Consider the following 72,089-nt stretch of genomic DNA (forward strand, 5'->3'; position numbering starts at 1 on the left):
TCGGGAGAGATGCTCGAAGTAAAATGTAAAGAGTTGAACAACAATATCAAAATGAGGGTTTCCTTTCTACATGCCCCTACGAACTGCCAGAAAAGACTCCAATTATGGAAGAAACTCATAATGATTCATGCGAGAAATGATCTACCCTGGATATGCATTGGAGACTTCAATGAAACTTTGTATCATTGGGAGAAATATGGTAAGAGGGAGACAGACTATTATCAAGTGGTGGCTTTCCGGGAACTGTTAAATGATTGTGCACTCATGGACGTCGAAAGCAAAGGATGCGCCTTTACTTGGGCAAATAACTGAGATGGGAAGGAGTTGGTTAAAAAGAGGTTAGATCAGGTTCTCTGTAACATAGAGGGCAAGTTAGGTTCTTACATGCAGAAGCCTATGCTTTACCGGCCATTGGCTCAAACCATAGTCCCATATTATTGTCATTACTTCCGCCATTGATGAAAAGGAAAAAAGAATTCAGATTTGAAGCTTACTGGATGGAGGATGTTGAATGTTGAGAGATAGTACAGTCCGTGTGGAAAGATCAAAGAAATTCACAGTTGAATTTGCCTAACAAACTAAAAGAAGTTGCTGCAACTTTAGCCAAGTGGATCAAGGAGAATTTTCTAATGCATTTAGAAGGATAGAGGACCTCAAAAAAGAGATAACCAGGATAACTAATGAAAATGAAAGGGGATTGAGAAAGGAAGAAACTCGGCAAATAAAGATGCAAATTGAACAACTATGGAGACAGGAAAATATGTATTGGGGAATGAGATCGAGGATTGAGTGGCTAAAATAGGGAGATAAAAACATGAAGTTTTTTCACACTACAATGGTGCAAAGAAGGCAACGAAATAGAATAACCATGCTGAAACTTGAAGACCAAAACTAGTGCAGGGACCTAGAGCTAATTAAAGAACACATTGTGAACTTTTATCAAGATCTTAATGGCACGGTTGGCCCAAGGAATTTTCAGCCGGTGCTAGATCAATGCTCTTGCATAGTAGGAGATGAAATGAATGAATCTTTAACAAGGAAAATCACAATGGAGGAAGTGAAGGCAACGGTGTTTCAATTGAGGGCCACTAAGGGCGCGCATGATAAAATTTCTACTTCTTTATTTCTCTATTTCTATGTTCCCTAGAACAGGTTTGGAACAGAAATCCATTTGGTAACGCAATTTGATATTTCTATTTCTGAAACAAATTTCTATTCCATAAATAGATTTGAAGAAGAAATCATAAGCTAAAATTTGTAACTTCTCAATTTCTGGCCAGAAATCAATTTATGTTCCAAAAATTTTGTCATGTGCACCCTAAGGCCTAGGTCCAAATGGGTTTAATGGAAAGTTTTTTCAAAATCACTGGGAGATAATTCAAAGAGAAGTGCACAAAATGGTTGAAGACTTCTTTGTGTCAGGTACTCTAGACCCCTCCATTAACAATACTCATATCACCCTTATTCCAAAAGTGGCTATCCCTAAATCTATAGCACAATATAGGCCCATCAATTTATGTAATTACAGCTATAAGATTATCTCCAAAGTAATGGCAAACATGTTGAAACCATGGTTGTCCAATCTGATTGAAATGGAGCAAAGCGCCTTTATCGATGGACGACAAATTCAAGATAACATATTAATTGTCCAAGAAGTGCTGCACCAACTCAAAATCAGGGAAAGAAAAAGGAAGTTTTAGGCGTACTCAAACTCAATATGCAAAAAGCATACAATTGTGTGGAATGGGTTTCTTGTGTGAGTGCATGACTAAGATGGGCTTCAGTGATTGCTGGGTTTCTTTGGTCAAAACATGCATTTCGACTGTCACATTCAACATCAAAGTCAATGGAGAACCTCTCCAACCTTTCAGACCAACTAGAGGCTTAAGGCAAGGGGACCCCCTCTCTCCCTACTTATTCATTATTATGACTAATGTGCTATCTCCGCTTATACATAGAGCACTAAGGGATGGAAGTGTGAAAGGAATTAAACTGAACAGAAGCTGTCCAACACTAACGCACCTATTATTTGTGGATGATGCGATATTCTTTTTGGATGGAACAGTTAAGGAATGCCAAAACTTGGCAAACCTTTTGAACCAATATTGTTACGCATCAGGTCAAGCAATCAACCTCAATATTTCCGGCATTTTTTTCAGCAAAAGCAACCCACAATGATTAAGGAGGAATATGGCACAAGAACTTAGAGTGCCTATCATCGAAAAAATAGGGAAATATCTTGGCATTCCATCGGATTGGGGACAAACAAAGAAAGAAATTTTTGTGTGGATTCTATCGAGGGTCAACATGAAATTAGAGGGATGGAAGGAAAACATTATATCTAAAGCAAGGAAGGAAATCATCATTAAAATAGTTGTACAAGCATTGGCGCAATATGCTATGTCCATTTTCAAAATCCCAATATCCATTTGTAAAGCAATTGAACAAAAGATTGCTACTTTCTGGTGGAAAAAGAACAGTGCAAAAAAAGGTATACATTGGAAGAAATGAGAGGTGCTAAAAACTTGAAAAGACTGTGTGGGCTTGGGTTTCAAAGACCTTATTGCTTTTAATAAGGCCATGCTGGGAAAACAGGCTTGGAGACTTATACAAACCCCTTCAGCCTTATGGAGTCAATTGTTAAAAGGCCTATACTTCTCGTCGGGAGATTTCGTGAGGGAAAATAAGGGAGCTAGATCATCCTGGGGATGGCAAAGCTTAATGCAAGGAAGAGAGGTATTAGGAGGGCAAATTAGATGGATAGTCGGGGACGGATCGTAGATCAGGGTGAAAGAAGATAGATGGTTAGCTCATGGATGCATTAGAGGACCTACAAACCAAGGCGAACCCCAATGTTTGGTTGAGCTAATTGACCAAGGGTCCAAGCAGTGGGATGAGCATAAACTAAAGAAATTATTTGATGAAGATTTAGTTAAGGAAATCCTTGCAACCCCACTAAGTCTTACTATGGAGAAAGACAAAATCGTATGGATGAAAAACAGTTCCGGCACCTACTCAGTCAAGAGCGGATACAACAAAGTATACAAACAGTTGCCAACCACAACAATTCTCAGGCATCCTCATCTTATTAGCCCCCCAAAAAACTATGGAACTTGATCTGGGATCTCGTGGAACTTAATCTGGGATCTCCACACCCATCCAAAAATCAAGTTTTTTATATAGAGTATATGTGCTAATGCGCTACCAACGAAGGAAAACCTCTTTAGGAGAGAAATGATACCTGATCAAAGTTTCCCGGTCTGCCATCAAATGCCAGAGACGCCAGAACACATTTTCCTCCTCTGTCCATGGACGAATGAAATTTGGTCAAACCCAAAATTGAGACTACATCTTTCCCCAAAATGTATCACAAGAATAGATAAACGGTTTTTCGAAACCCTTACCTCTTGTAACAGGCCTCGTCGAAGGAGTTAGTAGCTAGTGTCCTTTGGCAGATGGAAAAGAAGAAACTCCATGGTCTTCAAAGGCGAACCCCGAACCAAGCGAAGCTGTGAACCAAGCAACCATAGATCTATAACTTTATAACCAGTGGAACCCAAGAAATCGAAACCGACACCAAGATCCCACAGACTCACCTACGGAGTGGGTCTCTCATTGAAGGGTTCTCTAAAATATAATGTTGACGGCTCATGGAAGGAAGAGCGGCGAGAAGGAGTGATGGTCAAGATTTGTAGGAATGAACAAGGGATCCTCATAGACGGTTTTGCAGAGAAAATCGTTATTGATTTAGCCCTAAAAACGGAGGCTTTGGCCCTTCGTGCAGCTTTGTTGAAGTTAATGGAGGCAAGAAAGAGAAATGAGTCTTTAGCAGGAACAGGGAAAAGTCTTCAACTTCGCCTAAACTAACCTACAAGTGTGAAGTACACTCTGATAGCAAAGTTGCAATGGAAAGTTTAATGGGCTTAATTCCGAGCCCATGGACGGTGCAAGCAATTATAGAAGATACCAAAGTGTTGCTGGCCCAACTTCAAGGAGTCCAAGTATCTTATGTGCCAAGAGAAGCTAACAAGCTTGCCGACTGGGTAGCAAAAGCCTATCGAGACAACCGCCTTCCTCAGAATTGGGTTTTATATCCCCCCCTATCCACTTTCAGTTTTATTATGTAACGATCTCGAACTTAGTCGCAGTTCAGCAATAAATTAGTAATGGTAAGTGCTTAATCGACCAAAAAAAAAAAAAAAACACAATAAAAGGAATAGCATAAAAAGATTCTCGAGAATTTCTATGCTCCAGCATCCAATCCCGAAGCCAATACGACCATTGGATAAAAAGGAATAAATTCAAAATGGTAACAACTCGCAGAGTATAAGGAAATTCAACGACTATAAAATTGTCAAAGCTATAATTGAGGTACAAAAATTACGACGTACAAGAACAATTACTTGTTGATAAGTTCTTTAGATTCGATGGACTGTAGAAGGAGTTTTACAATCATTAGGGAAATTCAATAAGAACATGAAAAAGAGATAGAGATTTCAATAAGTACCAACAATTCTCATGTCAATGAACTCAAAAATCAAATTATTGCCAAGGGAAATACGTTAGTAATTGTAGATGCAATCGAGATTTCGACAGCTTCAAATAAATTACCAAAAATTGAAGAGTTCCAAAGGGAAAAAGCTATTAAAAAAAAAAAACCAATATATACCTTGAACTTTATATTTACTGCAATACATTTATCCTAAACTTTTTCTTGTGACAACAAAAAAAATTCCAAACTTATACCAACATAATACTTTTACCTACTTCAAGGTTCCGTTAGATAATTTTCAGCTAAAATAACGTTGTTTTTATTTCACTTAAGTCACATGGACGCCATGTCAACGTTGTTCTCTTTTTTACATCCATTTAGATAGATTTTTAACGGTTCTAATTAACAGAACTTTAATATAGAGTAAATATATTATACAAGTAAAAATTTGAGATTTTTTCTATATAGAAAAAAAAAATTAGATAAATGCGTTGAAATGAATATAATTTAGAGTTTGTGGTGACTTTGGTATTTTTCCAAATGGGATGAACGGGATCAACCCTGCACAATTTTGAATTTTCGACACCGGCCTGGAAAAGCTTCTCCGGAAAGACACAGAAAAAGCATGCGAGGTTTGTGTGATTCAGGACCTTTGTCACTGAAAAACGACTCCTTTTCTTGGAATTGTTATGGACAAAATGTTTAGGGAATGCTGATCTATGAAACCACGTGCCGACGTTCCTTTTGTTTATTCCGACGTTGATTTGAAAAAAAAGGAGCTCACCTCAGTACTTTCCAGGCAATGAAGGCCGAAACTTTGCTCCTCTCTGTCTTTTTTATTTTATATTCTTGTCCGCCTCTCCTTCAATGGCCAACCAAAAATGGTGGCTGTCTCCGTCTGCTGAGGCTTGCGCCCCACGTTAACCCTTGCCCAAGGCAAAACCCCATTTTTGACCACTTTTCAACACGCGAGTGCACGAATGGCAACACATCGGTAGTGAGTTGGAGCTTCGAGTGAAAATTTCGAGACCTCGGAGGTATAGAAATTGAGACTATAAGTAAGGCCGTAGTTCCTAAAATTGGTGACTTGTGAAGTGGATTCTTAGATATCTAAAAAGGACAACTTTGTAGTGTATCGAATGAATAGCAATAGCAATAAGACCGCTGGCTATGTTGATTCAAATTGCACTAGTGACTTGGATGGGTGCAGGTCTTTTGTAAGATACATAAGTGGTGGTGTTAATTGGAAAGCCTAGGTTGTCTTCGATTGAACTCGGTCCTTGCGCGATGTGTCGACAAAACCAAGGACGTCACGCATGTTCAATCCCGCCCTTGCGCGATGCGTCGTGATCATTTTGGATGGTGTTCTGGTTAAAGTAACGCCAGAAAGGGGTTGGCTTTTCACTTGCTTCTGCTGCCAACTCGTGTTCGAGCCCTACTTGAACGATCGTTTTATCAGCGCGTAATGTTCTCGTGTTTACAATATCCGGTGACGTGTGTTCGTTTGGTTTGTGGATAACGAAAAGACGGGAAAGAATGTTAGCAGGGGAAAATCCCGAAAAATATGATCTTTTTCGAAATCGTGCATGCAGTTTTGAACCTCTACAGTCAAATGTGTTGAGGGGGTGATGGTTTCCTCTGCTTTCTTTTACTCGTGCTTTTTCAACCCGTGTGATCTTTGTTACCGCTCTTCTTTGCATGACAGGTTTCGGGCTGGCTAAGGATGGAGCTAAGCTTGACTTGCGGGAGCATCAGGAAGAGGCCTGCAGATCAGGCGATGAATGATGGTGATATCGACAGGATATATAGATTCGCCATATTGTTGCCTAATGGGACTACCGTGGGAATCGCATTAAGGGAACCCAACCCGACCATGGCCTTCCGAGGTTTCATGCTAATGGCCAAAGAAAGGTACAATCGAGCCAAAGCGCAAGATCCATCACTAAGGTCGAAGCGTCCCATCTAATGGGAGAGTAATGAGTTGCATCTCGAAGATGCAAATGACAACCAGATCAAAAGTCGAATTATTTTCGACAACTTTAAGCCTCACAAGCGCCACATCTTGCGTCTTTGCATGAGTATTGGGCAAAAGTCATATGTTGTTCGCTTGTTGTGTCTTCTTTTAATTTACTGAGAGCGTGCATATTCACTTTAATGGCTGTACTTATTTTACTGTTTGTTTGTATGTAATATCTTTTTCCAATTAGGATGGCTCTGGCAACACAACTGATACTTTTGAGGTTAGTATTTTATTCATTTTCGCACCGTACCCAGCTGTCGATATATTCTCAAGAATGAGTATCACTTGCCTTTTAGGAGTTCTCTTGATGTCCTCGCCAACCGACTCCAGCTCCGACGATGGCAGGTCTTTTAGATTGAACACCATCCAAAACGATCACCCCTTTCTGGTTATGTTGATTCGAATTGCTGACTAAACTCAGTCCTTCAATTGGCGTGTGTAAAGAGTGAGTGTCCATTAGGATATTGGGAGAATAATATAGATGATGAGCATTGTGACCCGATTTTAAAAGTCGAGTCAAGGTCAATTGTTAAATTACATCTTGAATTTGGCTTGGTTTACGGAACCCGATTAGATTAAACTGAAAGGGAAGAACTCTCGGTCACTACATGGCAAAATAAGGGGCTCATGTATTTATGAAAAATTATTTATTTATGGGGTAGGAAATAAGTCTTTGGCTAAGAGGAAATAAAGAAGCGGACGTCGCTTCTTTTTTGAGTAGTGATCGGTCAATAAGGGTTTGAGGAGAGGGACCCACATACATATATTATATATATGGCCTGCGGTGGCAGCATACGTTGTTTTCCTTAATCGAAGAGCTGCGCGGTGAAAACGTTAGAGCCGCTGTACGAGAAACGAAAAACATCGTTCAGGAGTCCTTGTTTATCCGCCGTACGTAAAGCTTTTTCTTTAAGCTTGAAAACCGGAGATTTTGTTTGGTAAGTTTACACCTAATTAAATTAGTTATTTGTAAATATTTTGGATTTAAACTTAAATTTAGGTGGGTGAAATATTCGAACATATCCAAGATTATAATTCTGATTTTTCAATTGTATTGAATTATTTATTGCCGACCCTCTTCTTAACTACATAAATCTCTAATGTCATTTATTTCTTTAGTTCTCTTGCATTAACTTAACAAGAAAAGTGAGTATAAACTAGATATATGGTTCTCAATCAACTAAAGTGGCTTGTTGATAAAGCATAAATATCAACACGTTAATTCATACATAGTTTCTACTTAATTAGTTGAAATTTGAATAATTTTTTTAAAAACTTTTACGTAAATGTAAAAAGTTGCTTTTTGCTTTCCTATTTTAAATAAAAACCAATCATTTTATATATGTATGACAATTGTCTGCCAATGTATGTTACAATGACCCTTCGAATGCAAGAGAGCAAAGGAAAGGTACACCATAAAGTTTTTGGGCCTTGGACTCAATTAGACCTTCGGCGAATGGGAATGATGAATCTCGGGTCAAAATTGCTCAAATAATTTAATTTGTTAAAGATATCTTATAATTCTGTTGGTTCTGGATGTATATTTTTTTTTTATTGTGTATATATTAATTGATAAATATTACGTTAGATTGCCATATCATATGGCAGTGTACTTCTATTGTTACATGTCGAAATATTCTGAAATTTTTCAATTATGTTTTAACCCTGTTCATGGGCATTTTTAGCTGACCTTTGCCACTATGTCCGTTCTTCGCCGCTCCCGTACTCCCGTATTATATAGCCTCCCTTCTCTCCTTCATGGAAGAAGGCGCATGAAAACACAGAACGTAGACATCCAGTGATTCCCCCGAAAAAAAATGGATCCTTTCGATTCATCAAAGCAGGTGCTTCAAAACTTCCTCTCGCACTCCTCCACTCTGATGTATTCAGGGGGCGATTTTCTGCTCAACACCACGTTTTTACGTGGCTTCTCTGGTTCTCTTCATTTGGTTTTGTTACTTGGAATCCTGGTTTCATGGGCGGGCAAGAAAATATGGGCACAACGAAATGGTGTAGGCTCCGAACAAAGCCGCAGAAGAAGCAGAATTTGGTACTATAAGCCCACTCTGTTTTGCTGTTTAGGCTTATCTGTGTTTAATATGGTTTTGTGTGCGGCGAACTACTTTTATTGGTATGCAAATGATTGGTCGGAAGAGAAACTGGTTTCTCTTTTGGATTTAGCACTGAAGTCTCTCGCTTGGGGAGCTCTAGGTGTTCGTTTGTACGGCCAAAGCTCATATTTTGGAGTATCAAAGCTCCCTCTTTCGTTGAGAGTCTGGTGGGGTTCCTACTTGTCCATTGCATGTTATTGCCTCGTCATTGACGTTGTTCTGTATGGAAAGTGTGTTCCGGTGCGAACCCTGTATTCCATTTCTGACGTTGTCTCTGTTGTCACCGGTTTCTTCTGCTGTTATGTGGGGTTCTTTGGTAAGATTGAGATTGATGATTGTCTGCTCGAAGCGCTTTTAAATGGTAACTCGGTTACAAGCAATGCCAAATTAAGCAGAAGTCCAGGAGGTGAAACTGTGACCCCGTATTCTAAAGCGGGATTACTGAGTATAATTAGTTTCTCGTGGCTGAGTCCTTTAATGGCTGTCGGGAATGAGAAAACACTGGACCTAGAGGATGTCCCTCAACTTGCTCCACGGGATAGGATAGCAGGGGCAACGCTAGGTTTCAAGGAAAAGCTCAAGCCAGATGCTGGTTCCAGTAATGGAGTGACAGCGTTTAGGCTGGTGAAGGCTTTGATCATGTCCGAATGGAAAGAAGTAATTTCCACTGCTGTGTTTGAGCTTCTTATAACCCTAGCTTCTTAGGTTGGTCCATACCTTATGGAAACTTTTGTTCAATTCCTAAACGGGCAACGCAAATTTGAAAGTAAAGGCTACCTTCTTGTTTCAGCGTTTTTGGTTGCACAGCTTGTCGAGTGCCTTTCCTTTCGGCAGATGATATTTAGGCTAGATCTTGTTGGGATTAGGACTCGCTCATTGCTGGTTGCACTAATATATGACAAGGGATTAAACCTTTCATGCCAGTCTAAACAGGGGCATACTAGTGGGGAAATCATTAATATCATGTCTGTAGATGCCGAGAGAATTGGTGATTCTTGCTGGTGCATGCACGATCCTTGGCTAGTACTTGTACAAGTTGGGTTAGCCTTAGCGATTCTGTATAAAAATCTTGGGCTTGCGGCTATTGCAGCTTTTGTGGCCTCTGTGCTTGTTATGTTAGCTAATATTCCTTTGAGCAAGCTCCAGGAGAAAATTGATGAAAAGTTTATGGAATCAAAGGACAAAAGGATGAAGGCAACTTCCGAGATCTTGCGAAACATGAAGATTTTAAAGCTTCAGGCATGGGAGATGACGTTTTTGTCCAAGATTAATGAACTGAGGAATATTGAGACGGGGTGGTTGAAATTTTTTTTTTACACTGAAGCAATGACCTCTTTTGTCTTCTGGGGTGCCCCGACATTTGTTTCCGTGACTACATTTGGTACATGCATGTTATTGGGGATCCCACTATCGTCAGGGAAGATCTTATCTGCGATCGCAACATTCAGCGTCCTCCAAGATCCCATCTATGAATTACCAGTTGTATTATCCGTGATAGCTCAGACTAAGGTCTCACTTGACAGAGTAGCATCATTCCTGCGCCTTGAGGATCTCCAGAATGACGTCATTGAAAAGCTTCCTCAGGGCACAACTGATACGGCAGTCGAGATCATTGAGGGGAATTTCACGTGGGACTTGTCTTCCTCTGAACCCACATTAAAGGACATAAACTTGAAGGTCATCAATGGCATGAAAGTTGCAGTCTGCGGTACTGTGGGTTCAGGAAAATCGAGCTTACTTTCTTGCCTCCTGGGAGAATTGTCGAAGATATCGGGAGCCCTCAAATTATGTGGCAGTAAGGCTTATGTTGCTCAGTCTCCGTGGATACAGAGTGGCAAGATTGTGGACAACATTTTATTCGGCAAGGAGATGAACCGTGAGAGATATGAAAGTATCCTCGAAGCCTGCTGTCTGATGAAGGAATTGGAGATTCTCCCATTTGGCGATCAAACAATTATAGGCGAGAGAGGGATAAATCTGAGTGGTGGACAGAAGCAAAGAGTGCAGATTGCCCGTGCAATTTATCGAGATGCAGACATTTATCTACTTGATGACCCTTTTAGTGCTGTCGATGCGCATACAGGATCTCATCTGTTTAAGGTTAATTGCTTTTTCCTACGTTTCTGATTATGCACTTACCGCCCCTTATTTTCTTTACATTGCCAATTATGAAGCGCAGGCTTCTTGATGGAAAAACAAGTTTGAAATAAATAATTTTAGATGCTAACATTTTCTGTGCAAGTCTTGGATTTGAGTTATTTTCTCGATTTCATTCTTCCTCTCATGAAGATTACTAACTGAGTCTTTAATGTGATAGGAATGTTTGCTAGGACTTTTAAGTTTGAAAACAGTGATCTACGTTACTCATCAAGTAGAGTTTCTACAGACAGCTGATCTAATCGTGGTGAGTAATTACTGACCTATGAATTGGTTTTCCTTGGAGTCACTCGTTAAGTGGTAATACGTATGTTTGCTAGGTCATGAGAGATGGAAAGATCACAGAATCTGGAACATACAGCGAGATTCTTCACCTCGGAGCAGATTTCACAGAGCTAGTTGGTGCACATGAGGAAGCTTTAGCCAGGCTTGGTTCCCACCAAGCTGGGCCAGATTCTGAAGCATCTGGTATCAACAATGAAGAAAGTCGAACGGAAAATACTGTGGAGAAGGAAGAAAACAGAAATGTTCAAGATGGTGAAGTAAGGGTAAAAGGGCAGCTTGTTCAAGAAGAAGAGAGGAGAGAGGTAGAGTCGGTTTTCTGGTGCACTGGAAGTACCTGACGGCGGCATATGGAGGAGCTCTCGTGCCTTTCATATTACTGGCCCAGTTTCTATTCATGCTCCTTCAGATGGGAAGCAATTACTGGATGGCATGGGCGACCCCAGTGTCGGAGGACGTGGAACCTGCTGTCCCGGGATCAACACTGATACTTGTTTACGTGGCTTTGGCTGTTGGAAGCGCCTTATGTATTCTTTTCAGGTCTTCACTTTTGGCAACTGCTGGCTACAAGACAGCTACGATACTCTTTAATAAGTTGCATCTCGCAATATTTCGGGCCCCCATGTCATTCTTTGATGCCACTCCAAGTGGACGAATCCTAAGTAGGGTGAATCCTAATATGGAACATCACTCGAATAGTTCAAAGAGATTTATCTCTGAACACATAGTGAAGACAGATTGTGCTTTTGTCGATTCATGTCTTGTTTATTACAACTACAATTTCTTTCCTGTACGAGTCATGGATTGCATTGTGACGCGATGCTTCCTTTCAGGTCTCAAAAGACCAGAGTGCTGTGGATTTGGACATTCCATTTATAGTCGCAGAATTTGCCTTCTCAATGATCCGGCTACTGGGAATTATCATTTTGATAACTCAGGTTGCATGGCAAGTTCTTATAATTTTCATCCCTGTGATTGCAACCTGTGTCTGGTATCAGCAATATTACATGCCATCTGCTAGAGAACTGGCACGGTTGATGAGTGTGAGCGAAGCTCCAGTGATCCAGCACTTTGCTGAAACAATTTCAGGATCGACCACTATTCGTGGCTTTGATCAAGAATCAAGATTTCGGGACACAATTATGGAGCTTTCCGATGCATATTCTCGGTACATGTTCCATGTTGATGGGGCAATGGAATGGCTTCGCTTTCGCTTGGATATGCTATCCACGGTCACATTTGGAATCTCTTTGATCTTCTTGACCTCTATTCCTGAGGGATTCATCGACCCAGGTAACAACGTCCTGCCTGAGATCTTCTAAATGGTGCCCTCTCTGTATCGATGAATATGTTAGTCATCTAACCTCCTGTTCTTCTCTCTGAAGCAATCGCGGGCTTAGCTGTGACGTACGTACTTAATTTGAACACGATACAAGAAATAGTTATTTTTAGTTTGTGTAATATGGAGAACATAATTATATCGGTTGAAAGGATAATTCAATACGCTGGCATCTCAAGTGAGCCCCTCTTACAATAGAGGATGATTGCCCCTGTCCTTCATGGCCAACATGTGGAGAGATCGCCATTTCCGATCTGCAGGTGCTAGGAAAACTTTATGTTATGCCGAAACAATGTGTCAGCATGTTTTGTCCAGTCATTAGGACATAATTGACCTTTCTGACAATTTGGGCGGAATGCCAGGTCCAGTATGCTCCACACTTGCCGCTTGTTCTGCGAGGCATCACGTGCACTTTTCCTGGAGGGATGAAAACAGGCATCGTGGGGAGAACGGGCAGTGGCAAATCGACTCTCATGCAAGCACTTTTCCGCATAGTAGAACCTTGTGCAGGTCAAATCCTGATAGATGGCATTAATATCTCCTCAATTGGGCTGCACGATCTGAGGTCGAGATTAAGCATCATCCCTCAAGATCCAACCATGTTTGAGGGTACCGTGCGAAGCAATCTAGACCCTCTTGAGGAGTACTCTGATGAGCAGATTTGGGAGGTGCATTCATTTCTTTTCACGATTGAAGTTCCTTCTCTAGCTTATATAATGTGGAACTATAATCAGCTGATCCATCCTGCAATTGTAGGCATTGGATGAGTGCCAACTGGGGGATGAAGTCAGGAAGAAAGAAGGGAAACTGGATGCAGCAGGTTATCTTCTGTACCCTTTCACTTGACCATCCAAGAAGTGTTTTAACACATTCTAGGACGGAATTTGTCTCATCTCTTGCTCTATTATCTTTGACCTGCAGTTACTGAGAATGGTGAGAACTGGAGCATGGGACAGAGGCAGCTTGTGTGCCTCGGTCGTGTGCTGCTCAAGAAAAGCAAGATCTCGGTACTTGACGAAGCTACTGCGTCCGTTGACACAGCCACTGATAATCTGATTCAGCAAACGCTGAGGCATCACTTCTCGGACTGTACTGTTATGACCTTTGCACATCGGATCACCTCAGTTCTTGATAGCAACATGGTTCTTCTTCTAGATCACGGTATGTAGTTTTCAACACGATCTCATCTCAGCCTTCTCATTCAGCTTATGCTTCATCATTCTCTTTTCTTTTTTTTTTTTCACCACTCTCTCTCTCTCTCTCTCTCTCTCTCTCAAATCATGTCCAGGCCTTGTTGCTGAATGTGATTCTCCAAGAAGATTGCTGGACAACAAATCCTCATCGTTCACGCAGCTTGTAGCAGAGTATGCAACGAGGTCTAAGTACGGTTTTGGAAATTGATGAACCACCTACTTCAAGTTGATCAAGAACTGCTACTTCTAAAGATGAGAGGAGGTGTCAGAGTAATTCGTCCAGCCACGTCATTGCCAGTAGCTCCATATTGGCTTAAACATAATCTGATGCAATTAAACATGGACCACAAAGTTGATAACTCTTTCTTCAGAAAACGAAACATATTGTTGCAATACTTATCATCCAAATGCTGGAAAATTCTCATCTATAGGAATTAACATGCTTTGCGCATTCCGTTTGCATCATTCTACTTTGAACATCATATGGCATATGCAGCGCATAACGTCGTCATCCCTCACTTCCACCCAAATTGCCTTCAATCGGCCTTATCCAGATTCATGTAATTCAATCCTACAGAACACATATGTCCATTAGGTCCCCCAAACTCCCCATAACTACCAACCCTTCCATGATCACCCACTATAGTTTTGCAAGAATATAATGTTAGTAAAAAGCTCAAGGTTAAGATTCTAAAAATTGTTTTATTCTGACAGAGAAGCAGTTGTTTGTTAAAAAAAAAAAAAAAAAACAAACTCACTCCCTTAAACTGCTCCGCATTCACCGTTATCATTATTGGGCCGCCATCATCGATTGGAGATCGCTCATTGATCAACAGTAGTGCAGCTGGTCACTGAAGCTGCCCATGGCCGCCGCCCAACGCAGCGCCTCGAAACACCTGTTGCTAGACTCGAAAAACATCCCACCTACCGCCTGCCGATTACCGCCGCGCTTGAAGACAACCACCATGGAATCAAGCACCACCTTCACCACAATCAGATTCGGCCCCCACAGCCAACTTCACAGTTGACTGCCACCGAACTCATCCTACCACCACAGCTAGCACCATAAGACGCGGCCGCCATCGCCAAACTCCCCCACCACCATCACCAGATCGGGTCGCCACCGCCACCACCATGCTCGCGGCCACGGCAGCTGGAGCTTCGTTGAGCTAGTGGCCACGGCTGCTCAAGCTTCGTCGAGCTTGGGACCAGGGTCGCTTGAGCTTCGTCGAATTCGATAAATCACGAACCAAGCAATGGCCAGTATCAGAAAATCGAGCGCATCTTCTCCTACATATATCACATATCTATCCAGTAATGGAAGAATCAACAAATAACAGGTTAGAGAAAGTTACTGGAGACGGACGCAAGCAAGATTTGTTCCCCCTGTTCTTCGTGTCCCTTTCTCTTCCCATTTTCTTTTTTTTCTTATTTTCTTTTTTCTTTTTTCAGTTTTCAGCTTCCTATTTTTTTAAATTTTTGAGCTATTTTTTAATGCAATGCCTCGTGGGCGCCATGTGTCTCCAAATTATAATAAATTCCGGGTCATCTTTTTTCTGTCCATCAATTTTGCCGGAGTTAAAAGAGGAACTCAATTGCCTTTTTTTTTCAAAATATACTACTTAATTGCACTTTCACTACAAATTAAATGTATTAGAGAAATCTCGCATTGAATAGTTTGTGTGGTTTGAAGCCGCTAATGTGTATTAGTTGATCCATAAGTCATTGGCTTTAGTGTTGAAGTAAAGATTAGTCCAATTGAATATGTATGTATTTTTTTTATTAATAATTGGATATGTTTGTTGATTGGTTCAGATTTTGACTCTCTCTTGAATATCTCCCCAACTAAAGATATTGGACTTCTAATTATCGGCCCAACATTTTCCTTGCGAATGCTTTATCTAACTCATAGAACGTTGATCAGCTTGCCTATACTTATAGGAAAACTCTTGTACAATCACAAGGCACCTTTCCCTATGGACGGTTAAGAGAAGGAAACTGTCTTATGGGCAATTTAGCAGGACCCTGAACTCCCAATTCACCACTTATTCCCACCGATCATATAGTCAACGGTCAACTCAAGAAACCTCCTTTCTCTCATCCATGGGAGGCGTATAGCTCCCACCCACTTGACAGAAATCCCAAGGAGCTTACCGAGAATGGAGCTTTTCGATTCACCAAAGCAGGTTCTAGAAATCTTTTTCTCGAACTTCTCCACTCTGATGTCTTCAGGTGGCGGTTTTCTGCTCAAGACCACGTTTTTAGGGGGTTCTCCTGGTTCTTTGCACTTGATTTTGTTGCTTGGGCTCTTGATTTTATGGGCGTGCAAGAGGCTTGTCCGTATTTAGTCTGGTCTTGTGTGTGACAAATTACTTTTACTGGTATAGAAATGATTGGTTGGAAGAGAAATTGGTGTGTCTGTTGGATTTAGCGCTGAAAACTATTGCTTGGGGAGCTCGGATGTTTATTTATATGGCCAAAGCTCCAATTTTGGACAAGTTTCCCTCTTCTATTGAGAGTTTGGTGGGGTTTCTACTTATCTATCTCGTGTTATATCCTAGTCATAGACATTGTTCTGTCTGCCAAGCATGCTCCAGTGCAAACTTGGTATATTATTTCTGATATAGTTACTGTTGTCACCAGTTTATTCTGTTGTTATGTGGGGTTCTTCGGTAAAATTGAGATCGATGACAATCTCCTCAAAGAACCCCCTTTAAATGGTGATCCAGTTACAGTTGGTGCAGAACTGAATAAGTGCCGAGGAGGTGAAACTGCGAGCCCTTACTCAAAAGCGGGTTTGTTTAACATTATAACCTTCTCGTGGCCGAGTCCTCTAATTGCTTTAGGGAATAAGAAAGCATTGGACCTGGAGGATATTCCTCAACTTTATTCTCGAGACAGTTTAGTTGGCACGCTACCTGATTTCAAGAAAAGGCTTCAGCCGGCTGTTGGTTCAAGCACTGGAATGACTTCATTTGGGCTGGCGAAGGCTTTGATTTTTTCTGGATCCAACCATGTTTGAGGGTACCGTGCAAAGCAACCTTGACCCTCTTGAGGAATACACTGAAGATCAGATTTGGGAGGTCGGTTCATTTTCTTCCCCAGTTTGATTACAAAATTTCTGTGAATAGAAGTTCTTTTGTAGCTCATGCAACATAAACCATAGTCAGCAAAAGCTAATCCATCCTGAAATTCTAGGCATTGGATAAGTGCCAACTCGGGGAGGAAGTGAGGAAGAAAGAAGGGAAACTGGATTCGCAAGGTTCTTTCAGGACCTTTTCTTCAACTGTACTTGTTTGTGCTTCTATTACCGGCAGAAATTCTGCAGCAATTCAGAATTCAAATTGTAGAAAATTAAAATTGAAATTTCTTTTCTGCCATATTCCAGAATTGTACTTGTTTTTAGCTCGCTCATGAGACGCTTGACCTACAGTTGCAGAGAATGGAGAGAACTGGAGCATAGGACAGAGGCAGCTCGTGTGTCTCGGTCGTGTCCTGCTCAAGAAAAGCAAGATTTTGGTACTAGATGAAGCCACTGCTTCCATCGATACAGCCACCAATAATGTGATTCAGCAAACTTTGAGGCATCACTTCGCCGACTGTACGGTTAATACCATTGCACATCGGATCACTTCTGTTCTCGACAGCGACATCATTTTTCTTCTAGACCATGGTTAGTATTTCATGACACGATCTCATCTCGGCCTTGCATGTTTGGCTCATGCTTCATCAATATCTCTCTCACTTTGAATCTGTGTCCAGGCCTTGTTGCTGAATATGACTCTCTGAAAAGATTGCTAGACAAGGAATCCTCGTTCGCGCAGCTCGCAGCAGAGCACGCAACGAGGTAGCGTTCAGTTTCAGCAGCTAAAACGATGTGAATTTTGTATTTCTCCAGACAAAGATGAGATTTCAAAAAACTAAGTTGTATTGAATAGACATTTCGATATCTGTAAGTATGTTTCTTTTGATTAACTAATTAAAAGTTTCACTACAACAAACTGAATCAACTGAATATTTCCAATTAAGTCATACTAGTTATTGCTCCAAAATAAGTATATGTCTTGCATCACGAAAGATAGAATGAGTGCATCTTAAAAGCAGAAAATTAGATTAAATGAATATAAATACTTTATGTTTTGAATAAGGTATTATCTTAAATTTTTATATGAAGGTATACTGCAAGTTTAAGATAAATATTAACTCCTTCAACTAAAAAATACAGCAGTCTAAATTAACTAAAAAGAATTCAATTTATAAATCATCTTAATTATTGATCCAAAGTAAGTGGATTTGTTGCATCACAATAGATATACTTAAAATAAGTGCATTTGAAAAGCAGAAAATTAAACTAAATAAAATGTAAGTATGTTATTTTTTCAATAAAGTATTACCTTAATTTTCGTTATTTTAAAGATGTAATGCCAGTTTAAGATACATAGTGTTTCGATTGTAAGCTTGAGGTGACGGGGTTCTTGTTCTGTTTAATTGATAAAGTATATCTCAATAAGCTATCCTTATTAAAATTTTATTATTTTTTATTCAAGTAGCAATAAAAATAATTTATGTGTCAACTTATAGAATTTAACTACTCGAATAAAGCAACTATATCTGTGACATCCTGATTTCAACCATGTCTCGATAATGTGAATTGAGATTTTCATCGACACACTTATAGTCTTTTTCTCTGAGCTGATCACTCACGAGATAACTAATATATCAGGTGAAGCTGTTAAGGAATATAAACGTGACTAACTTGAAAATTCGATCAGAAACCAACTGCTCAACCGTACTAATCTGCAAGAGTTAATACGGCATCATTAAAATCAATTAGAGACTGGAAATATGTCAATTCGACAGAGGCATGTAATTAAATTGTGGGTGATTCCACCTGATTGCAAAATTTATGTCGAACAGCACTAAATCGATTTTTCTGCCGATTTTGTACCCTATGCCCGTAATTGAAATTTTGAGATTTTTACAACAACCGAGAGTTACTTATGAGTCGGAGATGCACGATGTGAATCGAAAATAATCGATCACGGGTCAAACACGTTAAAAATTCCTAAAAGCTACCCGATAAGTTAGGTCACGCTAAAATCACGTACGTTTGAAATTAACCACGAAATCGAATCCGGTTTCAGGAATCGAAAGTTCTGGCATGTCACGATTTATTTTTAAGATGTCGACTCATCCTTTGAAGAAATTTCGACAAGCTTGGAATGTTTGGCGAAAAATCAAAATTCAGCAAAATTGATTCAAGAAATTCGGAGGGCCACCTTGGTGTGAATTTGGCATTCAAGTTGGATTGTTTGGTGATGGAAAAGGTGGAAATTCGTTTGGGCTTCCTCCTCAGCAACTTGACCATCAATTGGAGGTTATTTGGAGTTAAATTGAATTGAATTGGTGAGGGAAATACTTGAAATTTGTAGGCTAGGGGGCTGCAACATTTGGCCATCACCTTGGCTTGTTGGAGAAGTTTGAGAAGGGAAATGGCTGCTGGATAGGGGCTAAAGACTTTGGGGGCTAATACTCAAGTGTTTTGAGATATTTTGGGTGGACTTTGGAAGCCCTTTGTCCCCTCCTTCCCTAGTAGTAGCTTCTTCTTCTTATTCCTCAGTTTCTTCTTCATTTCCTCCAGCTGAAACATTCATTTCCAAAGCAGCAAGACAACCACCGGCCCCTCCATCCTTACTGCTTCGTCCGCCAGCCACTACACCACTGTTCGAGCCTGCCGTCACCCTAGTAGCCAATCGCCAGTAGTCCCGAGCCCGTGTGTCCAAAAGGCCAGTGATGTCGTCCGGCTCGCTAGCCGTCTATGTGCCATCCCTGCTGTTCCGTCGACCAAGCTGCCCGTTCGCCTACAAGCCACCGGCGTCGCTCCAACTTGTTCCCGTTGCCACCTGGTCCTGTCACGCCCCGAACCTTGAGCACATGCCCATCCCTCTCTAATCGATAAAATTTTGCGACTTCCCAAGACGAGTCGCTGACCCTTTCATTTTATTGTGCATGCGTAAGTGAAAATAAATCCCCTAACAGTAATTATCTCGAGATAGAAAAGCAGGACAACATATTCACAAACAAACATGCTTTTATATATATACTGAGTCATGTACAAAAGGCTAAGGTCAAAAGACTACAAAAGACTAGTCTTCCAAAAAGAAGCGATCCTAACTAACCTACGATTCCGTTCACCTCCTCTCAGCTCTAAGTCCTCCACTCGACAACCCTGAAAATGGTTATATAATAACCAGTGAGACAATGTCTCAATAAGTCCATGCTCTAAACCCCGATTAGGAGGGAAATACACCTAGAAGCACCCTAATCATGCAACCATACAATCACAGAGCCTTACCATGGCCTCAGATCCACCTTGCAAGTCAGTACAATTTATAACTCAGACAACATGAAAGCATGAACAACAACCAAGCTTAATTAACTAGAACGTCATATTGAAATTCTCAAGTAAGCACAGGAATCCTGATTATAGGGCCAAATATTCAACTCAATTAAACATGCATTCCTAGTTTTGATCTCGGCATATAGCACGGCCTACTCTCTGTTTGACGGTCTTCTAGCATTGCCAAGCATCGTCTCACCCCATTGAACACGGCACGTCTTTTTATCAAATGGCTTTCTCGAAAGAGCATAGGGTCCAGAATCTACTGCGACCGGCTTCCCGTTTTTCAGGGGGTATCCCAAATAAGGATAACATCCAGCTTAACAGCCCCGGACGATTTCTCTTAACCATCACACAATCACTCAAATATGGCCTAGGGTACCGTGCATTGCACTCAAATACTTTAATTAAAATGGTGAACCTAGCATTTTTCTTCGTATTAGAAATACGCTTGAAAATATTCGTGTATGGGTACACGATCAACTTGACCCAGAAAAATTGACATTCTTTCTTTTTAAAATCCCACTATTTTATATAGTACTTAAAGCCATTTTCGATGTCAAAATCCAACACCTAGGATTTTCTGAACAAATACTGGAAATTCACAAATTTTTTGAATTAAATACCAAAAATCAAATTAGCATTCAATTTGCATAATTAGCACTCAATTGTAGAAATTAACCACACCATTGAAAGTAGCACAAAATTCCGGTCACCGACTATCCCAGCCTAATTTTTGGAAAAATAATTAATAAATAATTAAATTCGAAATTTAATTAATTAATTCAATTTGATTTCTAAAAATACTAACCTAGGCCAAAATTATTAAATTAAATATCAATACAGACTCGGAAAATTCCCAAACCCTTCTAGAAAAATAATGCAATTTATCTAGGCCTTGTCTAAACCATGCTAACCGTCTAACATGCTTAATTAAATAATTAAATTTCTAATTTAATCTAACTAACCACCTAATTCCTAATTAAATAAATCTAAACACCCCTTAAACGCCATTAGCCTACTAAGAAGAGTTTAGAGTATAAACTCACCGGTTAATTGCGGAAACCGATTCACCTCGACGACGGTGCGACGGCGGCCAAATTCTGAATTTTCGGCGGCGTCGGCAGACACTCGGACTGGGCCTAAACGGGCCCAACAAATCTCAGCCCAACCTAAGATTTCCTTTTGAATTGGACCAGGCCCGAAGCGAGCTAACTTCGCGGGCTTGGGCTGCTGAACTAGGCTTGGCTTCACGGGCTTCGAATGGGCTGAGCTTGATGGACTTTATGTGGCACCCCGAACCCTTCGTAGGTCGCCACAAGCGCCAATGTTACACCTTATTACCTTTCTTCTTAGAAGAAGAAGCGTCGTAATTCATAGACACATTTTTTTTTAAACGGTCCCAGCGTGACTCATTAGCGGAAGCAAATTAAATCATCACCATCTCTCCCCCTACCAACCATGATACAAATACACACCACTAATCATCATGATTTTATAGACAAGCCATGACACTTTATTTACATATATTTTCAAGATGGGACTTCTTTGGGTCAATACATCAAAAGGAAAAACCAGGACTCAGCCACGTCCGGCCTAAAACCCCAAAAAGAACCCTCGACCCTCTACATCTCACGTGCACAACTCCCATCATCAGTGTCAACTAACTATCCCAAAAAGATCCAGCTCCTACTCGTCACGCACGAACCTCACACCCAATCCGGTGCATCAGGGTGGTGGTGGCAACATCCCTCTCATCACCCCGTCGCGACGAATGTGGACAAAGACAAACTCCTGGATAATCGGGCCCCTAGCTAGGCCTATGCCGTACATGACAAAACAACGCACTCATATATACATCAATCCAGGCACAGAAGGACAGCTAAACTCCTCGCACTCAACCTCGACATCGGATGGTAGACGCAGTAAAAAAATACCCGCATGACGGCGGGGAGCGGCATCTTTGCTAATCTAAAATGTTGGTCCCCAAAAGGGTGAGTACAACCACTCGGCGGTAAATGAATCCAATAACCACTCAATGCATCATACAAGTCATACATGCATTTTAGGCATTACTTACCTTGAAGCCATGCGCATACTATCATGCATCATCATCACAATCATAACACATACATGTGTATCATCATGTCATACTCATATAGTTGTCATCATGACATTATTATATTACACATATGTCATCATCATCATACCATACATGTCATCATCATCATATCATACACATATCGTCGTCATCATGACATCATGACATCACACATGTCATCATGCCTTATCATATATCATCATCATCATCATCATCATCATCATGCATATCATCATGCCATATCATATATCATCATCATCATCATCATCATGCATATCATCATGCCATATCATATATCATCATCATCATCATCATCATGCCATATCATATATCATCATCATCATCATCATCATGCATATCATCATGCCATGTCATATATCATCATCATCATCATCATCATCATCATCATCATCATCATCATCATCATCATCAAGACCTCATCACACATACTACATGGTGCAATTATTTATAAAATAAAATTCATGGAATTTATGCCAATTAAAATAATCCATTTATCATGCCCCTTTTTATTTTTTATTTATTTAAATTCCAGCTTGTGCCATTTTCAAAAATATTAAATTTAATTATTTATATAATCTCAAAAATCATAAAATTAAGGCAAGTGATAAACAAGACAATAGGATGATGACTTCATGTAAAATACATGGCCAAATAAAATTACACATAATTCCATAAATCACACAAAACAGCATATAATTTTCGGATGAAATCAGAATGCACAGTTTCCGAAGAAATTCGATTAAAATATCCATAAGACCTCCAAAAATTACGAAATTTTACCAAGTTATATTCAATACATTAAAGTACATTTTTCATGAAGACTTCCAAGTCAGATTCTTTTTAGATAAATTTCTACAGTCTCACGAAGCTTCTGGATCCAACACCGAATCGTCCAGTACATGCTTCTCCGAAATACTGCGTTTTCACCTACCTATTCTTCTTCTTTTACTCTGAAATTTGGATATGTTCTACATCAAGATGTTCTCTACAAGTTTCGTGAAGAGATCCAAGTCATATATCCAGAGTACAGTCGACATTTAGGTCCATGAAGTCTCGGGTGTCCTGTAATACATCTCCAGAATTACCGTCTTCAAGATCTAGTCGATTTACTAGGTTATACTTGTTCATTTCACTTTAAATTTGAGTATGTTTTAATTTAATATGTCCCCTACAACTTTCATGAAGAAATCTAAGAGATATTCTTAGCACAAATCAACATGCAACCACAAATCCATCAAAAGGTCAATGAAATCTTTCCAGATCTGAGGTCTCCGTAGGATGAGAGTTTAACCCCTCAAATCTCCATCATTTTCCACCAAATTTTAGTATGTTGTATTTTAAGATGTTAGCTACAACTTTCATGAATATATCAAAGCCAAAATCGGACTTTAAACATGCATGCAAGCTCACACAACATTCTGACTCGAGCGGATTCAAACGAAAACAGCAACCTTGCTCAAGAACAAGTCATCCAAGCTTCGGTTTTTCCTCTCCTAATCACCCAAAATTCGACGTACATGTAACACACACACATGCAAGAGCAGCTAGAGGACCCCAACTTGCCTCTAGACCAGACGGACGACGGCACACAGCGGCGAGCACGGCGGCACACGGCGGACAGACGACGAGCGACAGCGACTCCCTCCTCTCGGCTTCTCCTCTCTCGGCCACTCTCTCCCTCTCTCTCTCGCACAATCTCTCTCTCTCTTTGGGCGAATGGCTAACCGGCCACCTCTCTCTCTCTTCTTCCCTTTTATTCCCCCCTAAACCTCATCATTAGTAATCATCACATGCCACTTAAATGAACCAATGCATAGAGGCTCTTCTTGCCACTTGGCAAGACCCATGCATGGCCCGACCACCTTCTTCTTGGGCCTCAATGGGCCGGCGACAGCCCCTTCGTGGGCTCCTATTGGGCCGACTAGCTTGGCCCAATAAAGCTTAGGCCAATGGGCCTAAGGCCCATCCTAATAAAATTTAAATTTTCCCCTTTTCATAATTTCTTCTATAAATTTTAAATTTTAAATTCCACATGGCTTAAGTCTTGTGACATTTTATTTAATTCATAAGGTGCATGGCCAAGCATAGATTATCATTATTAATCTATCAAATTTAAAATCTCATGAACATAAGCACAAATCACCTAATCTTAAAAAGAGACTAATGGCTAAAGCATAAACCATAGGTAATTTCATTACCTAATTAGAGGCTTTAACACACCTTATAACTTGACTTTGAATTTTTGGGATGCCACACTTTACTAGGGTGAATTCTTGGGTTGAAACTTACGGTCACAGCTGGGCTTGAAGATGAATTCGTGGGCCTGCGGTTGTGGGCCAAAGACTAAAGCTCACGGAAAAATTCATGGAGATGCTGGACTTCGGCTTCGTTGGTGTGTGGACGACACTGCTGGCAGGAGCTTCTTCGGTTGATGCTGCTGCTTCGCTAGCAGCTGAAGAAGACCAAAGCTGCTGGAGGTGGGCCAAACGTTGGGCCGAGCTGCTACAAACTGAAGTTACAACGGAGGAGATGGCGAGACATGGACGAAGATGCTGGACAAGGAAGCAGTCATTGTTCGTGGTGTGAAAGCTAGTATGAGCACCTAGAGGGGGTGAATAGGTGCAGAAACAATTTTGCGAGATATGTGCAGTGCTAATCAACAATAGATTATGAAAAGGAAATTCTCTCTTGTAAACAAAACGAGTTACGATCAAAGTAAAAGAGTGTAAAGAAGAGAATATGAACACAGAGATTATAGTGGCTCGGCTTAATTCAAGCCTACGTCCACTCTTCCGCACTGACAGCCCACTAGCTGGATTTCACTATGAACAAAAGAGTTGTTATAGTTAGGCTCTTCCTTGATTCCACAGTGTAGAGACTCTACTACACTTCCTCAAGGTCTCTCAATGATATAAACTCTCTTTTGTGTACAAGATTTCGCTCAACAGTTTAATTGACTAAGAACAAGGAGCTTCAGACTTTGGAATTCTTCTATCGCGCACACACTTGAACAATTGGAACGTCTTCCTTATATACTCCTTTATGCCATCATACCCATTGGCACTTACCAAAGGAATTCTTCCAATCTACCCGTTGGACAGAATCAATTAGGAAGATCTTTGAGCTATTTAAGGAACATGACGATAGCCCATCAATCTCGCCGCCCATACAATCAAGATCTTGATTTTCATAAGTAGAACATTCCAAGTATACTTCGCCAATTAACGGATCCACGATTCCCAAATCAATCTTGATTAGAATAAAGGATTCCAACATGCTATATCCAGCCAAGAGATCTTCTCCAGTCGATAAAGTCAAATCCTTGACGAAACAACTAGTTCTGGATAAGTCTTCTTCGACGGACTAGAAACTGTTAATGAGGATAGACTTTGAGTCTTGAGTTTGGCAGTCCGGAGGTCTTCAGATTTTGATGGAAGAGTCTACAAGTCTTCAGACTAGACTGATGGAAACGTTTTGTCAGCTTTAAAACACTCAAGGAAGTTTTCTCCAACAATCTCCCCATTTTTGATGGTGACAAAACTTTCCTACAGATTTGGATAACTTTGACCTGCAAAACATTACTCAAGCAAGTATAGATATCTCACAAAGATAAATGGCTTAGTAATAACACTAGAATCTGCATCCACAAAAAGTAGGTTAGTCTAATGAACAAGGCCATGAGATATCAATAATACTTAAGATAAACATATGTTCAAACAGTCAATTCCAAATCCAGTCCAAATCCAAATAGCCAAACACAAACATCGAGTCGATCAAAAAAGCTTTAAATCCAAACAGTCAAATCTGCACATCTCTCCCCCTTTTTGTCATCATTAAAAAGGTAGAGATGAAAAGAGAATGAAATTAAGATGGCTTGGGAACACGAACAAGCTGGAAATCTCCCATTGACTGGACAATGCCTTCTAGCTTTTTCAAGTCCTCATTCAGTTGCGCTACTTCTTCACCCTTAGCATTTGCCTGAACTTGAAGAGCAAGGGCTTGGAGTTGATCATTCAAAGAAACTGAAGAAGCTTGTCTTGCATTCTGCATATTCTGAAGTTCGCATCCCAGAGCATAGATTTGACCTTTCATCTCCAAAAAACATCAAGAATTCTGTGAAAGTCTGCTGAATTATCAGTCTGAGTACTTGCTTCTGCACGATCAGATGGTGTATAAGCAGATGATGGCAAATCAACATTGTCACGCAGATTGGGCAATGAAACATCGTGTCCCTCCTCAGGAAATTGTGAGGCATAGATGTCCTCTGGATCTGCTGGAGAGCGACTTACTCCTTCACCGGTGGTGGCGGGGATTGAGGATGTTTCTCTTTTTCTCGGGATCTCCCCTGTTTCCATGCCTTCAGGTGGAGAAGAGTGTTTTCATGTTCTTTTTCTACTCTCTCTCTCTTCTTCTTCTTCTTCTTCTTCTTCTTCTTCTTCTTCTTCTTCAATTCTTTCCTCCTCTGCATCTCTCTCCTCTGCTTCTTTCTCAAAATCTTTACTTTCTCCAGTCCTCTGTTCTGTTTCAGCCATGTCTTTTTCCTGTCTCTCCGTTGATTCTGGTGTAGAACGACTCAAGTTCTTCAATGCCATTGCAGAAATGGTGATATCATCCTCATCCTCTTCATCCTCAATGATGAGAGCTCTTCTTTTCTTGGATGGAGCAACCATGGGCTCCTTCCCTTTCCTTTTTGCAGCCGAAGAGATTTGATGAGTCTTAACAGGGGTTTTCTCCTTGAACTTCTCCAACTCCTTATTGAGTTCCTTCAGACGCATTTTAGAGACCATTTTTAGTCTCACCACCATTTGATCGCACACTCGACCACAAAGAATTTGGGGAGGCTGAATATTCAAGTGTCTGAATAACTTGGTCACAAGAGCTGGATAAGGAAGTTGACCCTTGTCCTTCACCACTGCCCTGTACATGTGGAACATAATAGTGTGTGAAAGAGAGAATTTTTTCCCAGCATTGATGGCATATATCAGCTTTGCCTCCGAGTTTGAAACATCAGTCTTTGAAGTAGATTTTGGTCTGAGGCAGTTAATCACAATCTTGTGAAGCAGAATGTTGGTTGCATTCATCCTTGAATAGGAAATCTTTTCTTCCATTCTTCGATCTTTAACAAGTTCCAACGTTGCACGAGCAATAGACACACTGATAGGTTGATATCTCCCTCTTTCAACCCCAACCACATCAGCCAATGTATTCATGTCAACCACATAATCTTGATCTCGAACATTAAAAGAGAATCTATTCGCAGCCAAGAAACTAAGATTCGAATAGAAATAAGCAGTAAGTTCAGCATAGGCTTTCAGAGATTCGAACAAAACTGTTTTTCGAGTTGAAGAAGACTGAATTTCTCCCGCAGATTGACATTCACAGAGTCAAGAAAATCAAAATCCACACTTCTAGGGTTTATCACCCCACGCTTCAGCAACTTAGAGTACAGTTGCTTGTGTTCCTCCGATCAAAACAAGTCTGTCCTTTTGCTTCGGATTTTTGCTGCAACACCCATTCTCGGTTTAAATTGATAGTACATCCTATCATCGTCATTCCCATCTGGCTGACTCAGTCCTCCAACACGTGGATCAGTTGGGATATTTGCCAATGCCTCTTCCACCGATCCAGCAGGGGCAATTCCCAATCGTTCCATTGTGCATAGAAAATAGGTTTCATTTCAATACCCTTTTTCTTTCAAAAATTCGTCAATGTAGTTCAAAGGAGTACCACCCCTCTTCAAAGCACGGTAAAGCTTATAAGTAAAGCCAGGCTTAAGAGTTCTTACGAGTTCTGCGTCTTCGACGATTTCTTCCTCTTCTCGATGTGCAACATCCTGAGGTCTAGATGGAGGAGATAGACGCTGCTGAGAATGTTGTGGGCTCTGTTGCAGATTAGGAGATTCTTCTTCCTCGGTGAGATCAAAGTGCGTAGGCCCCTCACGCATCTGCTGTGGTCCCATGTTCGCGATCCTCAAATACTTTCTTTGGGAAGACATTTTTCACAGTTTTGGAGGGATTCCAAGCTTGTTTTCTCAAGAAAGATGACAACTTTTCGAAGATTAAACAAGAGAAGAAGACATAAATGGAAGATCGGTGCTCTTTTAGGGTTTTTGTGAGTAAAACGAAGAAGAACCGACAGTATATAAGACAATCGAAGAGATGCATACGGAACGTCGTAAAAAGGAAATATAAAGATGCCTTTTTAAAAAATAACTGCTTTTTCAAATATTAGATAACTGTCATTTTAAAAAATTTCTTTTTCAAAAAGGAAAGATTACAATAATCATGGAAATTAAAAATAGCAACAATCAATTACGGGTTGATGATCGTACCTTTTCAAGATTTGATTTGAGAGATAATAAAATAACTTACAAAAAATCTTGATCGTCTAAGTCTGAGTGTCTTTAGACTTTTAGTCCTGGGTCTAAACTTCCTCAGACTTTAAGATATTGAGTCTAGAACGAATAGCTTCAAATTGATTTTTCTCCAAAGGCTTTGTAAATATATCCGCCAGTTGATTCTTTGAGTCAATAAACTAAATCGAAACTTCTCCATGTTGAACATGATCTCTAATGAAGTGATGTCGAATCTCTATATGTTTTGCTCTTGAGTGAAGAATCAGATTCTTGGTGAGATTGATTGCGCTGGTGTTGTCACATTTGATTTCAGTGCATGAATATTCAATTCCAAAGTCTCTTAAGTATTGTTTTATCCACAAAATTTGTGAACAATAACTTCCAAGAGCTACCTATTCTGTTTTTGCTATAGAAAGAGCTACTGTACTTTGCTTCCTTGAAAACCAAGACACTGTCTTGCTTCCAAGTAATTGACAAGTGCCCGAGGTGCTCTTTCTATCAACTCTGCATCCGGCTAGGTCTGCGTCTGAGTATCCAAGAAGAGTAAAGTCTCCTTCTTTAGGATACTAGAGACCCAAAGTTGAAGTTGAGGCAATGTATTTGATAATACGTTTTGCAGCACTTAAATGAGATTCTCTAGGGTTTGATTGAAACCTGGCACAAATGTAAACACTAAACAAAATATCAGGTCTAGAAGCAGTAAGGTAAAGAAGTGAACCAATGATGCTCTTGTATAGCTTCTGGTCGACTTTCTTTCTTCCTTCATCTTTGTCCAACTTCAAGGAATTTGACATTGGTACATCAGTCTTTTTGCAATTCTCCAGTCCAAACTTTTTGACAAGATCTTTAGCATTCTTTTCTTGATGAATAAAGGTTCCTTCCTTCAGTTGTTTTACTTGGAGTCCGAGAAAGAAGGTTAGTTCACCCATCATGCTCATTTCAAATTCATCCTGCATAGACTTAGAGAATTTATTGCACAGACTTTCATTAGAAGATCCAAAAAATAATATCATCAACATAAATTTGAACTAGTAGAAAACTTTTGCTTTCTCTTTTGATAAACAATGTAGTATCTACTTTACCTTTGACAAAGCCATTTTGGATTTAGTCTATCGTACCAAGCTTGAGGTGCTTGCTTTAGACCATATAGAGCTTTTTTCAGTCTGAAAACAGAGTCTGGTTTCCTTGGGTCTTCAAAACCGGATGGTTGTTCCACATAGACTTCCTCTTGGATAAATCCATTTAGGAAAGCACTTTTGACATCCATTTGGAATAACCTGAAATTTTTATGACAAGCAAAAGCAAGTAATAATCTAATTGCTTCTAACCTTGCTACTGCTGCGTAAGTCTCATCATAGTCTATCCCTTCTTCTTGCATATATCCCTTGGCCACGAGTCTTGCTTTGTTTCTTACAACCTTTCCTTTCTCGTTCATCTTGTTTCTGAAAACCAATTTAGCTCCAATGATGGATTTACCTTTCGGTTTAGGAGATAATTCCCATACATCATTGATATTGAATTGCCTGAGTTCTTCTTGCATAGCTTCAATCCAACTTTCATCAGTTAGAGCTTCTTCTATACTTTTGGGTTCTATTTCAGAAATAAAAGCTACAGCACTAGACTCTTCGCGCCTTTTGGATCTTGTGCAAATTCCTTCATTAATATCGCCAATAATGAGATCTGTGGGATGACTGGACTTATGCTTCCAGTTACTGGTTGATTTGTCAGACTGTTGATCTTTTTCTTCATTTGAATCTTCGACTATCATTTATTGCTGGTCATCTGAAGTTTGAGCTGCTTCTGGAGATTTAGACTTTGTAGAGTCTAGAGTAGGTTTAGATTCTTCAAGTTGAGTTTGAATCGATTCGCTTTGCATAGAGTCTTGAAATTTGACATTCATTGATTCCTTCATAGATTGAGTCTTTTTGTTGTATACTCTGTAAGCTTTGCTTGTGGTCGAATATCCAAGAAAGATCCCTTCGTCTGATTTTTCTTCAAACTTCCCAACTCAATCATTTGCATTTTTCAAAATAAAAAATTTACATTCAAACACGTGAAAATATGAAACAATAGGCTTCTTACCTTTGAATAACTCGTAGGGAGTTTTCTCCAGAATAGGTCTTAGAAAAACTCTATTAATGATATAACATGCTGTAGAAACTGCTTCAGCCCAAAAACATGAAGAGATGTTACTTTCAATTAAAAGAGTTCTAGCCATTTCCTGAAGCAACCTTTTTTTTCTTTCCATGACTCCATTTTGCTCTAGAGTATATGGAGAAGAGAACACATGCTGAAAAACCAGATTCATCACAAAATCTTGTAAAGTCTTGATTTTCAAATTCGCCTCCATGGTCAGTTCGTATACTTGAAATAACATACCATTTTTCATTTTGAACCTTTTTAGCAAACTTTTTGAAGTAAGAAAAGGTTTCAGACTTATTTACAGGAAATATACCCAAGTGAATCGTGAGTAGTCATCCACAATTACTAGGCAATATTTCTTACCTCCAATGCTCTGAGTTCTGGTTGGTCCAAAGAGATCTATATGCAAAAGCTGCAGTACACGATTAGTAGAAACTTGATTTATTGGTTTGAATAAGTTTCTTACCTGTTTTTCCAACACGCATGGTGTACATAGATCAGTCTTTTGGTATGACAGATTGGGTAGACCACAAACAAACTTCTTTGCTGAAATTTTGGCTATTTGCTTCATGTTGATGTGCCCAAGTTTTCTGTGCCATAAGTTTGCTTCTTCTTGAATTGAGATTAGACATTGGGCTTCATCTAGTTTGACATCCAAGAGGTAGATATTTCCATGTCTTCGACTCGTGAAAGACTGAGAGGAATCTTTACTGGTTCCTGAACATATTCCCTCTTGAAAGTTGACTTTGAAACTGGTGTCGCACAACTGACTGATACTAAGCAAATTGTAGTTGAGTCCTTCCACTAAAGAAACATTACTGATCATGAGACTTCCAATCTTTACAGTTCCGAATCCCACAATTCTTCCTTTGATATTTCCTCCAAATGAAACTTTTCCACCATTAACTTGAACAAGTTTTATGAAGCAATTTGAATCTCCTGTCATATGCCTTGAGCATCCACTATCCAGTACCATTTAATCTTTCTCTTGATAGTGACCTGCATTTAGAAAAGAAACTCAAGCTTTCTTTGGTATCCATATTTTCTTGGGTCCATTGGTGTTAGTATGATATATTGTCTTTGCCCATACCTTCTTAACAGGTTTCCAAACCATAGAACATTCTTTTTCAAAATGATCTGAACTATTGCACTTAGAACATTTAAGAGCACTACGACCTCTTTTGGTTTTACAAACACTTTTTGGAAATGATTTTTGTAAGCATTTCGTAGGTCTTTGCTTAATTCTTTCTTTTACTTTAGGAAAATCAATTAGAGGAATGGTTTTAGCAGTCATTCCTAAACATGATTTATTGAAGTAAGGTCTTTGTGCTGAAAGAATTTTCTTAAGTTTCTCAGATCCTATAGAAAATCTTTTAGAAATATTTGAGATGTCATTTTTCAAGAATGCATTTTCTTTTGAAAGATTGTCTTCATTTTCTTTCAAGGTAGAAACACTTTTGTCTAAACTTTTGACCTTTTCTTTCAAAACATTTTCCTGTTGTTTTAGTAAAGAATTTTCTCTTTTAAATTCGGAAATCCTTTTAAGAGAAGTCTTAAGACTAAGACACAATTCATCAATGTATCTAGAGACTTTAGTAGGGATTTTCAAATTACTTACCTCAATTTCACTATCTGAATCTGAGTCTGTTTCGAAGTCTAAATTTGAGTCTGATTGTGCCATGAGACAAATGTTGGCATAATCATCATCACTTTCTTCACATTCTGTATACTCCAAGTTTCTGCTTTGAGTGCCTTTCGATACTTCTCAGTTTTTCCTTTCTTTTTCCTCAGAATGGGACAATTGGGTCTGATGTGTCCTTTTTTCTTACATTCAAAACAGACTACATCTCTATTGGATTCATCATCCTCAACAGACTTACTCTGTTGCTTTTGAAAACTCTGTTTCTTTGGATGAATATTCTTCCCTTTCTGTTTAGCTTTCTGAATCTTCTTATCATGAGAGCAAGCTCTTCATCATTCATATCGTCTTCAGAATTTGTGACATCATAATTATTATTAGATTTTAATGTAATGGATTTCTTACCTTTAGGATCTTCATCTTCGTTGATTCGCTCCACTTCATAAGACTAAAGAGTCCCAACCAACTCATCAACAGAGAGTGGCATGATTCTTTGTGTATCCCTTATTGAGGTCTTTATGTGATTCCAATCCTTGGAGAGTCCACGCAATAGCTTGTTTACTTTCATGGGATCAGAAATTGGTTGACCTTGATTTTCAAGACCATTCACTATCTCTGTAAAACGACTAAACATGTCAGTGATAGATTTTCATGTTTTTATTTTGAATGCTTCGTATTGTCCGAGCAGAATGTTGATACTGGTTTCTTTCACTCGGTCAGTTCCTTCATAAGTGATGTGTAATCTATCCCAGACTTCTTTAGCTGTAATACAAGAAGATATTCTATTATATTCAGTAGGTGATAATGCACAATATAAAAAATAAATAGCTTTTACATCAAGAGCTTGTCTCTTGGTTATCTCTTCTTGAGTCATTTCGCTAGACTCAATGGTTTATTTTCCTCTTTCTGAGATAGGTGTAGCTTTAGGAATGATTCCTCTGTCTACCACATCCCATTCTAGAGGATCCTTTGATCTTAGAAATGCTTTCATCTTGTTTTTCCATATGTTGTATTCCTTTCCATCAAAATAAGGTGATCTGGTATTGCTTTGCCCTTCAACCAGTCCTGGAGCCAACATACTAGCCATGGATCCTTTAACTCTGAAGTAAAATACTTCAATTCAAGTGAGTACACAAGCTCTTATACCAATTGTGAAAGCTAGTATGAGCACCCAGAGGGGGGTGAATAGGTGTAGAAACAATTTTGCGAGATATGTGCAGTGCTAATCAACAATATATTATGAAAAGGAAATTCTCTCTTGTAAACAAAACGAGTTACGATCAAAGTAAAAGAGTGTAAAGAAGAGAATATGAACACAGAGATTATAGTGGTTCGGCTTAATCCAATCCTACGTCCACTCTTCCGCACTGACAGCCCACTGGTTGGATTTCACTATGAACAAAACAGTTGTTACAGTTAGGCTCTTCCTTGATTCCACAGTGTAGAGACTCTACTACACTTCCTCAAGGTCTCTCAATGATATAGACTCTCTTTTGTATACAAGATTTCGCTCAACAGTTTAATTAACTAAGAACAAGGAGCTTCAGACTTTGGAAGTCTTCTATCGCGCACACACTTGAACAACTGGAACGTCTTCCTTATATACTCCTTTATGCCATCATACCCATTGGCACTTACCAAAGGAATTCTTCCAATCTACCCGTTGGACATAATCAATTAGGAAGATCTTTGAGCTATTTAAGGAACATGACGATAGCCCATCAATCCTGCTCGCCCATACAATCAAGATCTTGATTTTCATAAGTAGAACATTCCAAGTATACTTCGCCAATTAACGGATCCACGATTCCCAAATCAATCTTGATTAGAATAAAGGATTCCGACATGCTATATCCAGCCAAGAGATCTTCTCCAGTCGATAAAGTCAAATCCTTGACGAAACATCTAGTTCTGGATAAGTCTTCTTCGACGGACTAGAAACTGTCAATGAGGATAGACTTTGAGTCTTGAGTCTGGCAGTCCGGAGGTCTTTAGACTTTGATGGAAGAGTCTGCAAGTCTTCAAACTAGACTGATGGAAACGTTTTGTCGGCTTCAAAATACTCAAGGAAGTTTTCTCCAACACGTGGCTCCTTGCTGGGCTTGACTCGGTGTCGTTGAACAAGAGGCTGCGTGGATGGAGTTCGGTGGAAGTGGCAAAGACTGAGGGAAATGAAATGGGCGGTGGCAGGGGTTGTCTTCGGTGAGTTGGTAGCTTGAGATGGAGCACGATCGCTGGCAGCAAGCGACTAGGTCTCTTCGGTAGTCAACTAAGGAGAAGGGAAGTTCTTTTGTTGACCGAAGGGACTTGGCTCATGGACAAGTGTCCATGGGTGAAGGGAAGAGGAAAATCTTGGTGAGTGGAGATGGACGCAGGGGCGGCTTTGAAGGAAAACAAAAAGGGAAATGAAAGGCAAAGTAAAAGAAAACGTGAGCATGAGAGGTCGAGAGAGAGAGAGAAGTGCTCGAAGATGGAGGTGGAGTCGGCGACGCCAACTTGCCCGAGAAGATTTGTACAAAAAGAAAGGAAATAGTCAATAACCCCTAGCCACTCCATTAATGGCTTGTCCCCCAATACTTTCCAACCAAAATTCCCACAAATAACCCCAATTCAAGTCCCAATTTTTCAGCTTTATGTTCAATTTCGAATTTCACTATATTAAATTCAATTTCCTTACTCAATTTCTCAAATTGAGATCCAATTTTGCTGAAGAAAAATCCCAAACAATTTTTTGCAAGTCCTCGACATTCAAAGGCTCGACTCGGAAGTCCAAATTCCCTTAAATTCGGCCGTACGAATTTCCGTTAATTTTTCCGCAATGTCCGAATGATTTTCTGTAAAAATACCGGAATCTCTAAAAAATCTTTGAAGGATGAGCCGGCGTTCCTAAAATAGCTTGTGACACCACAGAACTTTCAATTTCTGAAATTGGGTTCAAATTCACTCCGATACGTTTTTAGTGTAACCTAGCCTATTGGGTAGTTTTTAGGAATTTTTAGTGCAATTGACCCGTGATCGATTTATCTCGAGTCACAATGTACATCTTCAACATATTGGCGACTCTCGATTGTAGTGAAAATCTCGAGATTTCAATTACAGACACTGGATACTAAAATGACAGAAAAATTGGTCTAATGCCGATCGACGAGTATTTTGCAATCAGGTGGATTCACCCACACTCCGATCACATATCTCAATCGAATCGACCTATCTTCAATCTCTGATCGATTCTGACAGTATCATAATGACCCTTGCAAATCAACACGGTCAAACAGTTGATTCCTGGTCGAATTCTCAAGTCCAATTGCTTTTAGATTCCTTAATTGCTTCCCCAGATAATCTAGTTATCTTATGAGTAATCAGCTCAGAAAATAACACTATAGGCGCGTCAATGAAAGGCCCGATTTATTTAATCGAAAACGAGATTTGGAAATTCAGGCTATCACAACTCTTCCCCTCTTATAAAAATTTCTTCCTCGAAATTTAAACCTTACAAAACTTAAGCAAAAAGATGGGGGGGTACAATTCTCTCATCGACTCCTCAGTTTCCCAAGTTGCTCCTTCAGTGCCGTGGTGTTGCCAGATCACTTTGACCAACGGGATGGTCTTGGTGCGCAGGACCTGCTCCTTGCGATCTACAATTTGAACCGGGCTTTCAACGTACGATACTCTGTCGTTCACGTCGAATTCCTCAAAATTGAGCACGTGGGTCGGGTCAAGCTTGTACTTCCTCAACATTGACACGTGAAAGACGTTATGCACTTGTGCCAACCTCGGCGGGAATGCAAGACGATACGCTAAGGTCCCAATTCTCTCTAGAATTTCAAACGGACCTACGCTCAGGCTCAGTTTGCCTTTCTTTCCAAAGTGCGAAGTTTCTCTCATTAGTGACACCTTCAGAATAACGTGATCACAAACTTAGAATTCCAATAACTTCCGACGCTTGTCTGCGTAACTTTTCTATTTGCTCTGTGCGGTCTTTAATCTACCTCTGATTACTACCACGGCATCCACTGACTACTGGACTAACTCTGGGCCTGTAATCTTTCTTTCCCCAACTTCATCCCAACACACTGGTATTCTGCATGCTCTGCCATACAACGCTTCAAAAGGAGCCATCTGAATGCTCTGTTGGTAACTGTTGTTGTAGGCAAATTCCACTAGGTGAAGTTGATCTCCCCAACTTCCTTTGAAGTCTAATACACAAGCTCTGAGCATGTCCTCGAGGGTCTGAATTGTTGTCTCAGACTGACCATCCATCTGAGGATGATAGTCGGTTGTTAGAATTTCGTATTGATCGTCGTGGTGTAGTTGGTTTGTGCAATTGAGTACTAATTTAAGCAATTGATTAATGCTTGATAATTTTTTATTTTTTATTTCAAAAATATGGAATTTTGGTATTTAATTAAAAAAAAATATCGGGTGTCGGTTTTTTACGCCAAAAATATTTTTAAGTATTATATAAAATCGTGGGATTTTTAAAAGTGAGGATATCACATTTTATGGTTCAATCTGATCATGTGCCAATGCACAATTATTTTACTGAGTGTTTTTAATATGAAGAAAATATGCCAAGTACATTATTTAAAATTGAGGCATTGGAGTGCAAAGCACGATGTCCTTGGCCGGGATTGGATGTGCGTGTGATCGTTATGAGAACCCGTCACGAGCTTTTACGCCGAACGATACTCCTTCAGGAATGCCCCACGTTAACGGATGCTGGTTGCAGTGGAGGCTAGGCTGATGCTCCTTCGGAATGCCGTCTAAATGTAAACATTGCCGTGCTCGATGGGACAAGACGACGCCTGGCTATGCCGGATGACCGCTGACTATTGAGTCGGCCGTGGCCGTTGGGTCGTAACTAATTAGAACGCTTGACTGAGTGATTTGACCGTGCCTGATTATTGGATAAAATTGTGTGCACGGAATGTGACGTGTCATAACGATTTGGTCTTATAATCGGAATCCCTGTGATTGATTGATATGTGGAAAGTGAAGCATTTCAATTATCGAATACATTTACTGTATATGAATTATACTAATGTGCAGGAAGGTGCTGAGGCGAGGTAAGTCTTATATGTTGTGTATTTAGGCTACCTCTAGGTCTATTACCTTTCTAATCAGGGTTTAGGGTGTAGACTCGCTGAGATGTTATTTCACCCCGTCGTGGTTTACAATTTTCAAGTCCTTAGATGGAGGTGCACTCAGTTCGTTTTGGATGGCTGCGAGAAGCCGATACCAAGCGTACCATCTTCCCTATCCCTGGGAACCCTTAGACCCGCGAACTCGTCGTAACCACGATCTAGGTTGATGAGGGCCAACCTTAGTTGGTACCTTATCGATTCAAAGCGTGGTTTCGTCACAGGCATGACGGGGTCCGGGAAGGTCCCGTGAATGGTTTTGATGGACCTGCCGTCGAGGGTGAGGGTGAGGTGGTACTCAACCCTGTCATGGACGCCGATATTATTGCAAATATCACGAAGAACCAGTTGCCCAAGGATGAGCAGGAGCTCGTAGTAGAGGAGGTAGCTGACCCGCTAGACCTCAACATCCCTGATGGTGTCATAGTGGACTCGGATCCCAAGTAGGAGGGTCCAAGGTAGGGTTAGCTTAGTAGCCTTTTTGGATCTTGACTTCCTGTATATAACTTTATAGGGCTAGTTTGTTTATAAAATATGTTTTGTTTAAATTAATCGTTTTGTTTTTTTTTATCCCATATTTGTTTATTGTCTGGAGATTGTTAATTCGCTTCTGCCTGTGTTTAAAATGAATGGGTCGGCGACGAGTCCTAGGAACGTCGCAATTTAATCGACCACCAAAAGATGTACGCGCACTTGAGGTTTGAGGCGTGACAATATCCGAACAACTTTCTTCTTGCTAAAACATATCAGTAATGTGTTCTTTATTTGTTTAAATTTAAATTGAGTGAGTTTCTCCCTTTGATGAATTGTTTTTTTCAGCCACCAAATTCGAACAAGATAAACTAAACCTTAAATTGACAAAGATTTATCTATAAATGACATAAGTTTTTAGAGTGCAACTTGTACACTAAATGAAATCGGCTACTTTACTACTTGTACATAGACGTTGTGGTGATAATATATGCTCTTAAGTCTTTTTTTAGTTTACTATTATAATTTTATGGGGATCTGTCGATAAACTTATTTTATCATTTGCTTAATTCAATAATCCATGTATATCTAAACTTATTCCGAAAAGAACCTCGGTCTCCCTGAGAATTGCACGAATACCCCCTCTCACAAAATTTCTATCTGCTTACAAAAAAGAAAGGCTCTTCAGACTATTTCTTACTTCGGTTATTTGTCATCTCTCTTTCAATTTTCATTTTACGTTTCATGAATCTGAACCCAACTCATTAAGTTGTTGCTGAAATTGGTCTTTACTTGCTTAAATAATGAGCAGGTTGGTTCGATCGACAAAACATGAATAGAGCTTGAGGGCAGATCAATAGAACCCGATGCTCCCGCATCATGTGATGAAGGCTCCAAAGAAATCGCTGAAGAAGCAGACTTTGTCACTGCAAGCCAACTTGGATTTGCTGCTTCGGCATATCCGTGTCCAATCTGGTCTTGTATGTGACGAACTACTTTTATTGGTATGCAGATACTGGTTTCTCCTTTGGATTGAGCACTTATGACTCTCGCTTTGGGATATGCTAGTCGTCCAATTCATGTTATTGCCTCGTCGTAGACATCGTTCTGTCTGTAAAGCATGTTCCGGTGGTATTCCGTCTCTGATGTAGTCTCTGTTATCACTGGTTTATTCTGCTGTTATGTTGGGTTCTTCAGTAACTTGGTTACACGTGATCCAGATCTAAGTGAGCGTCACGGGACCGGATCTTAACCACATGCTCAAATGCGAGTATACTGAGTACAGTTAGTTTCTCGTTGCCGAGCCTTCTAACTGCTGTTGGTGCATGCAATAGAGCCACTCCGTATAGGCAGGTGAAGGGTTTGGCTTTGTCGGAACAGATAGAAATTTTTTCCGCTGCATTATTTCCAATTCATTTCACGGAAACTTCTTCTGTTCAACTCTTTAATGGGCAACGTGAGTTTAACAGTTCAGGCTGCCATCTAGTTTTGGGCCTTACTAGTGGCAAATCTTGTTCGAGTGCGTTCCCCATAGGCAGTTGATGTTCAGGCTACACAGCTTGTCCGGACTAGGGCTGGCTCGTTGGGACTAGGGCTCGTTTGTTGCTGGCTGCAAACGGGAGAAGAACGATGGAAATGCAAAATGCTATGTACATCACTCACTTTAATATGAAAAGTCCCTTTTAGATTACTTTAAAAGATAATTTTTTCAGTGCTAACTTTGATCTACTTGGCCGAAAATCCGACGTGACCTTTCTTCTATTAACTTCTTAAGCTGACATGGTTTATCAAAGATCCAATTAGCATTTAAAGCCATAAATGACATTGTATAGTATTTTTCCCCCAAATGAAAACCCTAAAGTGCCAAATTGAAAGAGAACCCCAATTTCAAACCCTAGCCAGCCAATGAATTGAAATTCACACCTTATTTCGATTTGGTACCAAAATTAATAGCACAATCTTGCAAATAGAGAGCAGGAGCTTCAACAGCGGCTCACAACCCTGATTTTCCCCCTCACAAGCCCTAATTTTCTCTTACAAACCCTATTTTTTCTGTTTAATTAAGCAATGCAAAGAGAAACGCACGTTCTTGCCATGGACGACAAGCAAGCAACGATGAGCAAATGCAAGAGTGCTATAGCAAGTAATGGTGAATGAGTGATAGGGAGAGATGCAATGAGGCTAACTTTTTTACACAAGTTCGAAGACATCGCTTTTGCCACGGATGGCGTGCGACGTTGTCTTTTTTATTACCTAGCCACATTGGACTGAGCCACATCATTTCGCATGTCCACATGGATTAGGATTTTAAAAATTATGACATATCACTTAAAATTTTTATTTACAAATGCCATAAATCAATTTGACCGAAATTTTTCATCATTGACGCTTAAATAATTATTTTTCTCCAATTTGGTATTTAGTGAGCTAGCAAAAACTTTTTGAACTAAAATAAGCACCGTAACAACATTTGACACTTCTAACGTCCTCCCGATTGCAAATACATATGACAAGGGATTAAGTTGCAAAGACCGTGTCCCAAGATTTTTATAGCTAGAATGTAGAACACAATAATGGAGAAAAAAATATTTGCACATGTAATTTGGAATCTATCATTCTTGATCGGAGTAACAACAATCCAGAGCTCAAGTGTTTTTCCTCAATTACCTTCTATATCACTAGTTCTATCTATGCACCCAGGTTGAATAAGAGACTTGAACACTACTAATAGAGTTTTCAACCACAGACCTTCTCAGTACAGTCAAGCTTTATTCAATACACACAAGCCAACTCCATATTAGCCTAATTAAGAATATTTATATGTTACCTTATTAGATCAATTAATGTAGCTCTCATCATAAAAACTCTTATAACTAACCCTTCCATGCCAGTCTAAGCAAGGACATGCTGGTGGAGATGGAGAGATCGCTAACTCTATGTCCATGGATACAGAGAGAATTGATGATTTCAGGTGGTCCATGCACGACCCTTGGCAAACAAAATTCTAATAATTTTAGGCATACTAAAATCGATCAAATAATGTGATAAGGCTCTTCTTAGATGCTTTCTCCATCTACAACTCCATGAACCCGGGAACTTGAAACTCCAAATCTCGCATCGAGAATCCATCCGATAATCATGGGTTTTATAATCCCAATTCTACGAAGCGCCTGTACTTTTGGAATTCTAGTGGAGTAAATTTAATATCTAATTACTGTTTTCATAATCTGTCTTACCACATACATCCAATGAAAGTGAGTTAATTCATTAAGATTTGCTTTTTATGTAGCCCATGCACAAGTGGCTAATGAAGAGTACCGACAGTCGGATATTTTCACATAGGAATCGAGGCCTCTTCAAAGGGATCGAAAATTAGTCAAGACACGTGCATGGAAAATTCCGGCCTGTAGTTTCTTTTCTTTATTTGCCGAGATTGAGATTGAGAGAGACCTTGCATAATTGATTGAAGGAAATATCTCTCTTTTTAATTTTTTTTTTCTTTTGGATACGCCATTTTTTGCAGTATGAGTTAATTCATTAAGATTTGCTTTTTATGTAGCCCATGCACAAGTGGCTAATGAAGAGCACCGACAGTCGGATATTTTCACGTAGGAACCGAGGCCTCTTCAAAGGGATCGAAAATTAGTCGAGACACGTGCATGGAAAATTCCGGCCTGTAGTTTCTTTTCTTTAGTTGCCGAGATTGAGATTGAGAGAAACCTTGCATAATTGATTGAAGGAAATATCTCTTCTTCTTCTTCTTTTTTCTTTTGGATACGCCATTTTTTGCGTGGTTACCATTTCAAAGAAATTTTCCCAATAAAGCTTCTAATTGGCGAGTGTCATTTATAGATGTTGTTTACACTTAAACTCCATTCGTTTCGCGAGAAAAATATGACATTTTTATAAAATATTTTCTAGAAACCATTTTCCCTAAAAATGACAATATTTTCTAATATGTAACTGAAACCTGAAAATAAACTAAAATTTTCCTCCGTAAGGTATGGAAAATTTGGTCTGATTTTCATAAATGCACTCCTTTTAATATTTTTATTTCTTTTTTTTTTTTCTTTTTTAAAAAATTAATTTTTAATTTTTTTCTTTTAATTTAAATTTTTTTCACTTTTTTCTTTTCCTCCTCCTTCTTCTTTAGTCGGTCGCCGACCCCAACGAACAACCAAGGGCAAACTCAATCCTATGGTGAGGCTTGCGCTCACCAATCTTGCAAGTGGCCAGCTTGAGCTCGCCAATCTAGCAAGCGGCGAGCTCGAGCTCATTAGAGGCCGACAAGGCTTCAAGCCTCACTTGTGGCTGGCCAAGAAGGAATGAAAAACGAAGAATGAAAAAAGGAGAAAGAAAAAAGAAAGAAGAGCAGACTAGCAAGGCTGCGTGAGAGTGTTTGATAAGAGAGAGTGAGGGAGAAAAATGATTTCCTCTACTTGAAAAGCCAAAAACATTTTCTCCTATTTTAGAAGACTTTTTCCATTGACGCCTAACTAATTCATTTTCTATGAAATAAACGCTGAAAAATTCAAAAAACGTTTTTTTTAAAGTTATTTTCTATAAAATGAACAAAACCTTAGTTTAAATTAAGTTTTTTATGCAAGTGATATCCATGCTCTTACTTAAATCTAGTCACTGGCAAGGCTCTGGCCCGACCGTGGTAAAGTGCTTCGCCCCGCCAAAGTTCGAGCCCCTGAAAGCAACCCTTTAACAGGACTTTTTATATTACCATAATTGCAATGGCTCAAATAGCCAAATGTCACATTTCCATATCCACAAAAGTTGTTATTTCTCAAATTGAAAGCAAATCATTGACTTGATTACCTCATAAAACCTATTTAAAAGCATTATTATTGAGAAGATTTAGCTTTTAAATTTGCTTTTTTCCACAAAGTTCCTAAAAATTCTTCCCTAAACTTTGAAACTTCAAAAATTTTGAGAAAATTTGGGAGGGGGCGACAAAATTAAGGAGGCTCTAGTAATTTATTTAGATAAAATATTATATCTATCTATACTGCTATGATATGAGAGATTTCAGAAACAAGCTCTCACAAAAATGTTGACTTCTTTAAATTCTCCTTCCTTCTTCTTATCTTCCACATTTTGATCCGTGCACGTATTCGTTTACACTTTTTTTTTCTCTTCTTATCTTCCACGTCTTGTTTTGTGCAATTATTCTTTTTATACTTTTAAGCTCTGATACGTGCATGTTTCATAAATTATTATCGATAGTAAAAATAATTTTTAATGACTAATTATTTAAAGTGATATAAATAATCATTTTTAGAAAAAAATTATCAAAATATTCATTTTCCACGAAACACATGAAGTCTTAAGAGAAACGCCAAATTATCTCACTTTTTGTGTTTTTTTTTTATTATAGCCGTTTATTTTATTAACTGTAGATCAAAGAGGAAAACAAGGGAAAATTGACCAACAAAAATGACAAAAAGGCGAAAGTACACAGAAGTTAACTACCCACTTTCTTAAAATTAAAAAAAAAATGTGAACTTGGTAACATTACTTAATTGTCCCTATTGTGAAATCAGCCTCATCCTTGCACTCTATGTGATAAATTTAAGAATGCTTCTCTAATTTCTTATATTTTCAGAAAAATGTGCAGAATAAAATGTCAAGTTCTTTTTCTTTTTTCTTTTTTAATTTCTTCATGCAAATAAATTTTAACATCTATTATTAGTTTACAAGCTGCACAAGAAATGAAAATTAATTGCGCATCACATATCACGTGCTTGAAACTAGTTAGTGTAGTAAAGTAGAATATGTTTTTAATTAATTGTACATCATTGACTCCCCAAACCCAAAACCCATTGATTTGAGATATTTAAAGAAAATATCAAAAAAAATTTCCTTAACTTTTTTTTGACTATAAACACAATATTATTTTGTCCTTAACGATAAGCAACTGACCTGGACTCGTGGTTTTCACCCGAGGTGGATCGGTGGTTTCGTGATTGCCTTTTCAAATGTCACAACGACTCTTGGTACAATGAATCCGTGAGATATTTTCCCAAAGAACTCCAATGACTATCGCTCCATGAATGGCCCAAAGATAGAAAAAAATGTGAGTGCTTTGAGTTTGAGGTATCTGTTTAGATTCCTAACTTTTGGAACCGGACAAGATTTTGATGATCAATGTTGAAAATAATTGCTCTTGCAAAAGCAGACTTTTCAGTACTATTACATTCCTTAGAACCATAGGCACCAAAGAAATCTTAATCATATCGCATTGATACTGATTCAGTTCTAAACCTTTTAATTAGACTAATTTAATCCTAAATCTTTTGTATTTTTGTTAATTGAGTCTATCCAATCGATTTTGCCAGGAAATCACTAATATGAATGACAACCGCTTTACGTGATACGATCAACACTGACATTGACAAGTTTACAATCTTTTAATATTTTCTGAACTTTTTTTATTTTTTTTCTTCGTTATGGCTGGCAAGGGTCACTAGCAACTCAAGGGCCTGCAAGCCCTCACCGACCACTAGTGAGTGTCATGACTATTGCCCAGGCCATAAGTCGAGTCCTCGCTAAATCTCCTTCGATTCAATGAACATTGTCACTCACTTGATTGTGTTGTCAGTTTCATCTCCGCAACTATGACCCAAAGAAGAAATCGTTTTGATTTATAGGTGAGCAAAAATAATAGAGGGAATTTGACGGCAAAGCAACAATCCTAAACCAGCACAAGCAGTTGGCGAGGGCTCAACCCTCTCGGCTTGGGCAAGGGCTTGTAGGCCACAAAGAATAAAAAGAAAAGAATAATTAAAATTTATAAAATTTATCCACATCAATGCCGGTTGTGCCATGTAGGATGGCTAGTGTCCATGTTAATAATTTTCCAGTCACAATTTGCTAGATGGACTCATTATGTAAAGATGCAAAATGTTTAAAATTGAATTTGTTCAATTGAAAGGTTTGAGTACCAATTTAAAAGGTTTAGGATTTTTTTGATACTTAAATTTCAAAGGCAGTAAAGAAATTCAACATTTTTTTTTTTTGGATTTGATCTCGTATTTATAGAAGACTAGAGGTGGCGTCAGAATTATGTGTTTTCGGATCACAACATATTCGTTATTAACTTAATCTAACTTGATTAACATCAATGCTAAAGCGATCCTATAATCTATTTCCATGGAGAAATTTTTAATGGTGATCGAACTTAAAACATAGGAAGTAAGAACACTCCTCGTTCTTGCACAACCAAGAGAAAGATGGACAGGAAAAAGACCTTTGATTTTGATTGTGGGTCTTGTTGAATGGCAGAGGCATGTTAATGTCTTGAATGTTAGGAAAAACTTTCGCAGTCTTCTTCAAGGTGTTCAGCCGACGAGAGAACTTTCCATCCAATTACATCATGGCCTTTCCCACTTTTTTTCGCTTTCCTTTCGTGGAAAAATGGGTATAAATCTCCGGATCATTTATGGTCCACGTGGAGGTTGACCATCGCTTAATGTTCACGTACCGTTTTTGTAACATCCCGGGCCCCACTGTGTAATATTGTCCGCTTTGGGTCACCCGCCCTGGCGTGGACGCACCACCATCCCAGCCACGGTCTTTTCCCTCACGGCTTTAAAACGCGTTACACAGATTAGATGGACCAAAGCCTTATAAGCTCACCAAGACCTCCCTCCCTAGGCAATGTGGGACAAGAGAGGAGGTTGTTACACTCTCCACCTCTTAACTGAATAGCGTCCTCGTTATGGCCCCACGCCGAATAGCATTCGAGCTGTGGTCCCACACGCGGTCGGGAGTCGGCTCTGATACCACTTGTAACATCCCGGGCCCCACTGTGTAATATTGTCTGCTTTGGGTCACCCGCCTTGGCGCGGACGAACCGCCATCCCAGCCACGGTCTTTTCCCTCCCGGCTTTAAAACGCGTTACCCAGATTAGAGGGACCAAAGCCTTATAAGCTCACCAAGACCTCCCTCCCTAGGCAATGTGGGACAAGAGAGGAGGTTGTTACAGTTTTATAGTTCATGTCAATTCATATCCATTTATAAAATATCTTGGTTTTGATTCTACACGCTGAACGTGGGAATTATGATGAAATCAAGTTAATTCGTATTAATTAGTGTCCTCATATAGAATTTAGACATATCGTGTTTGTCTTATATTCGATTTTTTCTTTGTAAGTTGTGTTTAATCTCGTTTTTGAAAATGGGTCTCCAATATTTGCCGATCTAACTTGTAGGCAAATCCCCGACCCCCCTCTTTTCCTTTAGTCGATATCATACTCAAGTCGAACAATAAAAGGAATAGCATAAAAAGATTCTCAAGAAATTCTATGTTCCAGCATCTGGTCATGAATGAGGCCAATATGACCATTGGATAAAAAAGGAATAAATTCAAAAAAACAGCAACTCACTGGAGTATAAGGAAAGTCGACGACTATAGGATTGTCAAAGTTATAATTAAGTTAAAAAAATTACAACAACTAGAACAATTACTCATTAATAAGCTCTTTAGATTGGATGGATTGTAAAAGGTTTTACAATCGTTGAGGAAAGTTTATAAGAACAGGAAAAAAGAAGAAAAGAGAGAGAGAGAGATTTCAATAAGTATCAATAGTTATCATGCTAACAAACTCTATAATCAAATTATTGCTCAGGGAAACACGTTAGTCATTGTTGATGCAATCGAGGTTAGGACGACTTCACCTAAATTATCAAAAATTGAGGAAATCTTAAGTGATAATTTCTTTGTTCCAAAGGGAAAAAGTTACCAAAAAAAAAAAAAAAAAAACTCAATCTATACCTACCATAATACATTTATCCCGAATTTTATGCCCACTGCAACACAGTTATCCTCAATTTTTTCTTTTGACATAAAAAACCCAAACTTATACATACATAATACTTTTACCTACTTCAAGATTCCGCTAAATAATTTTTCAGCTAAAACAAGTCGTTTTTATTTCACTTAAATCGCATGGGCGCCACGCTATATTCTTTCAACGTCCATTTAGATGAATTTTTAATGGTTCTTACTAATGGAACTTGAATGGAAGGTAAATATATCACATAAATTTAAATTTGAAATTTTTTGTATCACAAACAAAAATAGTTATAAGTGTCAAAATGAATAAAATTCAAAATTTTCTTTTTGTGGCTTTTGTAATTTCCAAATGGGATACATCCCGTCTTAGGCAAAACGGGATCGACCCTGCACATCTTCAAATTTTCAACATCGGCCTAGCAAAAGCTTCTCCGGAAAGACAGAAAAAGCATGGGAGGTTCGCGTGATTCGTGAACTTCGTCGCTGAAAATCGTCTCCTTTTCTTGGAATTGTTTTGGATAAAAATGTTGGGGGTTTGCTGATCTATGTAGCCACGTGCCAACGTTAGTTTTGTTTATTCCGACGTTGATTTAAAAAAGACGAGCTCAGCTCAGTACTTTCCAGGAAATGAAGGTCTCCTCGTCTCCGACTTTTTGTTTTATGTCCTTGTCCGCCTCTGCTTCAATGGCCAACCAAGAATGGCGGCTATCTTCGTGTGGTGAGGCTTGCGCCCCACGTTATCCCTTTGCCCAAGGCAAAACCCCACTTTCGACCTCCTCTTGCGTTAGTGGACCAGCAGGCGCGAGCGCAAATGGCGACGAATGGCGCACAAATTTCCGCTGACTCACGTGTGTATAAAAACAACGCCAATCCTCCTCGTTTCTCCCGCACAACATTATTGTTTCAGAGACTCTTCTCCCGAAGCACCAGGGCCCCCCCGCACTCCCAGGTCGCAGAAACCCCCCACCAATCCCCCGAAATATTGGGACCTTTTGATTCACGAGAACAGGTCACCCTGACCCTCTTCTCTCCCTCCTCTGCTCTCATGTCCTCAGGTAGCGATTTCCTCGTCCAACCCATCTTTGTTCATGGCTTTTCTGGTTCTCTGCACCTGGTGCTGTTGCTTGCCCTGCTCGTCTCGTGGGTTTACAAGAAAATAAGGGCAGGGCATGGTGAGGGTCCAAAGGGGAGTCGCGGGAGGGGGAGAGGTGTCTTGTATAAGCTGACTCTTTGTTGGGCCCTGGGCGTGTCTCTGTTCAATCTCGCCTTGTGTGTGCTGAACTATTTTTATTGGTATAGAAATGGCTGGTCGGACGTGAGACTGGTCTCCCTTGTGGATTCAGCTGTCACGACTCTTGCTTGGGGGCTGATGTGTGTTTACCTGCACGGTCGCAACTCTGATTCTGGCGAATCCAAGTTCCCTTTCCTGTTAAGAGTTTGGTGGGGCTTCTACTTCTCTATTTCCTGTTATTCCCTTGTTTTAGACGTCATTCGATATGAGAAACACGTTGGCTTGTTGCCGGTTCGGGATTTTGTATCCGACGTAATCTCTGTCTTGACCGGTTCGTACTTCTGTTATGTGGGGTTCTTCGGGAAAAATGAGGTTGAAGAGAACCTCCTTGAAGAGCCCCTTTTAAATGGGAATAATTTGATTTCAAGTAATAGGGATGGTGTGGGGTTGAATAAGTTTAGAGGGAGCGATGCGGTAACCCCTTATTCTAGAGCTGGTATACTTAGCATAGTTACTTTCTCTTGGATGAGTCCTCTTATTTCCATTGGGAATAAGAAAACCTTGGACCTTGAGGATGTTCCTCAACTTGATTCTGGCGATAGTGTGGTAGGGGCTTCTCAACACTTCAGAAGCAAGCTTCGGTTCAATGGTGAGGCTAGCGATAAAGTGACTACGTGGAGGCTGGTGAAGGCATTGTTCTTGTCTGTGTGGAGACAAATTCTTTCGACAGCAGTTTTTGCGCTTCTTTATGTGTTGGCTTCTTATGTTGGCCCATACCTCATTGATACCCTTGTTCAATTTCTTAATGGGCGACGCCAATACAAAAATGAAGGCTATTTGCTAGTTTCAGCCTTTTTAGTGGCGAAGCTTGTTGAGTGCCTGTCACAGAGGCAATGGTTCTTCAGGTTACAGCAGGTTGGGATTAGGATGCGAGCAGTGGTCGTTGCCATGATGTATGACAAGGCATTGACCCTTTCGTGCCAGTCAAAACAGGGCCATACTAGTGGAGAGATCATCAATTTCATGTCTGTTGATGCCGAGAGGGTGGGTGACTTTGCTTGGTACATCAACGACCCATGGATGGTGCTTTTGCAAGTAGCTTTGGCTTTGGGGATCTTGTACAAAAATCTCGGACTCGCCAGTATTGCAGCTTTCGTGGCCACTGTGCTTGTTATGTTAGCAAATGTTCCCTTAGCTAAGTTGCAGGAGAAGTATCAGGACGGAATGATGAAATCGAAAGATAAAAGGATGAAGGCAACTTCAGAGATTCTCCGGAACATGAGAATTCTGAAGCTTCAGGGATGGGAGATGAAATTCTTGTCGAAGATTTTTGAGCTTCGAAATGCCGAGATAGGATGGTTGAAGAAGTTCGTTTACACTCAAGCAATGACCTCTTTCGTTTTCTGGGGCGCACCCACCTTTGTTTCCGTCGTCACTTTCAGCGCATGTATGTTGATGGGGATCCCGCTTTCTTCTGGAAAAATCTTATCATCCCTCGCAACGTTTAGGATCCTCGAAGAGCCCATCTACTGTCTTCCTGACTTGATATCAATGATAGCTCAGACAAAGGTCTCACTCGACAGAATAGCATCTTTCTTGTGTCTTGATGATTTGCAGAATGATGTTGTCGAGAGGATTCCTCAGGGAATTACTGACACAGCAGTTGAGATAATTGGTGGGAATTTTTCCTGGGACTTGGCTTCGTCTAATCCCACACTTAAGGACATAAATTTGAAGGCACAAAGGGGCATGAAGATCGCTGTTTCTGGTACTGTCGGCTCAGGAAAATCAAGCTTGCTTTCCTGCATTCTGGGAGAAATGCCAAAGATATCTGGGACCCTCAGGCTGTGTGGAACTAAGGCTTATGTCGCTCAATCTCCATGGATTCAGAGTGGCAAGATCATCGACAACATCTTATTTGGTAAGGAGATGGACAAAGAGAGATATGAAAGGGTCCTTGAAGCATGCTCCTTGAAGAAGGATTTGGAAATTCTATCACACGGCGATCAAACAGTCATTGGAGAGAGAGGAATAAATCTGAGTGGTGGACAAAAGCAAAGAATTCAGATTGCTCGTGCGGTCTACCAAGATGCGGACATTTACTTATTCGACGACCCTTTTAGTGCTGTGGATGCTCATACAGGATCTCATCTCTATAAGGTAACCTGCATGTACCTGCTAATTCCGAGTTGTTGGCACTTGGTAGAATTGCAATACGCATGCAGCCTCACACTCATAGAAGCACATATTTGTAGATGGGCTAATTTTTTGTCTTTCTTTTTGGTTCTTGGAGGCAGGGTAGTTCTTTTAAGGGCCTCCCTCCTCACTCTCTCTCGCGAGATTTGCCAAACTTTGTTTCGTTGCTGCATGCATTGTGTTTGTGTTGAATTATCCTGATTTTTAGGAGCTGATTATTAGGAATATTCAATCCTGATTTTTTGGGTCTTAATTATTAGGAAATAGCTGTAAATAATTAGTTAGGAAATGCTTTATTAGTATCCCTTGATTTGTGGGATTATAGCTGTATTATTTAGATATATTTTTTCCTAGTTTTTGGTTCTGTTTTTTCCTAGTTAGTACTTGTAGAAGTCCTATAAATAGCTTTGTAATCTTAGTACAAAAATATAGAGAATTATCACAATTCTTTTCTCTAAATTCTTCATGGTATTAGAGCATTAGGCTCACTTTTCTAGGATAGTGTTGCAGTGCATCCTTCATTGATGCAATAATCTTCCAATCACAGCCTTCATTGCTGGATTTGTCTCTTTAACCCCATAACAATCTGATCGCAAATGTCATTGTTGTGATCCCTTGAGCTATATTTTTCCCTCTTCGCTTCTAAACTTGTCCCTTTTTTTTTTTGCCCTAAAAACCTTATTCACCTGCAGCCTTTACTACTTCTGTTTTTTTTTTTTTTTTTTTTTTTGTTCTTCCTTTCCAAGTACTTTCTTTGTGCCTAGAATTATCCATGTCTGAGACAAAATTGATTGGAGATACTTTGGGTCAAAATGAGGAGGCCAACACCAACCATATGACTGGAGATCTACAAAATGTGGAGCAACTTATAGGCTGAATGAAAAGAATTATCTCAAATAGTCACAATTCGTCATGACCTATTTGAAGGGTAAAGGAAGACTCAGCCATTTTCTTGGAACAAGTCCAACAGCAGAAGATCTCACGTTCAACGCATGTGATGAGGCAGATTCAATGATCATGTCATGGCTTTGGGATTCAATGGATCCGGACATAAGTGATACATGTATGTTTCTCAAAACTGCAAAGGAGATTTGGGATTCTATTCGCAAGACTTATTAAAAGGCTTGAGATGCAGCACAAGTATATGAAATCAAGGTAAAGACAAGTGCAAAAAAACAAGGGAGCAAAACAATGACGAAATATGCCAATTCCCTTCAAAATCTATGGCAAGAACTCAATCATTATCGAGTATTTGAGATGAAGTGTGCAAATGATGCTGTAACTCTAAAAACCTTCATTGAAAAGGATCAAGTATATGATTTCCTGGCAGGTCTTAATTTTGAATTTGACCAAGTCAAGATTCGGATACTTGGAAAGGAAGAAATCCCTTCTTTGGAAGAGACGATCTCTCTAATCCGGGCAGAAGAAAGTGGAATGGGAATAATGCTAGAGCCTTAAGCTATGGAAAGCTTAGCATTAGTAACTCGTAATGCGTCAACACAAGAAAGAGGAAAGGTGGATGCTTCGAGGCCAACGTGGAGGGATAATCGAGATAGTTTGTGGTGTACCTACTGTAAGAAGCCAAGGCATACAAAGGAACGCTGCTGAAAACTGAATGGCAAACCCACAACCTCAAGCCGAGAGTGGGGAAACAAAGGAGGACAACCAAGGCCCCAAGCTCATCTAATTGAACAAACCAGCCAGCAAATCAGTCACAATGAAGGACAGGTGAAAGAATCATTTAGTAGTAAGGAAATAGAAAGAATTAAAGGGCTTTTAGGGTCTCTTGATAAACCCTCCGGTTAATGTTCCTTAGCACGCTCAGGTAAGTCTCCATTCTTTTTTTGTCTAAATGCCTCAGAAAAACTTTCAAGTGAAGCTTGGATAATAACTGACCCAAAAAAAAAAAAAAGCTTGGATAATAGACTTAGGTGCCACTGATCACATGACTCACACTTCACATTTTTTTAGTACCTACACCCTATGTCCAAGCAATAGGAAAATAATGGTGGCAGATGGTTCTCTAGCCACTGTTGCAGGAGTTGGTGATATCTATATTACACCTGTTCTCACTCTAAAAGATGTCCTTCATGTGCCAAAACTATCAGCTAGCATAGTCTCCATACAAAGGCTCACCAATGACCTCAAATGTTATGCAATTTTTTACCCTACCTACTAAGTTTTTAGGAACAACATTCAGAGAGGAAGATTGGACTTGCTAAGGAAAAGAATGGGTTGTACTATCTTGAGACGCCAAGGATTTCGAAGAAAGTCATAAACAATTCTCCCTTATCATTTCTTAGTGCTTCAAATAAGGATGTCATTTGGCTTTACCATTTTCGTTTTGGTAATCCATCTTTTCGTGTCTTAAATATCATGTTTCCATCCTTGTTTAAAGGATTAGATATGAGTCAATTCCAATGTGCTACTTGTGAATTTGCTAAGCACATCCGTGTATCTTTTCCTATAAACAACAAAAGAAGTTCTCATCCTTTTGATTTGATTCACAATGACATTTGAGGACCTTCCACAAGGCTCGATGGTTTGTTTCTCTAATCGATGATTGCACTAGGGTCACATGGATATTCTTACTCAAACACAAATCTGATGTAAGTAGTATTATTCCTAATTTTAATTCTATAGTTCAAAATCAATTTGGAGTTAAAATTAAGAGCTTTAGATCAAATAATGCTAGAGACTACTTTAATAAGATCTTGTCAACCTATTTCCAAAAGGAAGGGATCATCCATGAGAGTCATCGTGTGTAAACACACCACAACAAAATGGGGGTGGTTGAAAGGAAAAATGGTCATTTGCTCAACACTACTCGAGCATTGTCGTTTCATGGAAATGTCCCTACGTCTTATTGGGGGGAAGCTGTCCTTACATCTACATACATGATTAATAGATTGCCATCAAGAGTATTAGATTTCAAAACTCCTATGGCAATTTTTTCTAGTTTTTATCCCCATTTCAGGACAACAAATAATCTCACACCTAGAGTCTTCGGTTGCACCTCATTTGTACATGTTCATAATCAGCAAAGGGGAAAACTAGATCCTAGAGCAATCAAGTGTGTCTTTCTTGGTTACTCCTCTACACAAAAGGGGTATAAATGTTATCATCCTCCTTCTCAAAAGACCTATATATTAGTCGATGTTACATTTGTAGAAAACAAACCTTACTTTCCACAGTCTTATCTTTAGGGGGAGAAGTCATTAGTTGAAGATAAAGACTTTGACGATCTTAATCTTGACTTACCTCCTAATAATCTTCCAATCTGAGCTCCCACTTTTGGTCAACCAATCCCTAATCAATCGACTCCTAACCAATCAGCCTCCAGCTCTGATTAACAGGCTCCTCATGAGTCAGTTCGTGCTACTTCAATTCCAGAACAAGAGTCCACTCCCATATTTCCCCGTATTTATGACTCTATGAGATTTCCTCAGGTATACTTAAGAAAGATAGCTGTTCCAGACCAAACACAAGTTCAAGATTCCCATCCGAATTTTGCAAATGAATTTCCGGTAAGTTCCAAATCTCCTTTGCATAAATAGTCAATTGATATGCCATAAAATGACTCGCGTCTTCCCATTGCTGTTAGAAAATGTACTAGGGAGTGCACAAAGCGACCCTTATATCCACTATCTCATTATGTGTCACTTGACCACCTATCACTATCTCATAAAAATTTCATTGTAAGTCTAAACACCATTTTTATTCCAAATACTTTATCTGAGGCATTGTCTAAAGAAGAATGAAGGAATGCAATGAGAGGAAATTGATGCCCTAAAAAAAAAAAAAAAAAAAAAACCAAACTTGGGAGATTGTTAAAAAAACCTAAGAGAAAGAATCTTGTGGACTGCAAATGGGTTTTTACCTTGAAATACAAAACTGATGGTTCTCTTGAGATATATAAAGCACGATTGGTGGCAAAGGGTTATACTAAGACCTATGGAGTAGATTATTAGACATTCGCTCCAGTGGCAAAGATGAACACCATGAGAATTCTACTCTCTTTGGCGGCTCACTTTAATTGGCAACTTCAATAGTATGATGTGAAGAATGCATTCTTACATGGAGACCTAGAAGAGGAGATCTACATGAGTATTCCACCGGGATTTGAAAGAGAAAAGACAAGAAACAAAACATGTAGCACTATATGGGCTCAAGTAATCACCTAGAGCCTAGTTTGGGAGATTTTCCAGAGTTATGAAAGCTTCAGGCCACAAGCCAAGGTGATCATACTCTTTTCATTAAGCATTCAACAAGAGGGAGAGTGACATCACTTCTAGTGTACGTCGATGATATTATTGTCACAAGTGACAATGATGAGGAGAAACAGCAGCTAAAGCAGTGTTTGATTAAAGAGTTTGAAATAAAAGATCTAGAAAGACTCAAATACTTTCTTGGCATTGAAGTTTCTTACTCTAGACAAGGAATTTTTGTCTCACAACAGAAGTATGTGACTTCTCTTGAAGGAAACTAGAAAACTAGGTTGTAAACCAGTAGCTACACCTATTGAGCCTAATAAAAGGCTTGGGGATGCAAAGGAAGAACTTGTTGTAGATCGAGAAATGTATCAAAAATTGGTCGGGAAACTCATTTATTTGGCTCATACTAGACCTGATATTACCTATTCAGTAAGTGTGATTAGTCAATTTATGTATGACCCAAGAGAATCACACTTACAAGCTGTCCATCGAGTGCTACATTACTTAAAAGGAAGTCCCGGAAAAGGAGTCATATTTAGAAGAAATCAAAAACTGGTGTTGCAAGCTTATACCGATACTAACTATGCAGGATCCATGGTGGATAGAAGGTCCACATCTGGTTATTGCACATTTCTTGGCGGAAATTTAGTGACTTGGCAGAGTAAAAAATAGAATGTAGTTGCAAGATCAAGTGCTGAATCAGAATTTCAAGCAATGGCCCAAGGAATATGTGAGCTATTATGGCTTAAAATCATCCTAGAAAACTTGAAAATCGAGTGGGAGGGTCCTATGAAGCTGTATTGTGACAATAAATCAGCAATTAATATTGCTCATAATCTCGTACAACATGATAGGACAAAGCATATTGAAATTGACAGGCATTTCATCAAAGAAAAGATAGAAGAGGGGTTGATCTGCATGTCCTACATACCTCTCGGAGATCAACTAGCTAATGTGCTAACCAAAGGACTTAATGGTGGGATCATTCACGAAATTATCTCCAAGCTGGGAATGGAAGACATCTATTCCTCAGCTTGAGGGGGAGTGTTGAATTATCCTAATTTTTAGAAGCTGATTATTAGGAATATTCAATCTTGATTTTTTGGGTCCTAATTACTAGGAAATAGCTGTAAATAATTAGTTAGGAAATGATTTATTAGTATCCCTTGATTTGTGGGATTATAGCTGTATTATTCAGATCTGTTTTTTCCTAGTTAGTACTTGTAGAAGTCCTATAAATAGCTTTGTAATCCTGGTACAAAAATATAGAGAATTATCACAATTCTTTTCTCTAAATTCTTCGGTTTGTGCTTTGGGAATTGACTACTAATTGAATTTGTATTTGATAGGAATGCTTGTTGGGCCTTTTACGTACCAAAACTGTGATTTACGTAACTCATCAAGTGGAATTCTTGCCCGCGGCTGATTTCATACTGGTGAGCAATTCACAAATTACAGAACCTGTTTTTCATTCATTCTAGTTGTAGAGTCACGATACAAGGCATTGTTCTTATTTTTCATCAGGTTATGAAGGATGGAAGGATTACGGAAGCAGGAAAATACAACGATATACTTCATGCAGGGACAAATTTCATGGAACTTGTAGGTGCACATGAGAAAGCTTTGTCAGAGGTAGATTCCATACAAGACACACCGGCAAATCGAGGATCTAGTAGCAGTGTTCAAAATGGCAGTGCGGATGCTAATGGGAAGATTCCCGAGGAGGACGAAAGCAAAGCTTCTCAGAAAGGTGAAGTCATCGACGATATTGGGACCAAAGGGCAGCTTGTTCAAGATGAAGAAAGAGAGAAAGGTAGAGTCGGATTTACAGTGTACTGGAAATACATCACAATGGCATATGGAGGAGCTCTTGTGCCTGTCATATTGCTGGCACATATTCTTTTTCAGCTTCTTCAAATAGGAAGTAATTATTGGATGGCCTGGGCGACTCCAGTGTCCGAGGATGTCAAACCTGCCGTTACAGGATCAACTCTAATAGCAGTCTATGTAGCTTTGGCTGCTGGCAGTTCTCTATGTGTTCTTGCAAGAGCTACTGCTCTTGCAATTGCTGGGTTCAAGACAGCAACCGAGCTCTTCAATAGGATGCACTTTTGTATTTTCCGTGCTCCAATGTCCTTCTTCGATTCTACTCCAAGCGGAAGAATCCTCAATAGGGTATGTATAATATGCTCGTTATGATATTGTTACAGGGGTATGTATTTCTTCGATTTAAGCTTGCAGAGGTCTCTCTTTTATCCAATCGCTTGTATTTTCGTTTGTGTTGACTACGATTATCCATGCGCAACTGCATCTATTATGGCGTCTTTTCTTTGCTTTTGTAGGCTTCTACAGACCAGAGTGCCGTGGATACAAGCATGCAATATTTAGTTGCAGCATTTTGTTTCACGATGATCCAGCTCCTTGGAATTATCGCTGTGATGTCTCAGGTTGCATGGCAGGTTTTCATAATTTTTATCCCTGTTATTGCAATCTGTGTGTGGTATCAGGTAATCATCCGAGCTCTTCCGATCTTTTTCTAACTGTCAAGAAGAGCAAAGAGGACTTGGCTTTCTTTCTTTTCAGGAGGATTGTTCTGGTTTTAGATGTATTCCGCTAGTTATTTTGTTTCCTCACTCATGGAAGGAGTGAAATGGTGACACTCCCATCCCAACCGTCTTCTCATAAAAGCCTTGAAATTTTGTGCTTGTTCGTCAAAGTCCTTTCACTTTTTTTCTCATGAGTGACAAACTGTTGGCACATCGTGAGCTTGAACGAGTATCTGTATACATTGGGTCTATGTAGATACTTTTGAATTTGCGAAAACATACACTGACTGAATTATTTTCGCATCCACAGCAATATTACATATCTTCTGCACGAGAATTGTCAAGGTTGGTTGGGGTGTGCAAAGCTCCAGTAATACAGCACTTTGCTGAGACAATTTCAGGAGCCACCACTATTAGAAGCTTTGATCAAGAATCACGGTTCCAAGATACAAATATGAAACTTGCCGATGGATACTCACGGCCCAAGTTTCATATTGCTGGGGCAATGGAATGGTTGTGTTTTCGCCTAGACATGCTATCCTCGATTATTTTTGGCTTTTCTTTGATTTTCCTAGTCTCTGTTCCTGAGGGATTTATCGATCCAGGTAAGAACTTTCTTTTAGATTTTCAAATGCTGTTGTATCTATTTAATTGTTTCTGGAACTTTTAACATTTAAATTGCTTCTTTCCTGATGTCTGAAGCCATTGCGGGGTTGGCCGTGACCTATGGGCTTAACCTAAATATGTTACAAGCTTGGGTGATTCGGAATCTCTGCACTATGGAGAACAGAATCATATCAGTTGAGAGGATACTGCAGTACACCAGCATTCCGAGTGAGCCCCCTCTTATATTAGAGGAAAATCACCCGTCAATCTCTTGGCCATCACACGGAGAGATCAACATTTGCCATCTGCAGGTACATGAAGCTTCTGTATCATCTCATATTACAGCTTTTACAATTCACGATTGACCTATTTTTGTGACAACCATGCGAAACGTAGGTCCAATATGCTTCACACTTACCCCTTGTTCTGCGGGGAATTACATGCACTTTGCCTGGTGGAATGAAAACCGGGATCGTGGGGAGAACTGGAAGCGGTAAATCAACCCTTATGCAAGCACTCTTCAGGATTGTGGAACCTGCAGCTGGTCAAATCATGATCGACAATGTCAATATTTCCTTGATTGGACTGCACGATTTGAGGTCTAGACTGAGCATAATCCCTCAGGACCCAACCATGTTTGAAGGAACCATAAGAAGCAACTTGGACCCTCTGGAGGAGTACACAGATGAGCAGATTTGGGAGGTTTGTTCATTTCCTTGCACAAGTTAAAATAACATAAGAGGCAGATTTATCGATGATGTCGGTTAACGAGGTTTCTGCAAATTTTAGGCCCTGCATAAGTGCCAACTTGCAGAGGAGGTCCAGAAGAAGGAAGGAAAATTAGATTCTGCTGGTAAATTTTATTCCCTTTTCCTCCTGTGACTGCTCTTTTGTGGTTCTCCTAGATGCATTTATATGAAGAGGCATTTTAATACAATTCCTGGAAGTTTAACTGATCATGTAGTTTGCAATATCCTTTACATCGTACATTAATCAATCTTCGCATTATCTCAAGATTTTTGGACAGGCATGAAAAGCACTAAAACATAAGTTTGATGTTTCCAAAAACACAAAACAATATCTTTGATAACCTTTTCCACCGTCTCTTTTTCATAGCTGTTATCTATATTTGTCATTATGCAGTTATTGAGAATGGAGAGAACTGGAGCATGGGTCAGAGGCAGCTCGTGTGTCTTGGGCGCGTGCTGCTCAAGAAAAGCAAGATCCTAGTGCTCGATGAAGCTACCGCATCCGTTGACACAGCTACTGATAATCTGATACAGCAAACTCTGAGGCAGCACTTTGCTGACTGTACAGTTATAACTATTGCACATCGTATCACTTCTGTTCTTGATAGTGACATGGTTCTTGTTTTAGATCATGGTCAGTATCTTTTAACGATTTCTCCTTGCTCTTGCTGTCGCATTCTGCATTAATCTTTTCTTAAGTGAAATGATACGAGCTCTCTTGATCCACTGTGCAGGGCTGGTGGAAGAATATGATTCTCCGAAGAGATTACTGGACAACAAGTCATCGTCCTTGCGCTGCTGGTGGCGGAATACACAATGAGAGCAACCTCCAATTACGGGAATTAACTGGAATGCAGTATGATTGCATTGGAATAGTTCCTCTGATGATGATGAAAAGTGTGACTGGCCTTCTATGTCATCTGTCATGTTCTTGTTTTATTATAGGCAAGTCATTCTTGATTGGTTGCTGTAGTGTATGAGGCTACTATGAGAGAGTAGGCATAAATTAAGCTCGAGGAAGGCTTAAATTACACTAATGTTGTCATGCATGCAATCTTAAATGTACTTTAATTGCGGGCTTCAGATTGCTTAGGAGAAAACTCACTAATGCATTTGATGTACTTTTTGATGGAACTGGCATTCAATAAATCGTCTACTTGGTATTTTGCTTCTGTTTTCATGGGTAACATCATTAGTTAATCAATCTTGGAATGAGCTGATTCTTGTTCCACCACCTACCAGGTGGCGTCGGCAATGATAAGAGATCAGTCATCGATGGAAGAAGAGAACCGACTCTTCGAGAATAAGATTATAAATGTCTTCATTTAGTTGTAGACTCTCAGGACGGATCCCCATAGCGCTTGCAAATCTTGTGCATTCGAATCTCGACCTTTTCCATAATAGATAGATATACAGTTCACTTCATGTGGCCAAACTACTAGGTCTCAAAAATCTCCAGGTCCTCAAGCTTTCCCAGGCACTTAATCTGGGCAACTGATCAAAGTACCTGCTCGAAATGCTGGCATTCTTGCAACTTCGTCCAACTTTGCCTGAGTTGCCTTATTTCTCGTTTCTTAGAAAGATTAATGTTCTTGACCTCTCCGGAAGATAGTAGCATGTCCCATCCTGCTGTTATTTTGTCGTTCCAATCATCCATAAATGAATATTATTATGACCAAAGGATCTGATAACTTCTATCGTAATACCAACAGCGAGAAAAATACAAGTAAACAGAGTACTATCATCTTCAGATATATATATGAAGCTGATAGTGCTGAAGCGATTAGTACTGTCGCTTCAGTACTATCATCTTCATATACATACATACATACATACATACATATATATATAAGTACTGAAAGGTAACAGTGACACCTTATAAGATTCTAGCACCATTAAAAGATAAAAGCCCACCAGTCAGTAAATAGATTGAATAGCCATCATCAAGTGAAGTAATTCTACTATCCACTGAACTTCTCCAACAGTTTATTAAGACTGCCCATTCAAGGTTCCAATCGAATAACTATCTCTCGTAAAGAGCAAAATCTAACAAAGAAGCAAGCTCAATGAGTGATGTGTTTCCGACTCTCAAATAATAGAATTGATGGTACTGTCTATCTTTGCTTAAAAGCATCATTCCTGCCATGAAAAGCAGATATTTTGCTTATGAGGACTGGAACAGACATTTCACTCAGATTTTAAAGAATGCTCTGCTTTACAAGATTCTAATTTTCAAGCCTTCAAATTAGAATTTGGAGCCATGACGTAATTACTGTTTCGACACTTCGTGATGCATACGTGTGCAACACAACTTGCTGATTGACTTATTGAGCCTCAAAATCAGAAATAATTGAACTCATGCTTTTAGTATATTAAACCTGTAAGGCAAGTAGACTATTCTTCCCTTTCTCTCTCTCACTATTTAGAGTTGTTCTCTCTTTTATGTAGAGCTTTTCTCTACGCTAATGGTAGTTCAACAAATCAAACCCTAATTACACCATCACCCATCCACTCTCGTATCTTTCCATGTTTCTCTCTCCCGCTTTTCCTCTTCAGCTTCTTCCACAATTGCAGTCTCCGTTTGCCCGGAATTGTGATATTTTGATGAATCAGTCTGTTTCCCTCACCATTTTCACCCCCCGACAATCCATATTTTCGACAATCCATACCCAAGTTATCGTCTTCCTTCACTGTTTGATGGAATTTCGTATTTCTCTGTCTTATCTCAACCCTCATTGATGGTTTATCTTCAATTGTTCGCCTTCATTTTCACAGTCACTGGCCAATCTTTTCTATTCAAAGTCCACGAAACCTTTTGCATGTACCTTCCCCTTCCGCGATAGCCCCTCTGGTGCTTTGCTCTATCATCTGCCTTTATGGATGATCACGATTACGATGAAGCATCTTGCCTAGCTGCTCTCTGTTCCCGGCTGGGTCGCCTATGGCCGGAGCAACGGATTGCGATTCAGGATGAGCTGCCACCTGTGGAGAAAGTCGAAGAATGCAAATTAATGCTGCTAGGCAAAATCTTATCTAATCCTTCCATCAATTTTCAGGCCTTTCAAAGTACGTTGAGGCGTGCATGGAAAACAGACCAGGTTGAATTATCTGCAAGGGAAGCTGGTTTATATGTTGCAAAATCTGATTCGGACAATAGCGAGTTTTGGATGGTGGTTCGTGGTTATTCTCTAGTCACTTAGTGATCTTTAAACCTTGGGTTCCCAACACACCGCTGCACTATTATGATTTCTCCACTTGCGCTTTTTGGGTACAAGTCTTTGGTCTGCCATTGGAGTGGTGTACTAAGCAAATAATAGAAAAGGCTGTTAGAAACATAGGCACAGTTCTTGAGGTTCAGATTGAAAATAAGGAGGGAACATCTCTGCGGGCTGGGAAAGCTAGGGTCGAACTTAAGGTACAGGAATCTTTAAAGACAGGCTAGCTTATCAGAATCAATGATAAAACCTTATGGCTTGACTTTTGTTATGAGCGACTGTCACACTTTTGTTATTCTTGTGGCCAACTCAGACACTATGCAACATACTGTAAGGACTTTCCATTCAATGACGCGAAGATGAAGGGAAAAGAAAAGATGGCGTATGGCCAATGGTTAAGAGCGGAAGTGAGGGAGCATAGCCCATATTGGCAAATATTCTACGAACCACAAGACAAGCCTGTTTTGCTAGAAGAAGTGGTACCTGAGACTCCTCTAGCAGCACCCCTCTTAGAACCAGTACAGCCTCCTAGCAATGATATAAACAAGGGAATGCATCAACTGACAACTATGCCACTTCCCCTAGGTACAGCTGATATTCCTCAGCAGCAGCATTATGCAGGTCAGCCAACAAAGACTCCAATCTCAGCAAGGACAGATATAGCACTTGCACCAATGAAAACTACTTATGACCTAAGAGTGGGCTCTTCTAACTCTAAGAGACTAAAGCACACTAGATTCAATACGAAAGCAGGCACAACTAAAAAGTTGAAGCGTTGTACCCCTTATGAATCACGACTACATCAGTATGAAGATATTGACGAAACACAACTGATGGACCCTCCCATTTTCAAAACTGATGAAGCTAGAAAATGGGCTATGGTGGCTTGCCCAAAAAAGCCACCAATTGACAAATGAAACTCTTGAGTTGGAATTGTCAGGGATTGGGCAACCCCCTGATAGTCCGATCCCTTACAGCCCTAGTGGCTAAGGAGAGGCCCGATGTTATCTTTTTGATGGAAACCAAAAACCAGCAAGTCTTACTTCAACATTTGCAAAAACGTCTCAAGTATCCTAATTCCTTTATTCTTAATCATATTGGTTTAGCTAGTGGGTTGGCTCTTTATTGGAATGACCAGCTAGACATTACTTTGGAAAGCTCTTCCTTTGAGTTTTATGATGTATTATGTACTGATCTTATAAGTGGTGTTAGGATGTGACTCACCTGTCTTCACGCTCCGGCCACTTTTTAGCAGCGTCTTCAGTTTTGGGCAACCTTACGACTCATCAGCGCCTTCAATGACTTGCCGTGGTTTTGTGTTGGGGACTTTAACGAAATTCTCTATCATTGGGAGAAAGTTGGTAAGCATTTAGCTAACTCACAGCGAATGCAATCTTTTAGAGATGTTTTGCATGATTGTTCACTCATGGACATTGAGAGTAAATGATGTTCATTTACCTGGATGAATCATAAGACTGGTGATGAATTTGTTAAGGAAAGATTGGATAGGGTTCTCTACACATTGCACCGGCGTCTTACCTTTCCTTGGGCTGAAGTGTTTGCTTTATCGGTTGTGGGGTAGATCACAGCCCCTTGCTCTTAACCACTGAAGTCTTATCTCATCGGAGGCCTCAGCCCTTTGTATTCAAAGCCTTTTGGACCCAAGACCCAGAATGCCGAGACATTATAACTCGATCATGGAGCTCCAACTGTCCAGCAACCTCCTCACTTGTATCTAAACTAAAGGTGGTTTCTCATGCTCTAGCTAAATGGAGTAGATCAAAGTTCTCCAAGGGTCATCAACAAATTGCAGCATTACAACAGCAGCTTCAGCAACATGTGAATCACACCCATCACCATTCTGATGCACCATTGATGTCTGACCTGAAACAACAAATACAACAATTATGGCAGCAAGAAGAATAATATTGGGCAATGCGGTCTAGGATAAACTGGCTGCAATGGGGGGATAAGAATACTAGATTCTTCCATGCAACTACTATTCAAAGGAGACAACGCAACAGGATTAGTATGCTGCAAGATGACAACCAGGTATGGGTGCGTGACCCTTAGTGTTTAAAACGAATGACAACCAATTACTTCTCTAATCTATATCGGACAGTGGGACACCGCGACTATGGCCCTATTCTGAATCAATGTCCTTGTATAATCACTGAGGAAATGAACTTGTCCCTGACAGCTCCGGTCACTAAGGAGGAAATCCAATATGCTACTTTCCAGTTCGGAGTTACTAAAGCGCTAGGCCCCGACGGTTTAAATGGTTTATTCGTTCAAAACCATTGGGATATTCTTCAGGATGACCTAGTGTTATTGGTGCGACAATTCTTCCTATATGGAGTCATGCCACTTGATCTAAATCGGACTATCATCTCTCTAATCCCCAAGGTACCTCACCCTGAAAGGCTTGATCAATACCACCCAATCAACCTCTGCAATTATGCCTACAAAATCATTTCTAAGGTGATTGCAAACCCTACCTGTTTGACCTAATATCTAGGGAACAGAGTGCCTTTGTGAGTGGATGAAAAATACAAGATAATATCTTAATAGTGCAGGAGGTACTTCATCAGATTAAGACCAGAAAATGCAAGCGCCAATTTCGAGCTATTCTAAAGATGGATATGCAAAAAGCATATGACCGGGTTGAGTGGGATTTCTTGTAAGATTATCCCTTCAAGATAGGCTTTCATGCTACATGGGTACATTGAGTCATGCAATGTATAACGACAGTATCTTTTAGTGTTAAATTCAATGGTGAACATCTTCCATTTTTCCAACCACCCTGAGGTCTTAGACAGGGAGATCCTCTCTCCCCCTATCTATTTATCCTTTTGGAGAATGTTCTCTCTCATCTTATCAATCAAGTAGTTACCATGGGGCTTCTCACATGCATCAAATTGAATAGGTGGTGTCCTACTCTATCTCACCTGTTTTTTGCGGATGATGCAATTTTCTTTTTAGATGGAAAATTACTTGAATGTCAGAATTTGACCAACATTATCAATCAGTACTGCTTTGCTACTAGCCAGGCTATTAATAGGAATAAATATGTAATCTTTTTTAGTAAAGATTGCCCTCTTACCCTAAAGGAAAATCTTGCTCGGGAACTCCCGAATACTTGTGATTGATAAGTCTGGTAAATATCTTGGTATACCATCCAACTGGGGCAGATCTAAGAGGGAGATGTTTGCTCGGATATTGGGAAGAGTGAATTCCAAATTAGAAGGGTGGAAAGAAAACTTGATTTCGAAGGGTGGTAAAGAAATTTTACTAAAGACTGTCGTACAAGCAATACCTCGCGGTATGCCATGTCCATTTTTAAGATACTTGTGTCAATTTGCAAGTCCATTGAACAGAAAATTGCTAGGTTTTGGTGGCAAAGTGACGGAAAGAAATCGGGCATACACTGGAAGAATTGGGAAGCTCTTAAAAGTAGCAAGAACAGTGGGGGTCTCGGCTTTCGTGATCTTATTGACTTTAACAAAGCCATGCTTGGTAAGCAAGCATGGAGACTTCTACAACATCCAACTCCCTTATGGAGCACCCTTCTTAAAGGGCTTTATTTCCACTCACAGGACTTTCTACAAGCGGATCAGGGTTCCAAACCATCATGGGGATGGCGGAGTATTCTTCTTGGAAGGGATGTTACTTTACCTCACCTGCAATGGTCTGTTGGTAGTGGACAAGCTATTAAAATTTAGGAAGATCGTTGGCTCCCTAGAGGGGTTATAGGAGGCCCTATACCTCGCGATGCTCCGCAGATGGTAGCTGATCTATTCGACTCAGATAAAAGCAACTGGAACACCCCTCTTCTTAATCAGAACTTTGATGCACCAACAATTGCTAAAATTCTTCCCATACAGGTAAGCCCTCATTATACTACTAATCATATTATTTGGTTAAAGACTCAAAATGGCAACTATACTGTCAAAAGCGCTTACCATACCATCAAACAATACACTTCCAGCAACCAACAGAACCAAGCATCATCATCATACAAACCCCCCAAGCTTCTTTGGAAATCCATATGGACTGTCAACTTACCCCCCAAAATTCGGCCTTTCTTATGGTCAGTTTGTCATAATGCCCTAGCTACGAAAGACAATCTTTTTCAACGGCACATCACAACAAAACCAACATGTTCTATATGTAATCAAAACAAACCAGAAACCACATAACATCTTTTTCTTTTACGTCCATGGACGCATTGTATTTGGTCATATCCACAGATCGGCATTCACATTACATCACAATTAGTCAAATGAATGGATGAATGGTTACAACACAGCTTGAACGCCGGAGTAACTTACCTAGTGTGGAGATCATCGCTGCCTTATTATGGCAGATCTGGAAATCTCGCAATGGGTTTATCTTCCGCCTACAACGGCCTAAGTCATCAAGGGTAGTCAAGGAGGCTCTCGCTCAAGTACAAATCGCATCGCTTTCATTCCAATCATTGGTGCGTACAACCCGATCTACTTCACATTCCGATCTGCTGTGGCGGCCACCAGATCCTAGCGAGGTAAAAATCAATATTGATGGAGCATCTCAACAAATGAGTTCTAAAAGAGCAATGGCAAGTATATTCAAAGATCACACAAGAACTCTCCTCCATGGCTTTACCTGCGATTTCTCAGCAACTTCGGCTCTGCACAGCGAGATCCAGGCGTTCCTCACCACTATTGATTTTTATAGTTGCAGCACGGCAAGAATCAAGACCAGCTTGTGCTTGAATCTGACTGTCTTGTTTTGATAGATGTGGTTCGCCATCCATCATCAACGCCATGGGAGATGCGCCCTTTACTTGCAGAAGCGGCAGCCAAGCTCCACATTTTCCCTACCCTAAAGATTCGTCACTATAGACACGAAGCCAACTTTGTGGCTGATTGGGCCGCTAAGGCCCATTTTCATGGCAACTTATTACCAAACTGGGCTTTGTCTCCCTCTTTGCTTTCGGATCTTCTATACTCGGACGCCCAAGCTTCAGGTCGTTGTCCTCCTTTACATTAGTGTTATAATACTTCATATTTCGATAAAAAAAAAAACCCTATAAAGCATGGGATAAAATAAACTAGTAAGCAAGAAACCATTCGTAGGGAAAGCAATATCGCATCACTTTCAACAGTACCCTTATCGACATGCATTTTTAAGAAACTCGAAAAGTCATGTCGTATATAGATTCAACTGAATCATAGAGCTTCCTCCTATGAGGCGCTCACTATTTCTCCAACAAAATTTCTGCAATATCCTCAAAAGGTATAAGAAGTGATCGGTCATTCCTAGTGTTAAAAAAATCCTTTATGATGTTTTGAAGATGACAAAATAAATCAAAGGCTACTAACGTGTTTAATGGTTAAGTAACAAACTATGCAGATGATAGAATGTATAAATGATATTGTCAAAGGTCTATACTTGGAAGATTCAGAAGACAGACTCTATGCTAAAGCTGAACTTATTTAAATTGTGTCCAGACCTTAAGGCTAAATCTATTCAGAAGTAGAATATGTTCAGACTTACGTCCAGATTGTAAAGTCTATTTTAGTCTGAAGACACTCAGAATCTACTTCAGTTTGAAGACTCTTAGACTTTACATCCAAAACGAGACACAAGTTCAAAACATAGCAGATTCAGATTGAAATAAGTTGATAGAACGTAACACAAGCCCCAAACATATAACGGTTAGTAATCTAGTTTGGATTCCACATCAAGATAGATTTGATTAACTTAATCTAATTTATTGACAATTGGATATTGAAGACAAGAAATTTCTAAAGGAAGAAGCTTTATTTATGGAAACCAAGATTTTGTTTTGTATAGGTGATCAAAATCAATATGGGATTCTACTTCTATCACTCAACAGCTACTAAATATTCTAGATACAGATCTGTCCAATGGGTAGATTAGAAGACAATCCTCTAAATACTATCCAACGGCTAGTTTGGAAGTGGAGGAATATTTAAAAAGATCAAGGATCGATGAGCAAGAAAGAGACGAAGCATAGAATTTATAATTCCAAAGTCTGAGCGACCTTTGTTCATACACTTGTCTTTGGTGAGCTTAAACGTTTGTGATCATGAGAGAAATACCAAAAGAGTGATTTAGTAAGATAGTGTGATCTACCACTAAGTGTTTGCACTCAAAGTTGTAATCTCTTGTTGATCAGATAGTGGAATCTAGCTAAAAGGCTATTAGTGTGACATCTTGAATTTTAGGTTCTGATTTCGATTGGATAAGTCGGGCCTTTAATCGACGTGACTATAATGTTTTTCTCTAAAATGGCCACTCATGAGATAACTGGTCTATCAGGTGAAGCCATTAAGGGATTTTAACGCAATAAACTTGAGAATTCGACCATAAATCGACCGTTCAATCGTGCTAGTCTCCAAGGGTAATTACGATATTGTCAAAATTGATCAGAGACCGGAGATATGTCAATTTGACTAAGATGTGTGATCAAGTGTGGGTGATTCCACCTGATTGCAAAATTCTTGTCGATCGACACTAAACCGATTTTCTGTCGTTTTGGGTACTATGTGTCCGTATTTGAAACCTCGATATTTTCACGACCACTGAGAGTTGCCAATGTGTTGAAGAGGTATGTTGTGGTTCGAATAAAATCGACCACGGGTCAATTGTACCAAAAATTCCTAAAAGCTACTCGATAGACTAAATTATGCTAAAATCGCGCCAAATTGAAATTAACTGCGAATTTGAACCCGATTTCAAAAATTGAAAGTTCTATCATGTCACGAGTAATTTTAGGAATGTTGACTCATCTTTCGAGGAATTTTCGATGAGTTCGGAATTTTTACGGAAAATCGATTCGGATGATTCGAAAATCAACGGAAATTCGGATTGGTCAATTTGAAGGGATTTTTGGCCTCCGGTGTGAGTTACTTGGTGAAATGAGATTGTGGGCTTTTTCTTTAACAAAATTGAACATCAATCGGGGAGATTTGTTAAGAAATTGGATTCTGAGAAAAAGGAAATAGAATTCGAGATTGAAAGGAATTCGTAGACTTGAGAGACTATGACGTTTTGATCTTTATTTGACTTCAATTGGGACAATTTGGTGTTGAAATTGGCCTTGGATGACCAATTATTAATGTTGTGGGAAGTTGTGCTAAAGTTATTTGTGTTTAATTTTTTTCATTCCCCTCCATCGAACCCCCTCCTCCGTTCGACCGTCCGCCTCTATTGCAGTCTGCATTTGCTTTTAAAATTCTTTGGCTTTTGAAACACCGGCTGGCTTCCCCTTCGATCTCTCTCTTTCTCTCTCCCTTAGTCACACGTTTCTTTTTCCTTCCCCCTCACAACCGACAAGCTCCTGTTGCCTTATCTCTTCTCTTTCTCCTTCAATCCTTTTCTCTCTAGCCTCAACAGCTTCGTCGATACCCCATTTGCTTCTACCTCTCCTTCACTTTCAATTTTCCTCGCATGTCCTCTACCCCATAGACTCCCCCACCTCCATCGAAGTCTGTAGCCCCACGTTTGCCCCCATCGAATTTCCTTGCGGCACCACACGTGTTCCACCAGCCCACATTAACCCTTGCATCTTTCACTTTCAGTCGTTTTCCTCCTCTCACGAAGCTAGCCCATACTCCATTTGAACACTGAAGCAGCCCATGATCTTTTCTCCATAGATCTCAGCCCAACAGCAGCTCCATTTTCAGCGTTCCGTGACCACCAAAACCATCCTGAGTTGCGCCCGTTTAGCCACCATCCTTGTCTTCACAGAACTGAAGTAGCAAGACCAGCCTATCCGCGGACTTGCATGGCCGATTTCGGCCCGATTCGGGCCCCCGTTAGTGCCACCGCTTTGGAGTTTATCGGCCGCCGTTGCGTCACCGTCATCGTGATCCAGTAGGATCGTTAATCTAGTGAGTTTAATTCACTAATCCTTGCTTAGTAAGTTAATGACGTTTAAGAGTTGATTAATTTAGACTAAGTATGGATTAGGTAGATAGTTAGATTAGATTAGCAATTTAATTAATTGTTATTGCATGTTAGATGGTTACAGTAGTATAATTAAAGCCTAGATAAGCTCTAGTATTTATTTAGAGTGGTTCGGAAATTTTTCGAACTCGAATCGGCTTTTAATTAGTCTTTACAAGCCTAAGTGTGCATTTTTACTATTTAATAATTAATTTCAGTAATTATTTAATTAATTATTATTTTCCGAAAATTAAACCGGGATAATCGATGATCAAAATTTTATGTTGATTACATTGGTGTGATCTGTTTATTTAATTGATTGTTATTTTGTGCAAATTGAGTGTGATTTGTGATTGTGGGTAATTATCTCAAAATTAATTAATTTCAGTAGTTAATTAAAAAATCACTGGGCATCGGTTTACAACGCCAAAAAGGAATTTGTGGACTAATGAAATTAGTGGAATTTTCAAATGAGAAAATATCATATTTTGGCTAAGGCCGACCGTGTACCCATACACGAGTATTTTTATCGAGTATGATAAAAATGACGAATCGATAAAAATGACGAAATTGTTAGATGATGAGGATGGTATATTATATCAGCCTACGGGCGATATGGTGGCAACTTCTGGTGAGCAGTATACCTAGTAGCTTCTAGTGAGCATTATTATTATACTATATCAGTATACCTAGTAGCTTATGGTGAGTATTATTAGTATACTATATTAGTATATATGGCAGTTTCTGGTGAGTTATACTATCTACTATCAGCTTAGAGTGAGCAGTCTTGATTATGATCGGATTTTATATATAGTATTGATTAAGATGACTAGGAGATGGTCGTGATGACATATAATCGATTGAGTCGATTGATTGATGATTCAATCAGATTGATTGAAATGATTGGATGGTTATTCAAATTGTATTGACTTGTAGGAAAAGACTGAGGCTAAAGTAAGTTCTCTGACTTGTGTTTGTGCTTAGGCAGCCCTCAAGGCATATTTTCTTCCTAATCGGGTCTTAGGAGGTTGAACTCACTGAGACGTCATCTCACTCTGTTGTGAGAAAAATTTTCAGGATCTTAGATGGCGTACCCACCCGGAGCATCACGGCCGTCTCATGAGGGTTACTAAGCGGATTTCTAGTTACCTCGATCTCGGAGGTTTTTGGGTTTACGAGCTAGTTGTAACCACTATCTAGGTCGAAGAATTTCCACATTAGAAGATACCTAATCGATTCAAAGCATGGTTCCGCATCGCTCCCTATGGCGTCAAACTAGGTCCCCTTAGGACTTTTGATATTGCCTCTGTGGTGATTAATGGTGTCTAGCTTACCCTCTTGATGGTGTCGTGGAGGACCCACCGTCTTGCCCTAACCCTATGGACTTTGCCGAATGAGAGAACGAGTCAGACTAGCTAATCATCGGACAACTTGTTTTGGAGAGTCGACCTTTTTGTAGATTTTGTAAATATCGGCTAGTAATGTATATAAATTAGTCTGATATGTATAAATGTGTGATTTGCTTTTCAAAAAAATGTGGCCCTACTTTTCTATCCCACCTTGTTGTTGTCTGAGGATTAATCTATTTGCTTCCGCATGTGCATTAAAAAGAATGGGTTGGCGACGTGTCCGAGGATGTCGCTAGTTAATGACCGCATAGGGATGGGTACATGCTCAGAGGATCGGGGCATGACAATTAACGTGGGAGAGTGGATGTAGGCTTGATCTAAAACGAACCACTATAAATTATGTGTTCTTATTCTCTTCCTTGAACTCCTTTATTCTATTTGTAGTTCTATTTACCTGTTAAAGTCCGAACTCGCTCAAACTCTGTTGTTTTTCAGACACAGTTTCAAAAGGCTATTATTCTTCATACTCAGTTTCAAAAGAAAAATATTTCTACTGTTCTTTTGTGAAGATTTTTGTTCACCTATTCACCCCCCTCCAAGTGTTCATACTAGCCCCTTTAATCTTGAAAGATATTATTGCATATTCATGGATACTCTTGCTATATTTTTAGAAGATATTTTATATCTAGCAAGTTTGATCCGCAAATGAGATGAAGGTATTATATGATATTTTTGCAAGGACTGTTATCTATTATACAAGAATTTGCAGGTAGCAAAAGAATCTTCCGTATGGATTTTGGAAAGCTCGATCGAAAAATTATGGAGATTCTATACTATTTTCTAGAGGCTCAAAGATTCTCTTCCTCGTGCAAAATTTTTGCAAATTATTGAGAAAATCCCTTATGTGACGTACGAAAGGGAGAAAGTGAATCCAAAAGAAATGGAAAGAGTCGTGATCACCTCTAAAAGACAACTAATTGAGGGGGAGCATTGATCAATTATGGAAAAATCTTTTTAATTCGATCGTGATCTTGATTATTATGAAATGAAGGAAAAGATAAATGTGTTAGAACTTACCAAGTTCTACGAAATCCGGTTAGTGCATTTTTATTACCTTTTGTCATTAACAAATCTCTTATTGATATTATCATTTTATTATGACAAAATGGGTGAAGTGAATTTTATATTACATCCATGATTTTTATTGGATATTTGCTGATACATATGATCGAAGTGAGCTACATTGCATATCTTTAATATTCAACTTACTTTGTAAATGTTGATTTTTTTTTAAATAGTGTCTCATGCAAGATATTTGTCATCATTTTATATTCTCTACGCGATACTTTTTATCGC

At 39.5% G+C, this 72,089-nt stretch overlaps 1 protein-coding gene and 1 pseudogene across 1 annotated transcript; both read left to right on the plus strand.

Annotated features, from left to right (window-relative positions):
- Positions 1-8,329: 8,329 nt before the first annotated feature.
- On the plus strand, positions 8,330-37,840 carry LOC104451780 (annotated as a pseudogene).
- A 9,615-nt stretch (positions 37,841-47,455) lies between these two features.
- On the plus strand, positions 47,456-59,385 carry LOC104449142 (ABC transporter C family member 3). The gene is given in 11 exon segments (XM_010063180.3): positions 47,456-50,062; positions 55,662-55,748; positions 55,837-56,487; positions 56,655-56,819; positions 57,169-57,463; positions 57,561-57,775; positions 57,861-58,166; positions 58,254-58,317; positions 58,608-58,847; positions 58,948-59,001; positions 59,004-59,385. Coding segments are annotated over 11 exon segments (4,713 nt in total). The 5' UTR covers positions 47,456-47,482; the 3' UTR covers positions 59,060-59,385.
- The last annotated feature ends 12,704 nt before the right edge of the window (positions 59,386-72,089 follow it).

This window comes from Eucalyptus grandis, chromosome 6 (genome assembly GCF_016545825.1).
Source record: "Eucalyptus grandis isolate ANBG69807.140 chromosome 6, ASM1654582v1, whole genome shotgun sequence".
Lineage (NCBI taxonomy): Eukaryota > Viridiplantae > Streptophyta > Magnoliopsida > Myrtales > Myrtaceae > Eucalyptus > Eucalyptus grandis.